Source organism: Miscanthus floridulus, chromosome 15 (genome assembly GCF_019320115.1).
Source record: "Miscanthus floridulus cultivar M001 chromosome 15, ASM1932011v1, whole genome shotgun sequence".
NCBI lineage: Eukaryota > Viridiplantae > Streptophyta > Magnoliopsida > Poales > Poaceae > Miscanthus > Miscanthus floridulus.
The window spans coordinates 78,517,874-78,589,342 of record NC_089594.1 but is presented as its reverse complement, the minus strand read 5'-3'; the positions used below and the strand labels follow the sequence as shown (position 1 = coordinate 78,589,342).

The 71,469-nt window shown below is 43.6% G+C and overlaps 2 protein-coding genes, 1 long non-coding RNA gene and 1 other non-coding gene across 14 annotated transcripts; 2 read left to right on the top strand and 2 right to left on the bottom strand.

Annotated features, from left to right (window-relative positions):
* Window positions 1–13,182: 13,182 nt before the first annotated feature.
* Window positions 13,183–35,941, bottom strand: LOC136506485 (uncharacterized). Of its 3 annotated transcripts, XM_066501411.1 has the most exons (11): window positions 35,800–35,941; window positions 35,290–35,636; window positions 34,997–35,197; window positions 31,478–31,653; window positions 31,131–31,395; window positions 30,426–30,654; window positions 30,166–30,325; window positions 29,874–30,089; window positions 17,574–17,906; window positions 13,435–15,568; window positions 13,183–13,291 (listed from the first exon to the last, which is right to left on the bottom strand). In XM_066501411.1, exons 4-10 carry the CDS (start codon window positions 31,631–31,633, stop codon window positions 13,445–13,447), a joined length of 3,483 nt encoding a protein of 1,160 aa, XP_066357508.1. In that variant the 5' UTR covers window positions 31,634–31,653; window positions 34,997–35,197; window positions 35,290–35,636; window positions 35,800–35,941; the 3' UTR covers window positions 13,183–13,291; window positions 13,435–13,444. The 3 variants fall into 3 exon arrangements, with proteins under 3 accessions (XP_066357508.1, XP_066357506.1, XP_066357507.1); XM_066501409.1 differs by having other exon boundaries at window positions 13,235–15,568; XM_066501410.1 differs by having other exon boundaries at window positions 13,235–15,568; window positions 31,478–31,650.
* A 3,269-nt stretch (window positions 35,942–39,210) lies between these two features.
* On the top strand, window positions 39,211–40,200 carry LOC136506796 (uncharacterized). The gene is made up of 3 exons (XR_010771725.1): window positions 39,211–39,304; window positions 39,394–39,477; window positions 40,066–40,200. It is a non-coding gene; the product is annotated as an uncharacterized lncRNA (long non-coding RNA).
* Window positions 40,201–40,426: 226 nt separating this feature from the next.
* On the bottom strand, window positions 40,427–55,037 carry LOC136506794 (putative disease resistance RPP13-like protein 1). Of its 9 annotated transcripts, none has more exons than XM_066501691.1 (12): window positions 54,832–55,037; window positions 54,025–54,225; window positions 50,544–50,716; window positions 50,197–50,461; window positions 49,479–49,707; window positions 49,219–49,378; window positions 48,927–49,142; window positions 45,331–46,432; window positions 41,971–45,240; window positions 41,710–41,827; window positions 41,347–41,552; window positions 41,101–41,226 (listed from the first exon to the last, which is right to left on the bottom strand). In XM_066501691.1, exons 3-9 carry the CDS (start codon window positions 50,697–50,699, stop codon window positions 41,981–41,983), a joined length of 5,388 nt encoding a protein of 1,795 aa, XP_066357788.1. In that variant the 5' UTR covers window positions 50,700–50,716; window positions 54,025–54,225; window positions 54,832–55,037; the 3' UTR covers window positions 41,101–41,226; window positions 41,347–41,552; window positions 41,710–41,827; window positions 41,971–41,980. The 9 variants fall into 9 exon arrangements, with proteins under 9 accessions (XP_066357787.1, XP_066357784.1, XP_066357782.1 ...); XM_066501692.1 differs by having other exon boundaries at window positions 41,971–45,108; XM_066501690.1 differs by lacking the exon at window positions 41,101–41,226 and adding an exon at window positions 40,427–40,564 and having other exon boundaries at window positions 41,971–46,432.
* Window positions 55,038–66,592: 11,555 nt separating this feature from the next.
* On the top strand, window positions 66,593–66,699 carry LOC136509807 (small nucleolar RNA R71). Its single transcript, XR_010772546.1, has one exon. It is a non-coding gene; the product is annotated as a small nucleolar RNA R71 (small nucleolar RNA).
* Window positions 66,700–71,469: the final 4,770 nt, after the last annotated feature.

Genomic DNA, 71,469 nt, shown 5'->3' with positions numbered 1-71,469 from the left:
GTGCAGCTCAGAACACAACGCAAGTTCCACTTAGAAAAAAAGTATAGTATTCGTTAATAGCTTTTATATTATAATATTTGGATATTTTTAGTTGAAAGTAACTTTTGGCTTAAACTTTGTCATCTTCCTCTCCCCTTCTTTTTCTTTACCATGTCGTCGATGCCAAGTCAATACAGTTTTCTCCTGACGAGCTGGATCCATTCTCTGATAAAGCTATTATCCAAATCTCTTCCAAATCGTATAGGTCCTTGGCCCTTTTAGTAAATTTAAATTTTGGTTTATCTTGTATATCTCTCATAGATATATATTTCTCTTTTTTTTTTGTCCTAAAACATCGTTGGATTTGTCACAATATCATTCATGTCTGTTGGTGCCAATGGCGCCTCAAACATCCACTAGGCAGTCCTGCATCTCAAGTCTGAATTGAGGGAATATTAATTAATTCAGAAATATTCGACTTCAGCTCATCAAGTAAAGGTTCGGGCTTCGGAGCAGATGTATGAGTTTCAATCAAAGGTTAAAGTTGTGCACATGGTCAGGAAAGTGGCTTTCGCAGGAAGTTGCCTTTGGTGTTTGATAATCTCCCAATACAGAGATGCAATGAGGACAGAGTACTGTAACTCAACAACACCAACTAAACAAACATGCACTACATTGACTCCAGTAGCAGGTCTCATAGAACAATTTCTGAGTCAGTAACAAAATTTACTTCTGCAAAAGTGCGAGCAAGGATGTCGGGTGCACGGTTAACTCCATTACTGTGTACTGTTAACCCACCTGTCAGGACTCAGGAGACGGCTGCGGCTACAGCTACGATCGAGCAGTGCTCCAGGGCAGCAGGTCTGCAGCTGCAATGCACAACGTACGTACGACGATCCAAAACGACCTCCGCAGGCACCAGCACGCTGTTTATCAGCAGCTGCCACCGTGACCCAGCAGCTTGCTCGGTGCAGTCGATGTCGTCCCTGTCCTCCATCTCAAGCTCCGTGGGCGTCAACCAACCAGGACTCTTGAGTATGTAGTAGGCGTCTTTGAGCTCCCTTGTGTAATTTCCCACGCAGAGGTTTGGGTGCCCTGAGACTCCGGGAGCCGGCAGTGCCCGGACTGCACTGGAGATGCTCGATGTCGATCGCTGAATGCAGGGGACGGAGCAGAGGACCCTCTGCTTGGTCCAGCGGCCGGCCACCGATACCGCATCCGCAGCCCCAGGGACAGGATCGACGATGCTTGTAGCTTCCCATGAAACTGATGAGATAAACATGCTGCCATGTTCGTGTATCATTCCATTCAGTTTCACTTGGCACACATGAACGAAAAAGGTATAAGGCATAGGCTCTGTCCTTCCTTCGTTATCTGCAGAGTTGTGGTGTGCAGGGAGGACAAAGGGCAGGGTACGTAGCAGTCAGGGATGAGTGCGGCTTGAAGGACGATTTTGCTTGTAGGTAATTGATAAGTCGATTTCCCTTCTATTGCTCACGTGTAGCCTCTGGTTTGGGTCTGGGCACCACAATGCAAAGGAATAAACAGAGATCATGTTTAGGTTAACTGAGTAGATCAGATCAATTTCGTTTTTATCTCCTTCTTTCTGTTTCTTCTTTAGATGAACCATAGGTTTGAATCAGAGGTCTGTAGACTACTACTTTATCTACGATATCAGAAGTGTAGCAGTTGAATATCTTAGAACAAGTGGATTTTCGAAGTTACTGTTGCAAACTGTTTCAGATCTGAGTGAAAACACCGTGGCCCAGATTACAAATAGAAGAAGGCCGAATTAGATTTTGTGGTGCATAACAAAGTTGTAGGGAATTTTAAGTAGATGTTTTTACTGTATTCGATCATTGCATTTGCTGTTGTATAGAAATAGTTATGAAAATAGCAAGTTCTGCTCTGAGTTTTGTATTTGGCTGTCTTGCAAGGTGAATTCCTTTTTAAGGGGGTATCTTTTGCAATTAGAAAATGTGGAGAGTGGTGGACTAAGCATAGAGACGTGTATTTACTCTTAATATGTTATGCATGATTTATTGAGTAGATCCATATATTTATTTTTTTATCAGGAAGTGCGCCAAATAACCGCTCTTAGACGTGCTTGTCGAGGTTGTTTTTTTCGGTGAAAAAGGCAAGTAACGTAGGGGTGTGGCTAATGCTATGCTTATATTCATGTCTTGCATTCTTTTTTAATAAAATACAACAAGACTAATAATATAGTTTACCTTTATTCTTGCTTATGTATATATCGTTTATGGATTTATTTATCATGTCGATGCTGCTTGTTGCTATGAGATGATGGTTGCAGATTATTATATTATAATTGTTGCACTATGGAGTTATGCATACATGATCATTCATATGCATATATATGCATTTCATATGAAGTTAATGGCCGGTCACCGCCATCGCGCAGTGACTAGTACCGGTACATGGAGTTGCATGAGAGGTTGGCATTGTCCAACATTAAACTCTCAAATGGAGTTGCATCATGGCATATATATATACATTTCATGCCATTTGCAGAATATGGAATTGCAGATTACTGATCCTGTGAGTGGTTGGTTAATGGTTGACATAAGAAAGTTGAGTACTTCAATTATTCATCGCCCCCTAACATGGTTCCTTTTCGGTTTAAATCTTGTTAATCAAATACTTGATGTTTTGGAGAATATCAATACCATGATGACGTGCTACTCTAGTCCTATGATAATGTTTGAAAGTCGCCACAATATGAACTGCACAATTTATTTGTCCGTTTACTTTCCTTATAATTATGGACGTTCATATGGCTTTTCAAATTTAATAACTCAACACGTGTAAGATGTGTATATTCATAGCCGCTGCTTATTGAGTTTATCTCACCCCCTTTGTTCTCTTCCAGGTGATTAATGATGAATGCTGGCATGAAGGGGATGGGAATAGCAACACGTCTTGCACTCTTGTATCATCACATAATAATTGTAGAATTATGAAATAATAAAGATAGTAGATGTTATCTTTTGTATTTTTAGACATAATAATCCTGCGTGTCTCTTCCCCTTGTATAGTTTGCTTGTTATACCAAGTGTATCTTCTTATTTACATGTTTTTTTTTCCGCTTGCGTTTGTCTTTTATTTAGAGGTTGCCGAAAACTACGAGTTCAGCAACTTTGTAGAGTTGTGTGGTAGCATACCAGGGTTGCGTGCTACCTGGGGTGTGACAGAGACAGAGGCAAGGCTCCTGTCATTCACTAGCTGACAGCTCAGAGCCGTGTGATGACAATTCAATGGTTGATGATCCCTGATTACAAGGTAATTTGGTTGGCAAATGTTTGGCTCCAAGCATCACTCCTGTATGGCAATCAGCACTTCGAAAATGCATCTTGCCACAAATCCGACCGACCTCCTTCTAGTTGAATCAGTCAGATGCATCTGGACACAGGTGTGGCCTCATTTCAGTTGTCAAGTTGTTGAATGCATCTGGCACTAGAAGGCTCCAAAGCTGTGGAAGAAACCAAATTGGCATGAATGAAAATAGATTGTAGATTTATCTGATATTTGGCCTTATTACACCCAAAAGCAGCATGCCAGCATACAAAACTGATTTTGATCTCATCAGTAGGCAGCAGCAATGCTATTTTCTTCCGCCTGTTCGACAGCAAAGCGACACCTTAACATGTCGCAGGAGACCATGGAAGCTTCTCTTCCATCTTTGCCTCTGCCGACCACCACAACTCCACCAGAACAGAGGATCCTCTACCAACCCAGGCGCAGAGCAGCAGCATCTATCCAGGAAAACATTTCGACCTGTTTCACCCATCTTTTTTAAGAATATATTGTCATAATAAAATAGTATTATGTCAGTTTTGCATGGACAAAGTTTCACAAGTGTCCAGTTTTTGTTTGACATTTGAGAAAAATATTATGGTTTCAGGATTGTGTCTGCTATTTGTAAATTCAGTGATCAAAAGATATTTTTTCCACTGCCCACCTCTGAGGTTTCAATAGCCATTGAGATGTGGGAAAAGCAAAGAGCACAAAATTTGCATTGTCGCATGATTTTCAGCTGTCATGGGAGGACTGAAACCATTTACTGCTGAACTTGCTTTCCTAAGAGTGCAAACTGTTTGACTAGAAAAAATCATACACAGCATCCATATTTCAGTAAATCTTCTGAGATTGAAACAACAAGGCAGGAGTATATTAAACATATTCACTTGATCGAAAACATATATACGGTTATTGTTACACAAAAAATAGAAGGCATTAATAAGGGAAAAGTGCATACAAGCATCAAATCAGCAAGTAAGCAAACATTCTGAGTATGTAAAGGGTGGGAGGCACGTGCAGAGGTATTCATTCTTTAGAATTCAGAATTGTAAATATATAAAGAGAGAATCCGAAGGATAGAATAATGGACAATATGAAGAAGTGCCCTGCACAGTAGATGAAAACAAGCGGGTTGCACTATTATGCATTATTGGATTGCAGGGGAATGAGTATATACAATTATGTTCAACGTAAACAGAGCATACTTTATGAAATGTGGTTATTACCTTGCCTAGAAGACTAGAAGTAGAACAATCATATTTTCTCAGATCCAAGAGACATGGGAAGGCTGAAACCATTTATTGCTGAACAGGCTTTTGAGATGCCGGTGTGCTAGCACCTTGGTGATGAGCGATTGACAACACGGTGTGCGTGTGACGTATCTCTCGGCAGGTTGTGGTTATAGGTGACAGGTGGAGACAAGGTACATGCGGCGACGAGTGAAGAACGAGGATAGGATGCCGTGCCGAAGAACCGTGGGGGCGGAGAAGGGCGGATCGAGGCTTGCGTTCGAGGGACAGGCGATCGTGTGGTGTACGTCTACTGTACCTGGCTACACGGTGGGAGGACGTCGAGGGAGGTTTCCAGATTACGCCACAAAATCCGGGGTTCACTGGTTGAGCCACAAAGCCATGCATCGTACCGGGACGCTCGTGCGGCGTGCGTTGGCCGAAGATGGAAATTCTGGCGATCGCGATACGATTTCGGATGGTCGTGCGGCGACATCGCGAGGATCACATCGCGGAGATGGAGGGATCGCGGACATCGCGGAATTTGCCATGGAGGACGTAATTGGAATTTACGCCCCTACGTTGGATTTATTTAGCGTAGGGGGTTATGTGAAAATAGGTCATGCCACCCTTTGGAGATATAAATATGTGGCACCTAGGGTTGAGAAGGTGGGGACGTTTTGGACTCCCGGCGAGTTACTATTCGGTCTCGTGCCCGGGGTTCCGCGGTTCAGTTTTCCTCTCTCCGGTCTAGCCTAGGGTTTGAATTCTAGTGAGAGGTTTTTGTTGATCTCTCCGATTAAGAGAGGGAGGATGTTCGGGCGGAGGCTAGATGCACTTTTGTAAGTTCAATTACTCAATTTAATCTTTCATCTATAATGATTGATCTTGTGCATCTCGATTTGTTCTTTACAATTCTCGTTAGCATCTGACATAGTCTGCTTGTCTTATTTTTATCTCAAGATCCATAAGTCAGATTGACGTGATTCCAGTTAGGTTAGTTTCGTAATTTCATCTAGTTTAATCTGACAAATTTTTAGGTCGATCGGAGTTACGGATTTTCGTCCACATCAGGTTTACTAGGTACATAGAGTTCTGTCCAGATTTAAAAAACGTAATTTAGTCAGGTTTTGTGTTTAGGGGAAGGGTTATAAATTTTTGGCTTCCGCGACCATTCACCCCCCCTCTGGTCGCCCATTTCGATCCTTCAATTGGTATCAGAGCCGGTTTAGGTTTTCTATACCTTAATCGGTGCTGAAAGCTATGGCGACCAATGAAAAGTTTGATGTTCGTGCTCCGTTTTTTGATGGGACTGATTATGATTACTGGAAGGCACGTATGACCAACTATCTCAAAGGCAAGTCGCTGAAGCTATGGAAAATCACACAAAATGCCACATATGTGATTCCAGCTGAGGAACCGACTGACGCCGCTGAGATCGGGCTTCTTGAAACAAATCATCGCGTTGTTGCTATTTTACAGGCTTCTATTTGTAAAACTGAATATGATCGGGTTTCTAGTGAAGATCTCGCTTATCAGATCTGGGAGAAACTTAGAAAATATCATGAAGGCTCAAACACTGTGAAAAACCAAAAATTTGAGATTCACCGAAAAGAGTTTGATGCTTTTTGCCAATTGCCTAGTGAGTCTATTGATGACATGTTTGCACGTTTTCAAGTGATTGTTAATAAGATGAAGGCCATGAATAGCAATATGCCTTATGATGATCATGCTAGGGCTCTCAGATTATTACATTCACTTAATGATGAATGGGATATGAAAGTTGAGGCGATTGTTGAATCTGTAGGTTATGAGACTCTCACCACTGATGAGCTTTACAGTAAGCTCAAATCAAAAGAGATCGAAATTGTTTCTAAGCGTAAATTGAAAAATCCCACAGTTGCTTCTTCTTCTGACGTTCCAATGGCTTTGGTTTCTGGAAATAAGACTAACACTAATGCTAATCCAAATGTTTCCAGTTTTGCTTTGTCTTCTTTGTGTCATGTTGCAGATGAGGAGTTGGAGGTGCTAGATGATGATCAGCTTGTACTGCTCTCCAACAAGTTTAAGCGTGTGTATGACAACAGGCGTAATAGAAGACGTTCAGATGGCTGCTTCAACTATGGTGAGCGAGGACACTTTGCTGCTGATTGCCCAAACAAGCAGAGATCTTTTGAGCAGGGCAATAACTCCTTCAGGCGCCAGGAGAAGTTTAGGGAGAGGAAGAAGAAGAAGGATAAGCAATGGAAGAAAGGCGGACAAAAATACTCTGACAAGCAAGTCGCTAAGGCTGCAAATGTTTTGTTATCTTCTCTTGGACAGTATGTTTCAGGTGGCTCGTCAGACTCCAGCGATTCATATTTCGAGGATGAGACACCCAAGAAGAAGACAGACGGACTTTGCTTCATCACTGACGCCGGCATCAATGGTGGGATATGTACTATGGCCTTGGAGGGTGATGCATCAACCGACAACAACGATGAAACTTCTGATGATGAGGTAGATACTTCTGCAGAACAAAGAATAGCTGATTTAACTAAAATTGTTCATAAGCAAAATAAAGTGTTGGCTAAACTTAAAACTGATTATGATAAAACTTGTGCTGAACTAGCTACTCTCAAAAATGCTGCATCTAATCCTGCTGAACCTGATGAATGTGAAGAATGCTCAATTCATATGATTTCGCTTTCTAAATTGCAAACCAAGTATTCTTCCATTGTTGATGATCGAGATAAACTTTATGCTGAACTAAATGAACTTCGTTCTCGGTCGAATTTGCTTGGTACTTGTGTTTCTTGCCCGCTTCTGAAAGTTGACTTGGATAATGCTTTATGTCGGGTAAAAAATTTTGAAGAACACACTTGTCCTGATTTGCCGGATTGTTTGATTTGTCCAACTTTACGATCTGAATTAAATGTTGCTAAATCACATATTGTTGAGTTGGAAAAACACACTTGTCCGGTTCTTCCTTCATGCCTAACTTGTCCAAATTTTGTTGTTGAAAATAATGATTTAAGGGTCAAACTTGCTGATTTGGAAGAAGAAAATAAGCATTTGAGAACTATTCTTGGTTGGTGTTCTATTCGTGAGCCTCAAATTGGTAGGGCTATTGCTCAAATTAAACGGGGTGAGCGTTTTGGTCCCGGTTATGACTTGAAACATGTTTTTGGTGAAAAAAGTGGACCGCCTGTTGATGAGAAGAATCCACCATTGGCTAAATATACTGGACCACCTCCTAGGAAGGGTTCAGGTGTCACCTCTGATGGGTTGCTGGTTGAGACATCTAGATCTGCTCCTAAAAAGCAGGTTTGGGTGCCTAAACCAAAACACTTCAAGGGTGTACAAAATACTAAGCCAAATGGTTCTTCTTGTGATCATTTTGCTAAGCCTATTTTTGTTGCTTCTAGTTCTAATGTTGAGGCTTCTTTCGCTCCTGCACGCAAGCTTTATCATTGTGATTTTTGCAGTCATGATGGTCATCTTTATGAGTTCTGTTATCGGAGGATGCGTGCTGAACGACGTGAGCAGTACCCCACACGTGGTACTCATGATCGTCGTGTTTTTAGATGTGAGCAGTACCCTGTACGTGGTACTCATGATCGTCCTGTTTTGAGACGTGAGCCATTTGTTCGCTCTTCTGGTTTTCGCTCACGTACTCGTGCTCTTGCACAACATCGGGATGACAGACCACGTTTTCCCCCTCGTGGTTCTCATCGTTTTTTTTAGAGCTTTGATTTTGCTAACGCTTCTTTTGAGCAAGTGGCTCAGCACTGGTTTTCATTACATTATCCTAACCCCAGTGTTGAGTCATTAGCTCACCCTCGCTCTCGTTGTTGATTGCAGGTTGGAGGCGAGGAGGACATATGGATAATGGACTCCGGTTGTTCGCGCCACATGACCGGAGATGATAAATGGTTCTCCAGCCTCACCCCCACGAGCGTAAAGGAAAACATCACTTTTGGGGATAAAAGTCAAGGTAAGGTAATGGCGCATGGCTGCATCAAGGTAACAGATAAATACACGTTAAAGGACGTCGCATTGGTAAAGAATTTGCATTATAATTTGCTGTCTGTTTCGCAACTTCTTGAGGATGATTTTGAGGTTCATTTTAAGAAAGGAAATTCGCGTGTTCTTGATTCTGCTGGTAACCTTGTTTGCAAGATTTCTCCTTTTAGACGGATTTTTAAAGCTAATTTTTCTAAATCTTTTGGTGAAACTCGCTGTTTAGTTGCTCATGGTTCCCCCCTGATTTGGAAGTGGCATCGTCGGTTGGGCCACTTGAGCTTTGATTTGCTTTGTCATTTGAGTTCATTGGATTTAATTGATGGTTTACCGAAACTCGAGTTTGAAAAGGATTTGATTTGTGCCCCCTGCAAACATGGAAAAATGGTTGCTGCTTCTCATGCACCTGTGACTCAGGTGATGACGAGACAACCGGGTGAACTATTACATATGGACACTGTTGGTCCAGCCCGTGTTCGGTCTGCTGGTGGGAAATATGTGCTTGTCGTTGTGGACGATTTTTCTCGATATTCATGGGTGTTCTTTTTGGAATCTAAGGATGAGGCTTTCTCACATGTTCATGATCTTGTTCTGAAGCTGAAAAATGAGTTGTCAAATAATGCCGTTAGAGCAATTCGCAGTGACAACGGTACGGAATTCAAGAATTCTCGCATGAAAGCTTTTTGTTTAGAACAAGGTTTAGATCATCAGTTTTCCTCACCTTACGTTCCTCCCCAGAACGGTGTTGTTGAGCGTAAAAATCGTACGCTTGTTGAGATGGCTAGGACAATGCTTGATGAACATAAAACTCCTAGACGTTTTTGGGCTGAGGCTATCAACACCGCTTGCTATGTTGCTAATCGCATTTTTCTGAGAGCTTTTCTGGGAAAAACATCTTATGAGTTGAGATTTGGTCGACCTCCCAAAGTTTTCCACTTTCGAGTTTTTGGCTGCAAGTGTTTTATATTGAAAAAGGGAAATTTGGATAAATTTGAATCACGTTCTTCCGATGGCTTATTTTTGGGGTATGCCTTGCAAGGGCGAGCGTACCGTGTGCTTAATCTTGATACTAACCGCATCGATGAGACATGTGAGGCCACCTTCGACGAGACAATGCCTTGTTTTTCTTCTGCTTTTGAGTGTGCAGGTGATGACGAGATCGGGCAGGATATTTTTGAGGATGAGAAAGAGGAAGATGGATGTGACGACGACGATGACGATGATGCCCAGCCTGCGATGCAGGGGGAGCCTAGCGCCCAGCCTGAGCAGGCGCCCTCCACCACTTTGGAGGATGGACCATCGCCGACACGTACATCTACAGCAAAGCCTGTAGCTTCACCGACTGTTGATCATGTACCGGCTGTAGTTGAGGGGGAGGTGATTTCAGAACGTACAGCACCACGACACATTCAGAATCGTCATCCTGCCAAGAACATAATAGGTAATTTGGATGAACGCACGACAAGGAACAGAGGTATGAAAAATAAAAATTATTGTGTCTTTGCGCATACTGCCTTTGTTGCCTCTTTTGAACCCCGAGATGTTGGACATGCTTTATCTGATTCTAACTGGGTCAATGCCATGCATGAGGAGTTAGAAAATTTTGCACGGAATCAGGTTTGGGTTTTGATTGATCCTCCTCCTTCTTGTAAACCAATTGGAACTAAATGGGTCTTTAAGAACAAACAAGGGGAAGATGGTCATGTTGTTAGAAATAAAGCTAGGCTGGTTGCTCAGGGCTTTTCTCAAAAAGAGGGTATTGATTATGGTGAAACTTTTGCTCCTGTTGCTCGTTTAGAAGCCATTCGTATTTTGCTTGCATTTGCTGCTTCACGTGGATATAAGCTTTATCAAATGGATGTGAAAAGTGCTTTTCTGAATGGTTTTATAGAAGAAGAAGTTTATGTTAAACAACCGCCTGGTTTTGAACATCCCAATTTTCCTGATCGTGTGCAAAAGGCTTTATATGGTTTGAAGCAAGCACCTCGTGCTTGGTATGCTAGATTGAAAACTTTTCTGCTTAAAAACGGGTTCAAAATGGGTTCAGTTGATAAAACTCTTTTTCTCCTCAGGCAAGGAAATGACACTTTAATAGTTCAGATTTATGTGGATGATATCATTTTCGGTGGTTCCTCTCATGCTCTTGTGAAAAAGTTTGCAGATGTGATGAGTAAAGAATTTGAGATGTCTATGATGGGCGAGCTGAATTTCTTTCTTGGCTTACAAATAAAACAAACTTCGGAAGGTACATTTGTGCATCAGGGAAAGTACACGAAGGATGTCCTGAAGAAGTTTGCGATGGATGATGCGAAGCCAATTTCTACGCCCATGCCGACTAGCGCTGTTTTGGATGCTGATGAGGACGGAGAGCCCGTGGATCAGAAGGAATATCGAAGCATGATTGGGTCACTGTTGTACTTGACTGCTACGAGACCAGATATACACTTTGCTGTGTGTATGTGTGCTCGTTTTCAGGCGTCCCCCAGGACTTCTCACCGTCAGGCGGTGAAGCGCATAATGAGGTATCTTCGATTTACTCCTGCATTTGGCCTTTGGTACTCTGCTGCTTCAACTCTCAGTTTGTGTGGTTATTCGGATGCTGATTTTGCTGGGTGTCGTTTGGATAGAAAGTCTACATCGGGTACTTGCCAATTTTTGGGTTCTTCGCTCGTTTCTTGGTCCTCTAGAAAACAATCTAATGTTGCTCAATCTACTACAGAGGCTGAGTATGTTGCTGCTGCTAGTTGTTGTTCTCAGCTTTTATGGATGATAGCTACCCTTTGCGATTTTGGTTTGTCGTTTTCTCGCGTTCCTCTCTTGTGTGACAACACTAGCGCTATAAGTGTTGCAAAGAATCCTGTGCTTCACTCTAAGACGAAACACATTGAGGTTCGTCATCATTTTCTGAGGGATCATGCTGAGAAGGGTGATATTAAGCTTAAATACATTGATACTAGTCAGCAACTTGCTGATATTCTGACTAAACCACTCGATCAAACCACGTTTGCACGTTTGCGTGGTGAGTTCGGGGTGTGTTACCCATTCTAGTATCATTGTAAGTTGCTTCAGTTACATATGCCTTATACTTGTTTTGGCTAGTTTGCGATCGATGCTTTTGGAGAGGTTTGAATGTTTTGCTTGACCAATTTTTATTTTGAAAACAGCACAAATATATACTTAAAAAATTATGTTGGGCTATGCTTGCTTTTCTGGATCTAGTGACTTGTTGAATACTTGACATATGTCTTGCTCATGGTTCGGTTGTCAGCTTCTTTTAATGGGTTCTCACTACAAATGTAACTCACAATGCAAGTTTTAACTTGGGAGTGCATAGTATGGTTGCAAATGATCTACTTGCTTTCCTGAGAATTTAAATATGGGCACAACTCTAATTTTTCCCATGTCCCTGCTGGTTCTCGCTCATAATCAAAATTAAACAAACTGGCTGGGCACAACTCTTGCTTCTCATATCCCTGCTTGTCAAGCTCACAAAAGCCAGAATTAAATATGACAAGTGCATGCATTTGTGGGCGTTGCAGTGAACTTTGACTGAAGCTGTGTATCCATCGTGTCAGCTTGCTATATGTTTTGTCTTCAGCTTGGCACTAATTTTGGAATATGCATGTTTTTGCCTGGCTAATTGGTTTTTCAAAGAGATTTCAGTTCTAAAATTCTATTGGTCATGGCATTGTGTTGCTCCTTCTCTGAGTAGCTCGTGTTGCTGGTTAGCTTTTATAAGTATTTTGTATATGTCTCACATGCTTTTCTCTAAATTGGTTCCTTGCATTTTATCTTGATGGAGTGCTTTGTCAACAAGGGGGAGAGTGAGTAGCGCACAAATTCATTTTTGCAGGGGGAGTTTGATTTCGTTTTTGCTGAGACTTGGCATGCTTGTTTTGAGGGGTTGAGGGGGAGTGTTGCTGAAATTGTTGAGTTTTGCTGCTCCCATGTCTTTGGGGATCAAGATTGTTTCTTTTTCTTTCTTTTTATTTTTTTTGGTTCCAATAAATTTGTGCGGTGTGGTGTTGTCAATGCACTCATCAAGGGGGAGATTGAGATGCCGGTGTGCTAGCACCTTGGTGATGAGCGATTGACAACACGGTGTGCGTGTGACGTATCTCTCGGCAGGTTGTGGTTGTAGGTGACAGGTGGAGACAAGGTACATGCGGCGACGAGTGAAGAACGAGGATAGGATGCCGTGCCGAAGAACCGTGGGGGCGAAGAAGGGCGGATCGAGGCTTGCGTTCGAGGGACAGGCGATCGTGTGGTGTACGTCTACTGCACCTGGCTACACGGTGGGAGGACGTCGAGGGAGGTTTCCAGATTACGCCACAAAATCCGGGGTTCGCTGGTTGAGCCACAAAGCCATGCATCGTACCGGGACGCTCGTGCGGCGTGCGTTGGCCGAAGATGGAAATTCTGGCGATCGCGATACGATTTCGGATGGTCGTGCGGCGACATCGCGAGGATCACATCGCGGAGATGGAGGGATCGCGGACATCGCGGAATTTGCCATGGAGGACGTAATTGGAATTTACGCCCCTACGTTGGATTTATTTAGCATAGGGGGTTATGTGAAAATAGGTCGTGCCACCCTTTGGAGATATAAATATGTGGCACCTAGGGTTGAGAAGGTGGGGACGTTTTGGACTCCCGGCGAGTTACTATTCACGCGTGATATAAATATGTGGCACGGAGATATAAATTGTGAATAGATAGAGAGAGAATCCAGAGGACAATAATACACAATATGAAGAAATGCCCTGCACAGCAGATGGAAACAAGCGGATTACCTAGAAGAAAACATCAATTGTGGCCAAATAAACGAAACAAGAATGACGGAGGTTTATGGGGTTAGGGAGAAGCAAGGGAAATTGATGGGTGGGAAGTTCCACCTCTTTGTTACCTTGGGTTTGTCAGACTTGGACTATTGGAATGATATTTATCAACTTGCGGCACTGTCTCCTTAGCTTCTCGCTTCCGCTGTCACGGACATTTAAATATCGCAGGGAGCTTGGAAGGTCATCCACCTTGGGCAGTGACTGGATTTTTGGACAGTCTCTGATATCCAACTCTTGCAGTGAACTTGGGAGGCCCTCCTTGGGCAGCATCTGGATTGCTCCGCACGTCCAGATGTGTAACCTCTTGAGGTTGGGATGTCTAGGTAGCCGTTCAGGGAGGGACTGCAGGTTGTGGCAGAAAATAAATGTGATATCCTCGAGGGAGTCGACAAACAGAAGGGCCTCTTGCTCCTCTGTGAAGCTCTTCACCTTGTGATCCCCACAAATACTCAATATGGTGAGCGAGGAAAAGAGCAGGCTATGACGAAAGGCCGCAGCAGTGAATCCAGCCACATCATCTATGTCGAGGCTCTGCAGTTTTGAGGAACAGGATGGAATCTCCTGTTCGGAATCAACAAAAAAATTGGGGGTTCCTTCAACAGATAATTCGTTGAGATGGCCTTGGGCGAGGAGAGACCACAATCCCTCGCCTCTTAAATCCCCACATCGGTATATGGATAAACTTGTGAGACCAGTGAGGTTTGATAGAGGCAGTTGAGCCCCCGTGCCCATCGCTCTTGAAATGCTAAGGTGTTCCAGGGAGTTGGGCAAGGGCAAAGAAGAAGAGAAGGATGAAGACGAGCATGAGGACAGGAGCTCGGGGCAATCCTCGATTTCCAGCCTTCGGAGGGAGCTTAGACCCCAGAGCCCTCCTCCTTGCCCAGTTCGTCCATCTTTGTTGCTGTCGTCATGTGGATTGGAGCCAAGGAGTCGCAGCTTTGGGCTGCCATGGATCTCCAGGCGCTGCAGTTGGGGAGGCAAAATCAATAGGCCATGTTCTGCTTCTTCTGATGCGACTATTACGTCGACATTTGCTCTTGCATCCTGCTGCTGATCCTCTTTGTTAGCTGAAGTTGTTGTTCCGGGCGTCTCTGTTGCGTGCTGTCCCCTCACATTCACAGCCAGCCCTGTTACCTTTGCACAGAACCACAGCTCCAGATCTGAGAGCTTTGGGAAGTAGACAAGTAGCTGTGTTAACTCTTTCCCACTAGCACTCCCCCCTCCCCTGATGGCCAGCGATTCAACTGGAAACTGGTATTTGACATGGCTGTCAGCTTCAACAAGTGGAAAGACATTACTCGGATAAGACATACGTAGGGTCCTTAGGGATGATAGCATTTGTAAGTAATGCAGTGGCAGAGACTGGCACGAGTACAGGCACAAGTCCTCCAGTCCAGTTAGATTATGAAAAGCTAGCACATCCCAAACCGTGCTATCATTTGTATCCTTATTATTTCCCTCAATGGTCAAATAACTCTTTTCTTTTCCATAAACCAATATATCAAGAGATGAAATTCCTTTTATTTTAATGGAGCACGGAGCTTCAGTCCAAGGAATGGGTGCAAATGACAATAGTTGTGGACATGTCTTAATCTTGAGCTCCTTCAGTCTAGGAAATAAATTGTCATTTGCATCTTTCCCTTGTTGACAACAACCGGCAGAATGCGAAAATGACAATTCCACAAGTTGAAAGCAATCCCTAATGATAAGCACTTCCAAATAAGGAAACAATTGACAGGGGGCATGTACAGCCCATGTTTTCAACCCTGACAAGTTCACAAGTTCCAGCCTTCTCAAATTTCCAAACCTCTTCTCAGGGATATTGATTGAGATTTCCTCACGGGGCACATCTACTAACCACAAATCTCCGATAGGTGGAAATGTTTTCCAGTTTACATCATCTAGACAAAGAGATTTCAGACTACCGAGTGAGAGGTTCAAACCCAGCCATGAAGGGCAAGTGCCTCCTCTGTGCCCTATAATGGATAACTTCTGAAGATCTCGACTTGGCTTAAGCCTTTCAAGAACATGTTTTCCGAGTGCAGAATCATCAGTAAACCAATTAACATTCCAACGTAGTATCAACTCATGTAGGTGGCTTTTCAACATCAATTTTGCTTCATCTGCTTCTTCTGGTACCTCAACATTTTCAAGATTATCAATGCACAGTGATCCACAGAGCTCTTCCAAATGTCCTATCTGCATTAATTCAAAACCATGATCAATGCACAGTGATCTACAGACCTCAAATCTTCGCAACTCTTGTAATGATTTTAGTTTCCCAACCCCAATGATTCTAGAGTGTATTGTATCATCTTGAACAAGAAGATGGCGCAATTTTACAAGGTTGCTGAGATCTCTTGGTTGATCTATGATGTCACAGTGTTCTGCATCTAGGACCATCATGTGATAAAATCTAGAAATTTTGTTGGGAAATCTGGCTTTATATAGAGAAGAACTTTCAATTCGAAGGTAGCGAAGATGGAGCAGACTATAAAAGTTGCACAACAAATATTCCACATCATAGGATGCTTTTGATAGAAAAATAACACGAAGGGCCTTTGCTTCCCTAAATAAATCACCAAAAGCCTTCACAAAGCAACCGTGGTGTTTCCCAAATATCATCAAAGTTTGCAGTTTTTCAACTTTTAATCTTGTGTGCAATGTATTGATATCCTCCACACAATTTTTTTGAGTCAATCTATTGTTGACACTGGTATCATCTATGTTGATAGACAAGTGGCGGATTGATGTCGGGATTTGTAAGGAGCTCACTTGAGATTGAGTGTGTATGCTAAGGCATTCAAGTGATGAAACTTTTCGTGCCAATTCATGTAAGAGATCATGAATGATGTAACAAGTTCTTCCATCCTTTTCCCCTTCATCTTCCAAAAATCCATAATTAACCAACTCAGTCAAATGACTTAGCCCGATATCTTCAACTCTTTTACTTTCACCATGTGGTGAATAATGCAAAGCTTCTTGTCCTATCCAGAAGTTAATTAGCTCTTCTCTTTCAAATCTGTAATCTTGAGGAAACAAAGCACAGTAGGAGAAACACTGCTGAAGCTGAGGACGTAAGTAATCAAAGCTCAACTTCAGTGCAGGCATAATGTCATTCTTACCGTTGCTATGCTCCCATTGCTTACTTTAAGACTCTAGTCCAGTGAACCAAGTCAAGTTGGGTTTTCAACAATCTACCAACAGTTTTTGCTGCAAGAGGGGAGCCCTTTATTCTACCAGCTATCTTAAACCCAATTTCAAGCAAGAATATATGGTCCTTTCTAGATTGATCATCATCACCAAAGATAATATTTAGGAGTAATTCCTCAAATGGTTCACTATCTAGACCTTGCAAATATATTGAATGATCATTTTTCTGAACCATTATGTGTGCTTGTGCTGGAAATCGAGTTGTGACTATAATTATATTACCCAGTACTTGTGATTTTCGGAATGGCACCAGCAGCCGTTTCCATTCATCCTCATCACTGCAGTCCCATATATCATCTAATACAAGCAAAAACCTCATATTTTTCAATCTTTGCCCAATCAACTCACTAGCAGCACCATTACAACTTTCATGATCATCTTTAGGGATATATCTTTGAATCTCTTCTATCAGCTTATTCACATTAAAGTTGAGTGAGACACATGTCCAAACTTTTACATCAAAATGTTTTTGCACCTCTCCACTGTGATATATATGTTGTGCAACAGTTGTCTTTCCTATGCCCCCTGGACCAATAATTGGAATAACTGTGAGGACCTCACCAGAATGTTTACCCTTTGTGATATCATCTATGATGCTCTTCACCATAAGCTCCCTCCCATACAGTTTTGGCTCTATACTTTCAGAGATGGTGATGGGGCGACTTTGTGCAATGTTTGGGGCAGTGCTCCAGTCAGAACCTAATAGTTTAATAGAACTAGAAAACTTCTTTTCAATGAGCTGCATTTGCTCTACAATATGTTCTATTCTTCGGGAGGCATTGTCCCTATCAAATCTCAACTTTGGTGGTTCATCATGAATATATGGCAACACATTAAGGTCCAGGTTGTGGGCGCAACCTTCGGCATGCTGGCTGGCGTCCAGCATGTCTTGGATGTGAAAGTATTCCATCTCGTCCACCACATCCTCAGCGTCATATACGAGGTCTTGAAGCATCATTAGACAGTGCTCAAGCGCTGAGTTGTGTATTACCTTGCCGAGGGTGGACTCAAGAATCGCCTTGACAGATAGCAGCTCTAGCTGGAGGGCCGTGACGCCCGGGCCAAGGTTGATGGTGGCTGCCCAGTCCTTGAGCACGTTGTCCTCCAAGGAAGCCAACGCCTTGTGCGCCACCCAAAATGATGCATTTCGTGACCCTTGATAACAAAGCGAACTATCCACACTTTCCAAAACTGGCTCGCGTTGTGGTTGGAGTGGTGCAGCTGCTGATTTCATTATGCCTTTTGTGATCCACGCTGGTCGGTGATCCATCAAGCCGTCCTCACGCTGCACATCCGGTTGCAGTACCCCTTCCTGGGCTCCAATCTATGAATAAGTATGCAAGAAACAGTTAGACTAACTGCACCTTAGCTTGTCACAGATATTAAAGGCTACAGAAATATACTTCCTGTGTTTCTTTTTCTAAGGCGGCATACTATGTGTATGGGGATTTCGAAAGTCAAGTAATATTATGTCCGCCACTTTTTTTAGAGTAAAGGCCGATTCACCCATAAACTAGTACTGAATTTGAAAGACCACCTTAATTAAACTTCAATGTCAGATAAATACATATCTTAACTTTTAAAACCGGACAAAATACCCCTTGACTATTGCAAAGTGGTTTCTTTAGTGTTTTAGCTCTCTAATTATGAACATTTTTTTATTTTTTCCAATTTTTTAGTTCTCGGATGGAGAAATGCTCTATCCCTAATTTGTAGTGCTCAACATTTGAGATCATTTAGGAGTCCAAATGTTTAATAAAAGACGACATGGTTAAAAAACTAAATACATGTGCAGCCCACATGTCACATATGTGACACATCAACTAAAACCAACATTGAAACCACTCTAAACTATTTTAGGGGTTATGATTTGTCCGGTTTTGAAAATTAAGGGGAGATGCTGTCTGGTATTTAGTTTGAGGGTGTTTTTTTAAATTCGATGTCAATTTTAGCGGGGAAATCAGACTTTACTCTTTTTATTACAATACTAGATAAATGCCCGTGCGTTGCACGAATTGTGAGCTATGAGGACTTTGTATTGGATGCGAATACATAGATTTTGTCTTTGTAATAGAATCGGGTCGGACGCGTACGCTTGAGGTTTCAAGACTTCGTATCGGACACGAACACATAGATTTGGTCTTCGTATCAGAACCGGGTAGAACACGACCGCGTGTCGAGTGAAGTATGAATAGTGATCTTGACATGATCACTTGAAGTCGATTAAATCCATTTTATAGTGCAACACCGTGTTCACCATAGCTATCTAAGGTAAATTTGAGGGAATTGTTATTTGCATATGTCTACTTTAGATAAACTTCTTTTATCTTATTAAAACAGTTTTATTTGATTTTAGGAGATTAATTTATTTTCGCACAGAGAGAGTTTCACTACGTAGAAAACGATTTTTAGCAACGGATCGATTTTTTTGTAGGGGCGGCTGGTTATGGAGCCGCCCCTACAGTGGCGTGTTCGGGTGCCCAGACACCAGCCGCCCCTACAAATGGAACAGCAGGGGCGGCTGGTGTTACGAGCCGCCCCTACAAATAGGGTCTAATTTGTAGGGGCGGCTCAATCACCAGGCGCCCCTGGAAATTCTATTTGTAGGGTCGGCTGGTGATTGAGCCGCCCCTAAAAATGGCCCTGTATTTATAGCTCCTATTTGTAGGGGCGGCTCAATCACCAGCCGCCCCTACAAATGGCCCCCATATAAAACTGAGGCAGCACCTTCTTCCTCCTCGGGTCACTCACTCCAACCCGTGAAAAAAAGGTGGGGAGGCCTTGGGCACCTACCAAAAATTACTCTACTAAGGGGAGAAGGTTTTGGTCTCAAAACCTTTGGTGGAGAGGTTGTAGAAGGTAAGAAAATGCTATTACACACTTTTTTTTTGAAGTTTTAATGGTTGATTAGTGAATAATTAGAGTTTTGTTTTTCTCTCTCTTCTATGGTGCTTGAGCTATTTATGAGCAAATTAGACCCAACTTTTAAATGTACTAGGGTAAATTAGGGAGGGGAACAAGACCATACCCCTATTTGGTCCATGTTTCTTGATTTTAGTGAACCATTAGTTAGTTTTATGGATGTTTCATGTGCATGTGATCTAGATCTAGGGTTTGGTTTTTTTATTAATTTCGTTTTTGTAAATTTATGTTTGATAAAATTGGACTAGGGTTTGTATGAAAGATATTGGGTAAAGTATAATTATTGCTAATTGTTGTCTTTGAAATTGTTTATTGTAATCAATAAATATGTATTTTAATTATTTATGGATAAATAGGTCATTAATTAATTTTCCTCTACCATGGTGTGTTTGTATGCTTCATGTAATTATATTAGATTTATATTCATATATATCTGAGGTATATACAATTATTCTCAAATAATTATTACTTTGATTAATTTTTATATATATCTGAATAAGTAGTCCTTTAATGTTTATTTTGTTGTTGTTGTAAAAGATGGAGTACAGGAACTCTTGGATGTATGGTTCGTTAAGGTTCAAGGCAGGTTTCCGTGAAGAGGTGGATAAATTTATTGAAGTCGCAACGAAGCATGCAACGACATTGAAAGAGAATAAGGATACAATTATTTGCCCCTGTAAAGATTGCAAGAACCATATGGCATGGACAGATGTGACTATCATCAGATCACATTTCATTATACGAGGATTTGTTGAGGACTACACAGTGTGGATTCATCATGGTGAAACGGTTATTGTTAACGATGAGGATGAGGAGGAATACGACGATGAAACCATAGAATCCCTGTCCCAATATTCAGCCGAGCTTGATGCACAAATGGATTTCAAGTTTGGCAATGAACAAGGTGGTGATGCTGGTGGTTGGGATGGTAACGACAAAGGTGGTGCCAATGATGATGGTGGAACACGTGTCGGAGTTGAAGATGATTTAGATGACATGATTCAAACCCTTGGACCAGAGATTTTACTAAATAGCCCGAAAGGTCTAGAAAATTTAGAAAGAGTGACAAAAGCATCGAAGGAGACTGTGTATGGTGTTGAAAAGGGTTGTCCGACACATTGGACATTGCTACGTTTCGTGCTTGAGCTGCTCATCCTGAAGGCTAAGTACGGCTAGTCAGACTGTAGTTTCAATGATCTATTGCATCTCCTGTCATGGGTGCTGCCACAACCAAACTCAGTTCCCGCCAACACATACCAAGCGAAGAAGATCATAAGTCCATTGACAATGGGGGTTGAAAAAATACATGCATGCCCCAACCACTGTATACTTTTTCATGGTGAAATGTTCAAGTCATTGGATAAATGTCCCCGGTGTGGGGCCAGCCGGTACAAGAACAATGACCTTTACGGTGGGGACGAACCATCCACGGGGAAAAAGAGGAATAAGAAGGGTATAAAAAAGGTGGTACAAGAATCTCAACCCCCAGAGGACACTCCATTAGGCAAAAGCAGAGAAGAATTCCTACCCTGGTAATGTGGTACCTGCCAGTGACCGACCGCTTGAGACGTATGTTCCTAAACCCTAAAGAAGCCGCACTCATGACATGGTGGGATGATGAGCGCAAGGTGGATGATGATAAGATTGCACACCCAGCTGATTGTAGTCAGTGGCAAAGGTTTGATGAGAAGCACAAAGAATTCAGCGATGACCCAAGGAATATACGGTTTGGCCTGAGCACCGATGGAATGAATCCCTTCAATGAGAGGATGAGCAACCACAGCACATGGTCAGTGATCTTGACCATGTACAACATCCCAACATGGTTGTGTCAGAAGAGAAAGTACCTTCTCGCTATTCTTATTTCTGGCCCTAAACAACCAGGCATTGATATAGATGTGTTCCTCGAGCCCTTGATGCAAGAAATGGAGAGACTATGGAGGCATGGGGAGCAGATGTACAATGCGTTCCGAAAGGAGGACTTCATATGTAGAGCAATAATATTTGTTACTACCAATGATTACCCCGCGCTGTTTGCTTTGTCTAGACAGATCAAAGGGAAGACGGGATGCTTGGTTTGCTTGGATGGTACTACATGGGTTTACCTGGATGCATCCAAGAAGATAGTTTACCTAAGGAACCGACGTTTCTTAAAGACAAGTCACAAGTACCGCAGCAAATTGTTCTTTAGATTTTATGACAACGCCCCGGAGATTGAACCCCCTCCGGAGAGACGTCATAACGGAGAACATGTGTACAGAATGGTGAAAAACATACGCGTCGTCTATGGAAAGAAGAATTCGGATGGGACGAACAGAGATAGAAGCCTCTGCTCCACAAACTCAAGATACAACCACGACTACCAAGCCTAAGAGGAAACGAGGGGATAGAAAAGGAAATCTATATCCAGATAAGGCTTGCTATGTGATAACGAAGGTTGGGCCAGCAGGGGAGATCCTTGAGCCAAAGGAATTAAGAGGATGATTCCATAATGCGATCGGGGCCCTAGTAAGAGATAAATTGAACCCAGCAATCCCTAACTGGAAAGAGGTACCAGAGAATATAAAGAATGCACTATGGGATAGGCAGCTGAAGGTCAATTTTAGATTTCCAGAGGGTAAGCACGAATTGGTAAAAAAAATGCTATTAGGATGATGGGAGAGTCATTTCGACGTTGGAGGTCAGAGCTTAACACGAAGTATATCCAAAAGGGGTTAACTCCCTTCAACGAGTTCGGCAAAATAACTCCTAGTCAATGGGAGGAGCTCGTGGCTCAGAAGACTTCAGCGGAGGCATTGGAGCTCAGTGCTCGTAACATCGAGCTAGCGAAGAGGAACAAACACCACCATCATCTAGGCCCCGGTGGCTACTATGCCAAGGAAGAGAAGTTTAGGAAGATGGATGAAGAGGCCGCAGCTGTTGGGAATATCGATGTGACGAAGTTGAAGATACGCTCAAGGAACTAGATATATGCGAGGAGTACAGAACCATCCGACAGTAATCTTAAGTTTAATAAGCCGGAGACCCAAGAGGCGGTATCAAGGATACTAAAATATGCTGAAGACAAAGAGACGGGCTCATTCAATCCTTCCAGAGAGAGGGACGAGCTTAGCCTTGGCTTGGGAAACAAGGAGCACACAGGCCGCACCAGGGGGCTAAGGAAAAGGATGACATGGAAGCAAGGATTCAAAGAGGACAGGCACATGTACAAGAAACATGGCCAAGACTGGGAGACTAGTCTTGAGCTCCAAGTGAAGGCTCTAGTTGCGAAGGCGCTGGAGGAGCAAGGAATGTCTACGGAGCCACGTATATTAGTGACGCCACCGAGAGTAGTGGCATTAGTTACCAGCCCTCCGAAAGTTCCTAGCAGCCAAGGTTCCACTACAGCGACAACCTCAGTCGATCTCATACGGGAACCTACTAGTTGCACCTTGGTGTTTCTCAGCGGCCGACAGAACACTGTGATAGAGGTGGCAACGGGTGTTGCACATCCTCCCGGTGGCTTACACCACAATAATAAGATACCGCCGGACTACACTAGGGTCGAGGTGCATACAGTGAAGCCCGAGTTCATGCAGTGGAGGATAGACTACGCAACTCCTGAGGGGCTAGTGTTACTCGGAGACGTTATGGGGCAGTTCATCCTCTGGCACAAACGGGACATTATATTGACTGCTTCTTCGCCGCCTCCCTCTCTCCCAAATTTGGAGCGAGTTGTTGAGGCCGGGGAGATATTTTCACCGTCTCGTGACCCCCACATTCCTAAGATGCCACATTCTTCCCCGCCTTCTATCGAGCATGTGCCTGATGAGATGCCACAACCTTTTCCAGCTCGTACCGGGCAAGTGCATCATGAGATGCCACAGTCTTCTCAACAAGCACAACCGATACATGAACAACGAGTGCCTCCTAAAGAAGGTGATGCACAAGAAGATGAGGACGTGCCTGAATGGGAACTCCGAAAGAAGATTCCAATCCACATAAGGCTAGTTTATGTTCTGATCAAAGACATCTCGTCGGTGTCCAAGTGGTATTCCCATGATCAGTTCAAGCCTGAAAACCAAGTTAAAAAAGCCCCATCACGGGGTTCTGAGGAGGCCGTCAGTAGCAAACTTCACCAAATTGCAAAGCAGTATCCAAATGTTGATGCCATCGAATGGTCAAAGGATTGCCCGAAAAAATATGAAAGAGGCAAGCCCTTCCTACCAAACCGGGACATCCAGCGCCTACCACTTGGAATGAGAAGGTTCCATGATTGGTACTTGCGTGTTCTCCCAACGAGCATAGATATCATACAAGCATGCTTTCCCACCGGCACATTTGGAAGCCCAGCCGAGAAAATTGTCTTTGACTTCAATGACATGCACACATGCTTTCACCTAGGAGAAATGGAGATGAATCTAATTCGCACGTGGTGCCTGTAAGTCCTTGTCCTCCTGATATGATATGAATGTAATCTTTGAATTTTGTTGTAACTAACCCACGCCGTGATTTGTAGAATGCAAGTGCACATTGTCAAACAAATGCCAAGTGTGAAAGCCGGGTATGTAGACCCTCAAGCTATAGCCCAAACAAATTTTAATTACCCTAAACGGTGGACACTGGATGCCAAAGAGCTAGCAGCTGCAAAGACTCTTCGAGAGAAAGAGCGCATCCGTAGTGCGAAGCTAAGGGAAGAGTCCCTTAAGGTTGCGGCATACATTGCCTTGGCTTTCAAAAATCTCCAACACCACTCTACTATATGGCTACCATACAACTTCGAGTAAGCTCAACTCTATACTTAAAGCTTTGTTCGATATATTTCATTCGATGCAAAAGGGCTTATCTAGTTCTATGATTAAATCCATGCAGCAACCACTGGATTTGTATAGCCGTCGATGTCGGGAGGAGCATGGCATGGGTCTTTGATTCATTAGATAAGGACACAGTGACATACAAAGACTTCATATCGATTCTCAAGACGTATACATATCGATAATCCTCATTAGCTTATATGTTTGTATACATACTTGTAACGTTCACTTTTGGATACTAACAAGTTGTATTTGCTAAAATAATTCGAACAGGGCATTTAGGTTCTATGTCACTAATCATCATGGAAGGCATGATCCAGCAAGGAAGGAAAAGCTGGCTATAAAAACACTATGTGCGGTAAGTGTAACTTACTTCTTCAGTACTCCGTTACATGGCTGTCAAAAGCATTACTTAACATTTTCATATGCAAAACACACAGTGCCCCAAGCAGAAGCCTGGGAGTGTACATTGTGGATACTATATATGTTCTATGATGGGTAACACCGGTGCCTACAGGAGACACCCCTTAAGGGAAAGTTTGAACCTCTTCACCTGTAGTATAAAAACTTCGTAAATGGTATGAAATACTAAACTGAAACTTGTTTTCTTGTAGTGGAGAGAAGAGAAAGGAATGAAAAGAGACCCATACAAGAATGACCAACTCTTAGACCTCATCGGCGACCTTTGCAACTTCACATTGGATCAGATTGTACACGTCAGAGGCGCCTACCATGACGGAGAGTCTAACTTAGGTACAAATCCTCAGTACCAACACCTTCGTGAGACTGAAAGGCTAGCTCTAGGACGTTGATAACAATGTGTATGGAATTTGTATATTTAATGATGGATTGTATATATTCATGTGAATTGGACTTGTAATTATAGTTTATAGAATACTCTTATGCTTGTAGTCGCGGTCATGGGGTGTTCGGCAACGCGAACGTTGGTCACGGGGCGTTCGGCAACGCGAACGCGGTTCGGAACGTTGGCCGCGGGGCGTTCGGCAACGCGAACATTGTTCGGAACGTTGTTGTGGGACGTTCGGCAAAGTGATTTTGAATTGAAAATTTGATTTTTTTTTGCGGGCGGCTGGTAAATTTGATTGAACCGCCCCTACAAATACCTGTTTGTAGGGGCGGCTGGTACTACAGCCGACCCTACAAATCTATTTGTAGGGGCGGCTGGTAATAAGAGCCGCCCCTACAAATATATTTATAGGGGCGGCTGGAAACACTAGCCGCCTCTACAAATCGATTTGTAGGGGCGGCCTGAGAACCGCCCCTACAAATGCATGATTTGTAGAGACCCTTGCGTAGGGGCGGCTGGGCAAACCGCCCCTACAAATGGTCTACAACCGCCCCTAGAAATGCTTTTTGACGTAGTGTTTATTCCTCTCATTTGTCTGTGCATGAATATGTGCGTGATCTATTTCGTCGGTGACAGCAAAGATTTCCTGTGTATGAATATGTGCATGATTTTTTTGTTGTCATCAGCAAAGCCCTTGCCGAATTCCTCTGTTTGAATATGTGCCTGATTTGTTTCATCAGCCTGTAATCAGTTCTTTATATGATTTTCGATGTGGAAGAGTTTTTTTCCTAAATGTATTTTTTGGCCATATATGATTTTCGATGTGGAAGAGTTTGTTTCGGAAACAACTTTTTTTCCGTATATGTCTTTTTTTCGGAAACTTTTTTTTGCTGTATAGGATCTTTTTTTCCAAACAGGAACAGGTTTTCTTTTGAGACTTTTCCCTGTGTGCCCTTATAAAAGATCGTAATCCCCTGTGTGCCCCTGAAAAAATTCAGCGGTCTTCAGCGCCACTACTCCAACTTTTTCGTGTCATCCATGCCACTTCCGTCAGTTTGGGCTCTAACGCCGTTAAACTGCAGGTGTGAAAAGACGAAAATGCCCTTAAGTTCAAATATGTTATTAATTTTTTTGAGCATCTTAACGACTTCAAATGAAAAAACTCAAAACTAGAAAGTTATAGATCTCGTCGAGATCTATAATTTTCATATAAATTTTTTTTTTCATTTAATTTCGCAAAAAAAATATGATTTGATATGATTAATATATCTTAGAAAAATCATATTATTTTTTTTGCGAAATTAAATGAAAAAAAAATTTATATGAAAATTATAGATCTCGACGAGATCTACAACTTTCTAGTTTTGAGTTTTTTCATTTGAAGTCGTTAAGATACTCAAAAAAATTAATAACATATTTGAACTTAAGGGCATTTTCGTCTTTTCACATCTACAGTTTAACGGCGTTAGAGCCCAAACTGACGGAAGTGGCATAGATGACACGAAAAAGTTGGAGTAGTGGCGCTGAAGACCGCTGAATTTTTTTAGGGGCACACAGGGGATTACGATCTTTTATAAGGGCACACAGGGAAAAGTCTCTTTTCTTTTTACGGTGGTTTTTTTGCCGTATATGTTTTTATTTCAGAGTCTTTTTTTTTGCCATATAAATGTATATTAGAAACGCAAAAAAGGGAACGGTGGTTTTTTTTGCGGTATATGTTTTTATTTCGGAAACATTTTTTTTGCCGTATAATAGATACGTTTTTTTACCGGGGACGGGCGCGTACACGATGTACCTCTATGGACGAAACCTCGTCGCGTTTTTTAAGTGGTAATAGATACTATCAATACTATGCTAAAAGAAATTAAACCCATAGGCAAAAAACAAACGATTGGTATTTTCAAATCCTATCATATAAAGGAAGTAAGAGTACCATAATATTATTTAAGTCATAATTACCACTACATTTTCTATCGAGATGTTATAATTTGCATACACAAATTAAAATTAAAATATCCAAATTACACCGTAGTAATTAAAAGATATGCTAATTAATGATGAGAAGGGATGGGTGGATAATAGCAGGATTGCTTAAATTTTAGACAAATTTTAAATGCTAAAATTATGTACATTTATGAATGGAGGGGGTATTACGCTTGTTTCTAGGAGGTACTTGATGTGGTTTCACTTTTAAAGGAAATTGCGTTGATACACGTCATCAATCTCATAGCTTGTTTCATGCTGTGCTACATAGAATTTTAAATAATATGAAGGATAGAGATGAACATGAGAGAAATATGCAGTTGTTTTACAATTGAACTTAAGAGACAACCCATTGTATGGCTTGCCTACTAAGTCATCTTCATATTAAGTGTTGTATGATGATTCAAATTCTACTTGGACTGGGACTCAAGAGAGGTGTGCTATTAGGGTTGTAATTCTATTATTACTTGAGTGTCTCCTACTTGCATGTCTGAGAGCCTTGGAAGAGACTATATAAACAAGGAGCGGAGGCCATAGGTATCAACCAAGCCAACACAAGAGTTCCATCCAAGGCTTGTAAGGAGAAATTAAGAGCACTCAAGATGAACATTTTTTATTTTTTTCAAATTGTTTTACTTCTCGGATGGAGAAATGCTCTATCCCTAATTTGTACTAGTGCTCAATGAGATCTAAAACTTTCTAACTTAAATTGTTTCCATTCGACATCATTTACGAGTCCAAATGTTTAATAAAAGACGACATGGTTAAAAAACGAAATACATGTGGGGCCCACATGTCACATATGTGACACATAAACTAAAAGCAACATTGAAACCATTCTAAACTATTTTAGGGGTTATGATTTGTCCGGTTTTAAAAATTAAGGGGAGATGTCTGATATTTTGTTTGAGGGTGTTTTCTAATTTCGATGAAAATTTCAGGGGGGATCAGAGTTTACTCTTTTTATTACAATATGCTGTCAATGCTATGCTAAAAAAATTAAACCCATAGGCAAAAAAACAAACGATTGGTATTTTCAAATCCTATCATATAAGAGAACTAAGAGTACCATAATATTATTTAAGTCATAGTTACCATTATATTTTTCTATCGAGATGTTATAAATTGCAGACACAGATTTAAACTTAAATATCCATATTACACCCGTAGTAATTTAAAGATGTGCTAATTAATGTTGAGAAGGGAGGGGTGGATTATAGCAGGATTGCTTAATTTTTAGACAAATTTTAAATGCTTCTACATAGAATTTTAAATATTACGAGGGATAGAGACGAACATGAGAGAAATATGCAGTTGTTTTACAATTGAACTTAAGAGATAATCCATTGTATGGGTCGCCTACTAAGTCATCTTCATATTATGTGTTGTATGATGATAGAAATTCTACTTGGACTGGGACTCAAGAAAGGTGTGCTATTAGGATTATAATTCTATTATGACTCGAGTGTCTCCTACTTGCATGTCTGAGAGCCTTGTAAGAGACTATATAAACAAGGAGCAGAGGCCATAGGTATCAACCAAGCCAACACAAGAGTTCCATCCAAGGCTTGTAAGGAGAAATTAAGAGCACTCAAGATGATTAGGCTAGACAATTTTATTGCACTATATTCTTATAAAGGGAAAAAATCAGTGGGTCCTAAAGTGTCAAGTAGAGCAGTAAGAGAGCAACAACCACTTGTAGTCTTTTGGAGTTGTGCTTATAGAATTTGAGGTCGATTTTTTTTTTGCCAAAATCCTAATATCTTGTCATAGTTGCTTCAATGTCATCATTTAGGGTTTTCTACTAGACTCGTCTACGTTTTTCTTACTACGGTGCATGCCTATGCCATACTCACAATATATCCTTTTCAAAGACTCGAGAGCTATTACGCATAACTAGGGGTATTGTATTCTAACTTTACATGATACTCAATGAAACCACCTAGATAACATCAATATACTTGATTACCCTAAGGAAGCCAAGAATAATAAGGCGACGCTTATATTAATCTAGTAACCTAACGGGCCCTTTGGAACAATAATTAGCCATTATTATGCTTGTTGTACGATTTAAAGTTCATGCTAGAAGTCTATAGTGGGACATGATATGTTTTTTCTCTTTATCTAACAAAGCGAGCCTGGTGGTATTAAGCTTCTTATTATTATTTTAAAAAGTTAACCTTCAAGTTGATTGGTATCTCAAGAAATCGTTGAGTTGCCAGTTTGCATCTATAACAAAAAATAATGAAAAGGAAATACTATTTATGGATATTTCCCACATATTATGCGTCGGTTTTCACTAAAGAAACATATCATTCATTATAAGCAATATCAAGTTGTTTTTATTAAGAAAAAAGAACTGAGGCACATGTCATGACTATACCCAAAAAATAGCATACTCTAAAATTGTAGGACACTTTTCACCTCTAATATTGCAATAAAGTGCAGAAAGGGCCGCATACTCAATGGGGATATAAGATACTCCCTCTGTCCCTAAATAAACAGATTTCTAGTGTTGTCTTAAGTCAAATTTTTAAACTTTGACCGAATTTCTAAAAAAAAAACTGCCAAGATTTATCACATCAAATTATTATCACTAGATATACCATAGAATATATTTTCAAATTATTATCACTAGATGTACCATAGAATATATTTTTATAATATGCTCATTTATTTCATAGATGTTGTTACTCTTTGCTATAAAGTTTAGTCAAACTTAAGATAGTTTAACTTGAACGGATTCTTGGAATTGATTTATTTGGAGATGGAGAGAGTATCATACCTGGTGATCTACCAGTAAATCTTCACCATTTTGAACACAACTTCCTTCTGCTGCATTAAGAATTTCAATTATATTTGATACATTTGGCCTTTTCTCCTTCTCAGGGTGCACACATTCCAAAGCTATGTTGATGCATTGTTTTACTAGCTGGGTATGTAGTTCTGGCGATGTATACTTCGATGATCTTTCGAATCTGTTCCTCCAATTACTGAGCACCTACACAATTGCATATATAATAAGTGAGCTAGAGCGATAGTACACATGCAGAAGATTCGTTACTTCATTTTATTACTTTCTCTGTGAAGTGCTGGAAAACTTCGGTGCTTTGGCCATAGTCTGGATAGTCGTCCTTGCTGCCTTTGAGTATCTCTATAATTATCACACCCAAACTGAATATATCTGCTTTCTTTGAGATTACACCCCTGTCTATGTATTCTGGTGCTATGTATCCCCTGCAGTAGACATCAAGAGTTTGGGATGGTGCAAGCATAATTGAGACCATTAATATATTACTAAGAAAGCAAAAGGTATTTGTTGTGGGGTGTAGCTTACCTTGTTCCAGGGGGATTTGAAGTTTTAGTGACAGTCTGGGATTTTTGTTCACCCAACAACCTTGACAAATCAAAATCCGCAATTTTCGGCACCATAGTAGCATCCATTAATATATTTTGAGGTTTAAGGTCCAGATGAATAATATTACACCCATGAAGGAAATTCAAACCGTGACATATTCCCTTAATTATCTTGTATCTCATGTTCCACTCAAGACCTGAAGATTCATCTGTAGAAGTACTTTTTCTAGATATAATTAACCTTGTCATACCATGCTTAAGCAATGAAACACATTTTGTATGGTTGAGTGGCAGCAATAGTAATATCTAGTTTCTAGCTCGTCCAAAAACAAAGTTATTCTAGTTAGACAGTCAAATTAAGTTTGACCAAATTTATAAAGAGGACTATCAACATTTATAATACCAAATAGAGATACTATCAAGATATATTTCATGATGGATCTTATTTAGTACTTATTATAAATATTGAGGCAATATATATATTTAAGATGTTTATTGTATATACTTGTTCAAATCTAAGTTGTTTTAACTCGAACTATAACATTTTTTTGGTGCAGGTAACATATTTCAGTGTTCTGCTGATTGTGGCTACAAGGTGTGTTCTAACAATTTAAACTTGAGAAAATGAGAAAAAATAGGGAGCTGATAAATGTACGTCCCGTCATCCCGTGTTTCTGAAACGTACCTGAAAGATGCTTATCAAGGCCTCCATTACACATATACTCGAAGCAGAGAATTCTTGTCTGTTTGTCAGCAATAACACATTTCCTGTTCGGTAGCTTGATCATCTCTCCCTTTGATTCTGAACAGTAACCTAGGAGCTGTGTTACATTTGGGTGTCTGATAAGAGAAGTGGCCACTTTCTGGAACTGTTCATCACCTTGCACTACATGACTATCATGAATCCTCTTCACAGCAATAGATGAATCGCCATGGTGGAGAAGTCGTCCCTACATAGAGTAATTGTGATTAAATATGGCTGCCAACATTTTTATTTGTGAGTTTGAGCGAGAAAGAATTCATCATATTTACCTTGTAAACCACACCGTACCCACCCCTCCCGAGTTCTTCCTCATTGCTAAAACCATTTGTTATCGATCTCAAAAAGGATAGGGGTAGAGAAATTGGTTCTTCTGTGGTCGGATCAAGAAGCTTGTTCTCCAACTCCAATATCTCACTGCTGTCCATTCCTATTTACGCGGAACCTGCTTTAGAGGGAAAATTATGTTTAATACTTGTGTTAAACAGAGATTGTTATTAGGGTATTCTGATTAATGATATGGGTGTCCTTTCATAAAAAATGATATGAGCGGCCCCAGGCTCTCCCAGCATATATATTCTTTTTTTTTCACAACATCTCAGCATGTATATTACTTCGTCCGATCTACGAAAACGTACTCTCTATATTCCAAATTATAAGACATTTTGACATTTCTAGACCCATTGCCTTTATTATGTATCTAGACATAGTGTATATATAAGTGCATAGCAGTGCATAGCAAAAACTATGTATCTAGAACCCGTGCACTCGGCAATATTGTAAAGTACAGCGAGGCCCACGAGTAGCGTAACCCTAGGCGGCCGAATCCTGGCGACGTCGCCCCGCCGCCGGCAGCAGCGCCGCCCCCTGCCGCTCCGACACCCCCGCAATAACCAGCGCCGGTGAGCCTTCGCGGGATCTCGGCCCGCCCGCGCCGCCGCCGCCAACGAGCCCACTCTTGCGGGATCTGGCGACGGAGCGCCGCCAGCGCGATTGTCGACGTTTGGCCCCACCACCACGGCTGCCATCTCCATCTCCAACAGCTGCAGCGGCGCCATCCCCATCACGGCGGCCACCACCTCCTTTGCAGCGGCGCCCTCCCCACCCCACCGCAGACGCGGATGACGCCAGGCCCCACCGTGGCGGCCACCACCTCTAGCAGCAGCCCACCGCAGCCGTCGTCGGGGCCTACCGTGACCGCCACGGGGCCACACGTGCGGGCCAGATCCGACCCCTACATGCCGCCGCCTGCGCCGGACGGTGACCCATCGGCCGTGACGGGACTGGGTAGGTGCAGCCACCTCCGGGGACGCCGTCCCATCAGCCTGCCGTCGTGCCACCACGAGCCACCCCTAGCTCCCCCCTTTCACCGGACGCGGCTCCTTTCTACCCAGTCTAGGGTGGGCGATCCATACGCTGCTGGTGGGTGGATGATGGTGGCGACGAGTCCGACGACGACCACCCCACAACCTACCTGGACGTCGCTCGTCGCCCAACGAAGGCGGTCAGTGCGCCAACCGCAAGCGCCCAGGTTTGCCCTGCCGCGGATATGGGCCATGGTGGAGCCGACCCTGGCCAGAAGAGACCTGGCCGGAGGTGGAGGAAGCGTAGCCGGCCGCGCCCACAGCTGCTGTGCGGCATGCCTGCTCGTCCCATGGATGGCCATGTCCCTGCCCGCCAACGCCTTGGCCACCATGGACGGATCTCCATCCCCAATGCCTATGGGTGGCATGAAATCCTCCCCCGGCAGGAGACAGGACCCTGCGGCCGCCTCGGCTGATCCTCGCCGCGGTCCAAAGCAAGCTTCCACAGGCCCGGAAGATCCCTGCAGAGCTTCACGGCAGATGCTTCAACTGCCTCTCCTAGTCGCACTGAGTAGCGACTTGCCAATTGTCCGGCGTTGCCTGCGCTGCCACAGCTTCCGCCACCTCGCTAGGGACTACAAGCGGCCCATGCCCGCTTGTGGTGGCAACCCAACGATCTCCTAGCACGTGCCCCACGGCCCAACGGCCTCCTAGCATGCACCCCACAGCGCTCCACCGTGCTTGGATGGGGCCGCGCAGGGTGTCGTGTGGAGCGCCGACAGAGTCCGACGACGACACTGGCGACGCCAGAGCGAGCTGACAGAGGACAGCAGCGTGGGTGCGCCTATCGACCACGATGACAGCGTTGCTACCTCTGCTGCTGCACTTTGCTTCCCCTAGCTGGATCCGCTAGTGTTGGAGCTGTGGGCGAGCCGCGGGGCCTCCCGCGTGGGTCGACCCTCTGCTAGAGGAGTTCGCTGCCTCGCTCGTCGTTTGCCAGCCGAGAGGACCAGGGTGCTCGCCTGCTACGGCCACCTATTAGGAAGATGAAGCATCTTTGGTGGACAACCGTTCACCGGCGAAGGCTCTCTTGTGGACGATGGACTCGCCTCCGTTGTCACCTGTGCAGGGGTCGCCACATGTCACACCACCCTGGTAGGGATAGCACGGTGTCGTGGTTACTGAGGCAAGCCCAGACTCCGGCGCCATCCTCCCAGGCGCCGACGCGGCCACCCCTCCCTGTCTGGCTGATAGCGGGAGCTCTACCGCCAAGAGGCTCAAGCCCTTCACCGACAAGATCTTGCGTAAGGCGCCATCGCCGCTGCTCCATCTACCGATTGTGCAGGCACAACCAAAGTTGCCAACCCGTAGCAGGAGAATCGTCGCCTGGGCACTTTCACGCGCGCGTCCTGGCTTCTAAGCCGGGAGAGGTGCTGATGATGAAGCGGACGGGGATGCTCGACGAATAGACGACCATGGCAGCCAATACCGCCTACGATTGTATTTTCGTCGACCAGTTCAACCCCTCACATGTAGAGGCAATGCGACAGCTCTTCCCTAATCCACAAGGAGAGCGGGTGAGGCGCCGGCGCCACACAAGCAAGCGTGTCTTACCGCCGATGCCGGTTAGGTAGCATGATTAGTGAGTAATAGCACATGATTTTCTTCTGCTAGGGAGGGCAGAATGGATTGTATAACACTATTCCCCCTAGTGTGCCATGTCCGTGGCGCATCGTTGTAATTTTCACTATTTCTCGATCTTAATACGAAAGATGCGCAAATCTTTTGCGTATTCAAGAAAAAAAACTATGTATCTAAAAAAAGCCAAAATGTCTTGCAATTTGGAATGGAGGGAGTAACAAAGAACCAACTGTAATTAGGGATGGAGCCAGCATTGAGACAAGGTGCTGCTGACTAAAGCTGTCAGCCTTCAGTGTGACATGTTTTGGGTAAATACTAGCAGCAACAATAAGAAATGCATACATGGATTTACTTGTCAGGACCGGTGTTGCTAATTGCTAAGCACCCAGCCAAAAAAAAACTTGTATGGTCAATCTTTTCTCTCTCGATGCTCTCGCATGCCATGTTTTTGTGGAGATAGGTCCATATGGTGCTAGAAATTAAACCACCTCAAAATGCCCAAAACTTATTTAATGTTTTGCCCAAAACCTAAGATATGCTGCCGTGACGTGCATTCCACCTGGGCAAGCTAGCGCTACTTCCACTTGGTTTTTTTCTGCAAACCCGTGAAATCCTGAGTGCCCAGTAGCTTCTGAAGCAGAGGGTTTATTTGGTTTTTGTAGAGACATTGCAGCGTGTGGTTTTGCAGGTTCCACGATGTGTGCTCAAGTCATGTGGGCTTGTTTATTTAGCATCAATAAGGTAGTGTCCAGACTCCAGACAATGCCTAGACGATATATACTGCAGGTGCTGCTGTTTACTGGTGGATCGCGAAAACTAGCTATGTAAAAGATCTTGTTTACTCACTGTGGCTGGATCGGAGAAACGAGCGAGCTGAAGAATTTGATCGTTCCCAAGTAGTTTTGGCAACACAAATCACAATCGGTGCTAAGTCCAGCGAGACTAGCCGAGAGATCCCATGTTGCCCTCGATCTGTTGGTATGCACCCACTGGCCCGCCGGAACGGAAGATCTATCCGCGTATGTATATATATGATGCGTCTGCGGTCTGCATAGATCGAGGGAGATCGAAAAAGCACAACCACCATTAGCGGATCCCACCGATATAATGCAAAGCAAATATAGTACATGCTTACTCACCAACAAGCTGGAGGAAACAAGCTAAGCAAGAAAGGAAGAACAAGACGATGCCAGCGCCGGCGCGGATCGGACGATAGATGGATGGCGTCACGAGGAAGAAGTCGAGATTTCGGTGGAGAGGTGAGGTGTTTTTGTCGGCGGATCAACGTATATCCGAGTCACTGCCTGGATCGGAGAAACGAGCGAGCAGAACAATTTGATTGTTCCCAAGTAGTTTTGGGAACACACACTCGGTGCTAACTCCAGGGACTAGCAACCGATGTTGCTGTGCGTTCGCAAGGAAGAAGAAACTATAATAAGGAACGACCCACCGGAACGGAAGATCTGTATATCCGAGTATGATGCATCTGCGTAGAGGGAGTGAAAACCACAACCACACCAACACAATTAGCGGAAGCCACCAATTGACCAATGCAAGCAATAGTAGCTGATGCTCCTAGTGCCACAGCCACAGCCTACTGGATCAGGAAACTATCTAGCTAGTAGAAATAATACATGCTTATTACTCACCAACAAGCTGGAGAAATTAAACGTGCAGGTCCTGTCGATCCGCAAGCTAAGCAAGAAAGGAGGAACCACAAGACGATGCCAGCTCCTGCCTGCGCGGACGATGGATTGCTACGAGAAGTTGAGATTTTGGTGTCGAGGTGAGGTGGTTTGGTCGACGGGTCAACTGCAGCATGCCATGGAGAGATTATTATTCAAGTAACCATGTGGCCTGTCAGCGTATTGTCCGGTAGCTAGCTGTTTCATAGTAGTATATTTCAGTATTATATAGTACGCATCGATCTATAAATATTTGGAATCCATATGTGTTTACAAAAATATTCGAATCATGATCGACTGTTGTGGAAGCTGGAAAGGTCTTCATCACTGCATCCCCTGCCCGCCTCACATAGTTACATTACAACCCCCTCCCCTCCAAACACGGACTTTGAAGTCTTCAGGCTGCTTATCTTTTTTCGACACGGGGAGATTCCCCATTCCCATTCGACAAGAACGGTAATACATTCAGGCTGCTTATTGGGTGCTGGTTTTCTTTTGTTGGAAGTGCAGAAACAATATTGTCTTCAACAGTGAAGTTTAGACGCTGCACCGAATGCTCGCTGTCTGCAGAAATTATAAAGAAACCCAGCACCCAACAACCAGAGCATCGTGTCATGTGTGACGCTTTTGGTGCTCAGTGCTATATTCAATACTACTCCATCTGGTCTACTTTATAAGACGTAGTCTAACTTGACACGGTCTCTTAAATTATACTTTTATTTATCTTATATTATATTATTCATGATTATTGAATAGCTTATTTGATTACAAATCTAATAGTACCAAATTTGTATTACGTTGGAAAACTGGGTTTACATGTTGTGTGTTAGAAATTGATGGATATGCTCTCGGGAAACAAATAACCATATGGCAAGTGTGAGATGAATGGCGAAAACGATTGATATAGTACTATTTGGCAGCGCACCAACCCCTTGGGCGGAAAAAAAAAACTAAAAAACGAATCGGCAGCATGTTTAGCCGTTGCAGAGTCGGAAAGTATACATAAAGCAAACGACAACTTCAAGTGGGATGCAAAGTTTCAAGTAAAAAATGTTTTCCTTTTTTGAATTAAAGGGATGGTACGCTCAAAAAAAATTAAAGGGATGAGCCCTTGCCCTTTTTGCATTGCATGATGGTACATCATTCAGTTTATATATTATATTATATGGTTCCAATTGAAAAGTTTTCACCAGTGGAGCATAAAAATTGGTTTGCGTGGCTAGACAGCCACCGGGTATTCCGGCTTAAGAAGAAGATCTTCTTACACAGATCGAGAAAACCTCAAATCCTTGCCCCACCCATACACAACGGCACCGTAGCTCCGTGAGATGAGCTGACCACAGACTTGTGCTTTGGATGTGATGTAGACGAGGGAGTTTTTTTCTCACCCCGATCGCTGTGGCCGAAGCCACGAGAGTGAGTCCCTCAGGACTCGAACTCTGACCATTTCAGGGGAGGTACTGAGCTTGCACTGCCGTTCCCTTCACCGGTGGAGCATAGATACCTCGATACACTTCAGGCTTACTACTTTACTGGCCCCGTTCGTTTCGCTGAAAAAACAAGCCGAAACACAGTTCTGGCTGATTTGTTGTGAGAGAAAAATACTGTTCCGGCTGAAAAAACAAACTTGGATTATAAGAGAAACGAACAGGGCCGCTAGGCGCTACAATGACAAAGCACGTTTTCTTCCAGGTGCAGCTCAGAACACAACGCAAGTTCCACTTAGAAAAAAAGTATAGTATTCGTAAATAGCTTTTATATTATAATATTTGGATATTTTTAGTTGAAAGTAACTTTTGGCTTAAACTTTGTCATCTTCCTCTCCCCTTCTTTTTCTTTACCATGTCGTCGATGCCAAGTCAATACAGTTTTCTCCTGACGAGCTGGATCCATTCTCTGATAAAGGTATTATCCAAATCTCTTCCAAATCGTATAGGTCCTTGGCCCTTTTAGTAAATTTAAATTTTGGTTTATCTTGTATATCTGTCATAGATATATATTTCTCTTTTTTTTGTCCTAAAACATCGTTGGATTTGTCACAATATCATTCATGTCTGTTGGAGCCAATGGCGCCTCAAACATCCGCTAGGCAGTCCTGCATCTCAAGTCTGAATTGAGGGAATATTCATTAATTCAGAAATATTCGACTTCAGCTCTTCAAGTAAAGGTTCGGGCTTCGGAGCAGATGTATGAGTTTCAATCAAAGGTTAAAGTTGTGCACATGGTCAGGAAAGTGGCTTTCGCAGGAAGTTGCCTTTGGTGTTTGATCATCTCCCAATACAGAGATGCAATGAGAACAGAGTACTGTAACTCAAGAACACCAACTAAACAAACATGCACTACATTGACTCCAGTAGCAGGTCTCATAGAACAATTTCTGAGTCAGTAACAAAATTTACTTTTGCAAAAGTGGGAGCAAGGATGTCGGGTGCACGGTGTAGAATGATGAAGGGAAAATAGCAAACCCTTCTTTGATTTGATCCTTTGGTTTCAGCTCTCTCGCTTCAGAAGCTAACCTTTCTTTTTCTATTATTTTGGCTCTATATACATCTGACATTGACCTGAAGACTAAAGATTCGACTTCTTAACCTGACCTCTTTCTTCGTAACTAACCTCCAACTCCACTACTGTGTACTGTTAACCCACCTGTCAGGACTCAGGAGACGGCTACGATCGAGCAGTGCTCCAGGGCAGCAGGTCTGCAGCTGCAATGCACAACGTACGTACGACGATCCAAAACGACCTTCGCAGGCACCAGCACGCTGTTTATCAGCAGCTGCCACCGTGACCCAGCAGCTTGCTCGGTGCTTTAATCTATATCGTCCCTGTCCTCCATCTCAAGCTCCGTGGGCGTCAACCAACCAGGACTCTTGAGTATGTAGTAGGCGTCTTTGAGCTCCTGCAGCTTGTGTAATTTCCCACGCAGAGGTTTGGGTGCCCTGAGACTCCGGGAGCCGGCGGTGCGCGGACTGCACTGGAGATGCTCGATGTCGATCGCTGAATGCAGGGGACGGAGCAGAGCACCCTCTGCTTGGTCCAGCGGCCGGCCACCGATACCACATCCGCAGCCCCAGGGACAGGATCGACGATCATGAAACTGACGAGATAAACATGCTGCCATGTTCGTGTATCATTCCATTCAGTTTCACTTGGCACACATGAACGAAAAAGGTATAAGGCATAGGCACAAGACAAGAGAAATAAAAGACTTACATGAGGGGGAGAGAGACTGTAACATCCATCCAGTAAAAAAAATAATTAATTTGTCTTTGGGCCTAATGGGCTTAGAGAAGGAGAAAGCAAAGGCCCAATTAGAGTCCAGTTAGGAAGGTTAAGGGGTTAGGAAACAAAAATAGAAATTCTACCGTAACCTCTCCGTCTCCCTGCTGGTCGATCCCAGTTTCACGAGTGGTCGGAGGCGGCGCTCTCCATCTCGTCCTCCCCGTCGCTAGGGCACGCCATCCTGCAGGTGCGTGAGATTTTTCCTCTACGAATCGCCAGAGAGAAAGGGGGCTGCTGCTGCTTCTCATGGCTCTGTCCTTCCTTCGTTATCTGCAGAGTTGTGGTGTGCAGGGAGGACAAAGTGCAGGGTACGTAGCAGTCCAGGGATGAGTGTGGCTTGAAGGACGATTTTGCTTGTAGGTAATTGATAAGTCAATTTCCCTTCTATTGGTCACGTGTAGCCTCTGGTTTGGGTCTGGGCACCACAAAGGAATAAACAGAGATCATGTTTAGGTTGATCAATTTCGTTTTTATCTCCTTTCTGTTTCTTATTTAGATGAACCATAGGTTTGAATCAGAGGTCTGTAGACTACTAGTTTATCTACGATATCAGAAGGGTAGCAGTTGAATATCTTAGAACATGTGGATTTTCGAAGTTACTGTTGCAAACTGTTTCAGATCTGAGTGAAAACATTGTGGCCCAGATTACAAATAGAAGAAGGCCGAATTAGATTTTGTGGTGCATAATAAAGTTGTAGGGAATTTTAAGTAGATGTTTTTACTGTGTTCGATCATTGCATTTGCTGTTGTATAGAAATAGTTATGAAAATAGCAAGTTCTGCTCTGAGTTTTGTATTTGGCTGTCTTGTAAGGTGAATTCCTTTTTAAGGGTATCTTTTGCAATTAGAAAATGTGGAGAGTGATGGACTAAGCATAGAGACGTGTATTTACTCTTAATATGTTATGCATGATTTATTGAGTAGATCCATATATTTATTTTTTTATCAGGAAGTGTGCCAAATAACTGCTCTTAGTCGGATTTCGTTGGCAAATGTTTGGCTCCAAGCATCACTCCTGTATGGCAATCAGCACATCGAAATGCATCTTGCCACAAATCCGACCGACCTCCTTCTAGTTGAATCAGTCAGATGCATCTGGACACAGGTGTGGCCTCATTTCAGTTGTCAAGTTGTTGAATGCATCTGGCACTAGAAGGCTCCAAAGCTGTGGAAGAAACCAAATTGGCATGAATGAAAATAGATTGTAGATTTATCTGATTTTTGGCCTTATTACACCCAAAAGCAGCATGCCAGCATACAAAACTGATTTTGATCTCATCAGTACGCAGCAGCAATGCTATTTTCTTCTGCCTGTTCGACACCAAAGCGACACCTTAACATGTCGCAGGAGACCATGGAAGCTTCTCATCCATCTTTGCCTCTGCCGACCACCACAACTCCACCAGAACAGAGGATCCTCTACCAACCCAGGCGCAGAGCAGCAGCATCTATCCAGGAAAACATTTCGACCTGTTTCACCCATCTTTTTTAAGAATATATTGTCATAATAAAATAGTATTATGTCAGTTTTGCATGGACAAAGTTTCACAAGTGTCCAGTTTTTGTTTGACATTTGAGAAAAATATTAAGGTTTCAGGATTGTGTCTGCTATTTGTAAATTCAGTGATCAAAAGATATTTTTTCCACTGCCCACCTCTGAGGTTTCAATAGCCATTGAGATGTGGGAAAATCAAAGAGCACAAAATTTGCATTGTCGCATGATTTTCAGCTGTCATGGGAGGACTGAAACCATTTACTGCTGAACTTGCTTTCCTAAGAGTGCAAACTGTTTGACTAGAAAAAATCATACACAGCATCCATATTTCAGTAAATCTTCTGAGATTGAAACAACAAGGCAGGAGTATATTAAACATATTCACTTGATCGAAAACATATATACGGTTATTGTTACACAAAAAAATAGAAGGCATTAATAAGGGAAAAGTGCATAAATAATCGAACAAGCATCAAATCAGCAAGTAAGCAAACATTCTTAGTATGTAAAGGGTGGGAGGCACGTGCAGAGGTATTCATTCTTTAGAATTCAGAATTGTAAATATATAAAGAGAGAATCCGAAGGATAGAATAATGGACAATATGAAGAAGTGCCCTGCACAGTAGATGAAAACAAGCGGGTTGCACTATTATGCATTATTGGATTGCAGGGGAATGAGTATATACAATTATGTTCAACGTAAACAGAGCATACTTTATGAAATGTGGTTATTACCTTGCCTAGAAGACTAGAAGTAGAGCAATCATATTTTCTCAGATCCAAGAGACATGGGAAGGCTGAAACCATTTATTGCTGAACAGGCTTTCATAAGAGTGCAGACCATTGATTAGGAAAAAAAAAAAACATACAGCAGCATCCGTATTTCAATAAATCTTCTGAGATTCAGAACTCCAAGGCAGGAGTACATTAAACATATTCACCTGATCGAGAACGTATATAGGTTATTGTTACACGCGAAACAAAAGGCATTAATAAGTGCATAAATAACTGGGTCAAGCATCAAATAAGCAACATTCTGAACATGTAAATAGCTGTATGACAGTATGAGACTACAGAGGTGGTTTCACAGGCACTTACCAGTTTGATGTATAGGGTGGAAGGCATGTGCAGAGATTCATACTTTATTATAATTGAAAATTGTGAATAGATAGAGAGAGAATCCAGAGGACAATAATACACAATATGAAGAAATGCCCTGCACAGCAGATGGAAACAAGCGGATTACCTAGAAGAAAACATCAATTGTGGCCAAATAAACGAAACAAGAATGACGGAGGTTTATGGGGTTAGGGAGAAGCAAGGGAAATTGATGGGTGGGAAGTTCCACCTCTTTGTTACCTTGGGTTTGTCAGACTTCGACTATTGGAATGATATTTATCAACTTGCGGCACTGTCTCCTTAGCTCCTCGCTTCCGCTGTCACGGACATTTAAATATCGCAGGGAGCTTGGAAGGTCATCCAGCTTGGGCAGTGACTGGATTTGTGGACAGTTACTGATATACAAATCTTGCAGTGAACTTGGGAGGCCCTCCTTGGGCAGCATCTGGATTGCTCCGCACGTCCAGATGTGTAACCTCTTGAGGTTGGGATGTCTAGGTAGCCGTTCAGGGAGGGACTGCAGGTTGTGGCAGGAATGAAATGTGATATCCCCGAGGGAGTCGACAAACAGAAGGGCCTCTTGCTCCTCTGTGAAGCTCTTCAGCTTGTGATCCGTAATACTCAATATGGTGAGCGAGGAAAAGAGCAGGCTATGACGAATGGCCGCAGCAGTGAATCCAGCCACATCATCTATTTCGAGCCTCTGCAGTTTTGAGGAACAGGATGGAATCTCCTGTTCGGAATCAACAAAAAAATTGGGCGTTCCTTGAACAGATAATTCGTTGAGATGTCCTTGGGCGAGGAGAGACCACAATCCCTCGCCTCTTAAATCCCCACATCGGTATATGGATAAACTTGTGAGAGCAGTGAGGTTTGATAGAGGCAGTTGAGCCCCCGTGCCCATCGCTCCTCTAATCCTAAGGTGTTCCAGGGAGTTGGGCAAGGGGAAAGAAGAAGAGAAGGATGAAGACGAGTATGAGGACAGGAGCTCGGGGCAATCCTCGATTTCCAGCCTTCGGAGGGAGCTTAGAACCCAGAGCCCTCCTCCTTGCCTAGTTCGTCCATCTTTGTTGCTGTCGTCATGTGGATTGGAGCCAAGGAGTCGCAGCTTTGGGCTGCCACGGATCTCCAGGACCTGCAGTTGGGGAGGCAAAATCAATAGGCCATGTTCTGCTTCTTCTGATACGACTATTACGTCGACATTTGCTCTTGCATCCTGCTGCTGATCCTCTTTGTTAGCTGAAGTTGTTGTTCCGGGCGTCTCTGTTGCGTGCTGTCCCCTCACATTCACAGCCAGCCCTGTTACCTTTGCACAGAACTGCAGCTCCAGATCTGAGAGCTTTGGGAAGTAGACAAGTAGCTGTGTCAACTCTTTCCCACTAGCACTCCTCTCGCCCTCGATGACCAGCGATTCAACTGGAAACTGGTATTTGACATGGCTGTCAGCTTCAACAAGTGGAAAGACATTACTCGGATAAGACATACGTAGGGTCCTTAGGGATGATAGCATTTGTAAGTAATGCAGTGGCAGAGATTGGCACCGGTACAGGCGCAAGACCTCCAGTCCAGTTAGATTATGAAAAGCTAGCACATCCCAAACCGTGCTATCATTTGTATCCTTATTATTTCCCTCAATGGTCAAATAACTATTTTCGTTTCCATAAACCAATTTATCAAGAGATGAAATTCCTGTTATTTCAATGTAGCACGGAGCTTCAGTCCAAGGAATGGGTGCAAATGACAATAGTTGTGGACATCTCTTAATCTTGAGCTCCTTCAGTCTAGGAAATAAATTGTCATTTGCATCTTTCCCTTGTTGACAACAACCAGCAGAATGCGAAAACGACAATTCCACAAGTTGAGAGCAATCCCTAATGATAAGCACTTCCAAATAAGGAAACAATTGACAGGGGGCATGTACAGCCCATGTTTTCAACCCTGACAAGTGTATAAGATCCAGCCTTCTCAAATTTCCAAACCTCTTCTCAGGGATATTGATTGAGATTTCCTCACGGGGCACATCTACTAACCACAAATCTCCTATAGGTGGAAATGTTTTCCAGTTTACATCATCTAGACAAAGAGATTTCAGACTACCGAGTGAGAGGTTCAAACCCAGCCATGAAGGGCAAGTGCCTCCTCTGTGCCCTATAATGGATAACTTCTGAAGATCTCGACTTGGCTTAAGCCTTTCAAGAACATGTTTTTCGAGTGCAGAATCATCAGTAGACCAATTATCATTCCAACGTAGTATCAACTCATGTAGGTGACTTTTTAGCATCAATTTTGCTTCATCTGCTTCTTCTGGTACCTGAACATTTTCAAGACTATCAATGCACAGTGATCCACAGAGCTCTTCCAAATGTCCTATCTGCCTTAATTCAAAACCTTGATCATCTTGTTCGACCATAAATCTTCGCAACTCTTGTAATGATTTTAGTTTCCCAACCTCAGTGATGCTAGAGTGTATTGTATCATGTTGAACGAGAAGATGGCGCAATTTTACAAGGTTGCTGACATCTCTTGGTAGATTTATGATGTCACAGTGTTCTGCATCTAGGACCATCATGTGATAAAATCTAGAAATTTTGTTGGGAAATCTGGCTTTATATAGAGAAGAACTGTCAATTCGAAGGTAGCGAAGATGGAGCAGACTATAAAAGTTGCACAACAAATATTCCACATCATAGGATGCATCTGATAGTAAAATAACACGAAGGGCCTTTGCTTCCCTAAATAAATCACCAAAAGCCTTCACAAAGCAACCGTGGTGTATCCCAAATATCATCAAAGTTTGCAGTTTTTCAACTTTTAATCTTGTGTGCAATGTATTGATATCCTCCACACAATTTTTTTGAGTCAATCTATTGTTGACACTGGTATCATCTATGTTGATAGACAAGTGGCGGATTGATGTCGGGATTTGTAAGGAGCTCACTTGAGATTGAGTGTCTATGCTAAGGCATTCAAGTGATGAAACTTTTCGTGCTAATTCATGTAAGAGATCATGAATGATGTAAAAAGTTATTCCAATCTTTTCCCCTTTATCTTCCAAAAATCCATAATTAACCAACTCAGTCAAATGACTTAGCCCGATATCTTCAACTCTTTTACTTTCACCATGTGGTGAATAATGCAAAGCTTCTTGTCCTATCCAGAAGTTAATTAGCCCTTCTCTTTCAAATCTGTAATCTTGAGGAAACAAAGCACAGTAGGAGAAACACTGCTGAAGCTGAGGACGTAAGTAATCAAAGCTCAACTTCAGTGCAGGCATAATGTCATTCTTACCGTTGCTATGCTCCCATTGCTTACTTTCTAAGACTCTAGTCCAGTGAACCAAGTCAAGTTGGGTTTTCAACAATCTACCAACAGTTTTTGCTGCAAGAGGGGAGCCCTTTAGTCTACCAGCTATCTTAAACCCAGTTTCTAGCAAGAATCTATGCTCCTTTCTAGATTGATCATCATCACCGAAGATAATTTCTAGGAAGAATTCCTCAAATTCTTTATTTTCTATACCTTGCAAATATATTGAATGATCATTTTTCCGAACCATTATTTGTGCTTGTGCTGGAAATCGAGTTGTAACTATAATTATATTACCTTGTACTTGTGATTTTTTGAATGGCACCAATAGCTGTTTCCATTCATCCTCATCACTGCAGTCCCATATATCATCTAATACAAGCAAAAGCCTCTTATTTTTCAATCTTTGCCCAATCAACTCACTAGCAGTACCATTACTACTTTCACGATCAACTTTAGGGATATATCTTTGAATCTCTTCTATCAGCTTATTCACATTAAAATTGAGTGAGACACATGTCCAAACTCTGACATCAAAATGTTCTTGCACTTCTCCACTGTGATATATATGTTGTGCAAGAGTTGTCTTTCCTATGCCCCCTGGACCAACAATTGGAATAACTGTGAGGACGCCATGACAGTGTTTACCCTTTGTGATATCATCTGTGATCCTCTTCATCATAAGCTCCCTCCCATACAGTTTTGGCTCTATACTTTCAGAGATGGTGATGGGGCGATTTTGTGCAATGTTTGGGGTAGTGCTCCAGTCAGAACCTAATAGTTTAATAGCACTAGAAAACTTCTTTTCAATGAGCTGCATTTGCTCTACAATATGTTCTATTCTTCGGGAGGCATTATCCCTATCAAATCTCAACTTTGGTGGTTCATCATGAATAGATGGCAACACATTAAGGTCCAGGTTGTGGGCACAACCTTCGGCATGCTGGCTGGCGTCCAGCATGTCTTGGATGTGAAAGTATTCCATCTCGTCCACCACATCCTCAGCGTCATATACGAGGTCTTGAAGCATCATTAGACAGTGCTCAAGCGCTGAGTTGTGTATTACCTTGCCGAGGGTGGACTCAAGAATCGCCTTGACAGATAGCAGCTCTAGCTGGAGGGCCGTGACGCCCGGGCCAAGGTTGATGGTGGCTGCCCAGTCCTTGAGCACGTTGTCCTCCAAGGAAGCCAACGCCTTGTGCGCCACCCAAAATGATGCATTTCGTGACCCTTGATAACAAAGCGAACCATCCACACTTTCCAAAACTGGCTTGCGGTGTGGTTGGAGTGGTGCAGCTGCTGATTTCATTATGCCTTTTGTGATCCACGCTGGTCGGTGATCCATCAAGCCGTCCTCACGCTGCACATCCGGTTGCAGTACCCCTTCCTGGGCTCCAATCTATGAATAAGTATGCAAGAAACAGTTAGACTAACTGCACCTTAGCTTGTCACAGATATTAAAGGCTACAGAAATATACTTCCTGTGTTTCTTTTTCTAAGGCGGCATACTATATATGTGTATGGGGATTTCGAAAGTCAAGTAATATTATGTCCGCCACTTTTTTTAGAGTAAAGTCCCATTCACCCCTAAACTAGTACTGAATTTGAAAGACCACCTTAATTAAACTTCAATGTCAGATAAATACATATCTTAACTTTTAAAACCAGACAAAATATCCATTGACTATTGCAAAGTGGTTTCTTTAGTGTTTTAGCTCTCTAATTATGAACATTTTTTTATTTTTCCCAATTTTTTTAGTTCTCGGATGGAGAAATGCTCTATCCCTAATTTGTAGTGCTCAACATTTGAGATCATTTCGGAGTCCAAATGTTTAATAAAAGACGACATGGTTAAAAAACTAAATACATGTGCGGCCCACATGTCACATATGTGATACATCAACTAAAACCAACATTGAAACCACTCTAAACTATTTTAGGGGTTATGATTTGTCCGATTTTGAAAATTAAGGGGAGATGCTGTCTGGTATTTAGTTTGAGGGTGTTTTTTAAATTCGATGTCAATTTTAGTGGGGAAATCAGACTTTACTCTTTTTATTACAATACTAGATAAATGCCCTTGCATTGCACGAATTGTGAGCTATAAGGACTTTGTATTGGATGCGAATACATAGATTTTGACTTTGTAATAGAATCGGGTCGGACGCGAACGCGTGAGGTTTGAAGACTTTGTATCGGACGCGGACACATAGTTTGGTCTTCGTATCAGAACCGGGAAGAACACGACCGCGTGTCGAGTGAAGTATGAATAGTGATCCTGACATGATCACTTGAAATCGATTAAATCCATTTTATAGTGCAACACCGTGTTCACCACAGCTATCTAAGGTGAATTTGAGAGAATTGTTATTTGCATATGTCTACTTTAGATAAACTTCTTTTATCTTATTAAAACAGTTTTATTTGATTTTAGGAGATTAATTTATTTTCGCACAGAGAGGGTTTATTCCTCTCATTTGTCTGTGCATGAATTTGTGCATGATCTGTTTCGTCGGTGACAGCAAAGATTTCCTGTGTATGAATATGTGCATGATCTTTTTGTTGTCATCAGCAAAGCCCTTGCCGAATTCCTCTGTTTGAATATGTGCCTGATTTGTTTCATCAGCCTGTAATCAGTTCTTTATATGATTTTCGATGTGGAAGAGTTTTTTTCCTAAATGTATTTTTTGTCCGTATATGATTTTCGATGTGGAAGAGTTTGTTTCGGAAACAACTTTTTTTCGGTATATGTCTTTTTTTTGGAAACTTTTTTTGCTATATAGGATATTTTTTCCAAACGGGAATAGGTTTTTTTTTACGGTGGTTTTTTTGCCGTATATGTTTTTATTTTGGAGTCTTTTTTTGCCATATAAATGTATATTAGAAACGCAAAAAAGGGAACGGTGGTTTTTTTTTGCGGTATATGTTTTTATTTCGGAAATGTTTTTTTTGCCGTATAATAGATACATTTTTTTATTGGGGCCGGGCGCGTACACGATGTACCTCTATGGACGAAACCTCGTCGTGTTTTTTAAGTGGTAATAGATACTATCAATACTATGCTAAAAGAAATTAAACCCATAGCCAAAAAACAAACGATTGGTATTTTCAAATCCTATCATATAAAGGAAGTAAGAGTACCATAATATTATTTAAGTCATAATTACCACTACATTTTCTATCGAGATGTTATAATTTGCATACACAAATTAAAATTAAAATATCCAAATTACACCATAGTAGTAATTAAAAGATATGCTAATTAATGATGAGAAGGGATGGGAGGATAATAGCAGGATTGCTTAAATTTTAGACAAATTTTAAATGCTAAAATTATGTACATTTATGAATGGAGGGGGTATTACGCTTGTTTCTAGGAGGTACTTGATGTGGTGTCAAGTGATTTTCACTAAAGAAACATATCATTCATTACATGCATATCAAGTGATTTTTATTAAGAAAAAAAGAACTAAGGCACATGTCATGATTATACCCAAAAAATAGCATATTCCAAAATTGTAGGACACTTTTCACCTCTAATATTGCAATAAAGTGCAGAAAGGGCCGCATACTCAATGGGATATAAGATACTCCCTCTGTCCCTAAATAAACAGATTCCCAGTGTTGTCTTAAGTCAAAAATTTTAAACTTTGACCGAATTTCTAAAAAAAACTGTCAAGATTTATCACATCAAATTATTATCACTAGATATACCATAGAATATATTTTCAAATTATTATCACTAGATGTACCATAGAATATATTTTTATAATATGCTCATTTATTTCATAGATGTTGTTACTCTTTGCTATAAAGTTTAGTCAAACTTAAGATAGTTTAACTTGAACGGATTTTTGGAATTGATTTATTTGGAGATGGAGAGAGTATCATACCTGGTGATCTACCAGTAAATCTTCACCATTTTGAACACAACTTCCTTCTGCTGCATTAAGAATTTCAATTATATTTGATACATTTGGCCTTTTCTCCTTCTCAGGGTGCACACATTCCAAAGCTATGTTGATGCATTGTTTTACTAGCTGGGTATGTAGTTCTGGCGATGTATACTTCGATGATCTTTCGAATCTGTTCCTCCAATTACTGAGCACCTACACAATTGCATATATAATAAGTGAGCTAGAGCGATAGTACACATGCAGAAGATTCGTTACTTCATCTTATTACTTTCTCTGTGAAGTGCTGGAAAACTTCGGTGCTTTGGCCATAGTCTGGATAGTCGTCCTTGCAGCCTTTCTGTATCTCTATAATTATGACACCCAAACTGAATATATCTGCTTTCTTTGAGATTACGCCCCTATCTATGTATTCTGGTGCCATGTATCCCCTGCAGTAGAAATCAAGAGTTTGAGATGGTGCAAGCATAATTGAGACCATTAATATATTACTAAGAAAGCAAACGGTATTTGTTGTGGGGTGTAGCTTACCTGGTTCCGGGGGGATTTGCAGTTTTAGTGACAGTCTGGGATTTTTGTTCACCCAACAACCTTGACAAATCAAAATCCGCAATTTTTGGCATCATAGTAGCATCCATTAATATATTTTGAGGTTTAAGGTCCAGATGAATAATATTGCACCCATGAAGGTATTCCAAACCACTGCATATGCCCTTAATTATCTTGTATCTCTTGTTCCAATCAAGACCGGAAGATTCACCTGTAGAAATACTTATTCTTGACATAATTAATCTTGCCATCCATGCTTAATAAGAAGAGCAATGAAACACATTTTGTGTGGTTGAGTAGCAGTAATAGTAATATCTAGTTTCTAGCTCGTCCAAAAACAAAGTTATTCTAGTTAGATAGTCAATTTAAGTTTGACCAAATTTATAAAGAAGACTATCAACATTTATAACACCAAATAGAGATATTATCAAGATATATTTCATGATGGATCTTACTTAGTACTATAAATATTGAGGCAATATATTTATTTATTTAAGATGTTTATTGTATACTATACTTGTTTAAATCTAAGATATTTTGACTCAAACTAGAACAACCTTTTTTGGGTGCAGGTAACATATTTCAGTGTTCTGCTGATTGTGGCTACAAGGTGTGTTCTAACAATTTAAACTTGAGAAAATGAGAAAAAAATAGGGAGATGATAAATGTATGTCCGTCATCCCGTGTTTCTGAAACATACCTGAAAGATGCTCATCAAGGCCTCCATTACACATATACTCGAAGCAGAGAATTCTTGTCTGTTTATCAGCAATAACACTTTTCCCGTTCGGTAGCTTGGTCATCTCTCCCTTTGATTCTGAACAGTAACCTAGGAGTTGTGTTACATTTGGGTGTTTGATAAGAGAAGTGGCCACTTTCTGGAACTGTTCATCACCCTTCACTACATGACTATCATGAAACTTCTTCACAGCAATAAATGAATCGCCATGGTGGAGAAGTCGTCCCTACATAGAGTAATTGTGATTAAATATGGCTGCCAACATTTTTATTTGTGAGTTGGAGCGAGAAAGAATTCATCATATTTACCTTGTAAACCACTCCGTACCCACCCCTCCCGAGTTCTTGCTCATTGCTAAAACCATTTGTTATCGATCTCAAAAAGTGTAGGGGTAGAGAAATTGGTTCTTCTGTGGTCGGATCAAGAAGCTTGTTCTCCAACTCCAATATCTCACGGCTGTCCATTCCTATTTACGCGGAACCTGCTTTAGAGGGAAAATTATGTTTAATACTTGTGTTAAACAGAGATCGTTATTAGGGTATTCTGATTAATGATATGGGTGGCCTTTCATAAAAAAATGATATGAGCGGCCCCAGGCTCTCCCGGCATATATATTCTTTTTTTCACAACATCCTAGCATGTATATTACTTCGTCCGATCTACTAAAACGTACTCCCTATATTCCAAATTATAAGACATTTTAACATTTCTAGATGCATTGCCTTTATTATATATCTAGACATAGTGTATATCTAAGTGCATAGCAAAAACTATGTATCTAGAACCCGTGCACTCGGCAATATTGTAAAGTGCAGCGAAGCCCACGAGTAGCGTAACCCTAGTCGCTCGAATCCTGGCGACGCCGCCCCCTGCCCCTCCTCCCCCTCCCCTCCCCTCCCCACCCCCGACACCCCCGCGACAACCAGCGCTGGTGAGCCTTCGCGGGATCTTGGCCCACCCGCGCCGCCGCCGCCAACGAGCCCACCCTTGCGGGATCTGGCGACGGAGCGCCGCCCGCGCGACTGTCGACGTCTGGCCCCGCCACCGCGGCTGCCATCTCCATCTCCAACAGCTGCAGCGGCGCCATCCCCATCACGGCGGCCACCACCTCCTCTGCAACGGCGCCCTCCCGTCCCTACCGCAGACGCGGATGACGCCAGACCCCACCGTGGCGACCACCACCTCTAGCAGCAGCCCTCCGCAGCCGCCGTCGGGGCCTACCGTGACCGCCATGGGGCCGCACGTGTGGGCCAGATCCAACCCCTACATGCCGCCGCCTGCGCCGGACGGTGACCCGTCGGCCGTGACGGGGACTAGGTAGGTGCAGCCACCTCCGGGGACGCCGTCCCATCATCCTGCCGCCACGCCACCACGAGCCACCCCTATCTCCCCACCTTTCACCGAACGCGGCTCCTTTCTACCCAGTCTAGGGTGGGCGATCCATATGTTGCTGGTGGGTGGACGACGGTGGTGACAAGTCCGACGACGACCACCCCACGACCTACCTGGACGTCGCTCGTCGCCCGACAAAGGCGGTCAATGCGCCAACCGCAAGCGCCCAGGTTTGCCTTGTGGCGGTTATGGGCCATGGTGGAGCCGACCCTGGCCAGAAGGGACCTGGCCGGAGGTGGAGGAAGCGTTGCCGGCCACCCCCACAGCTGCTGTGCGGCATGCCTGCTCGTCCCATGGATGGCCATGTCCCTGCCCGCCAATGCCTTGGCCACCGTCGACGGGTCTCCATCCCCAATGCCTATGGGTGGCATGAAATCCTCCCCCGGCAGGAGACAGGACCCTACGGCCGCCTCAGCCGAGCCTCGGCGCGGTCCAAAGCAGCTTCCACAGGCCCAGAAGATCCCCGCAGAGTTTCACGGCAGATGCTTCAACTGCCTCTCCTAGTCGCATAGAGTAGCGACTTGCCAATGGTCCGGCGTTGCCTGCGCTGCCACAGCTTCCGTCACCTTGCTAGGGACTGCAAGCGGCCCATGCCCGCTTGTGGTGGCAACCCAATGATCTCCTAGCATGCACCCCATAGTGCTCCACCGTGCTTGGACGGGGCCACGCAGGGTGTCGTGTGGAGCGCCGGCAGAGTCCGACGACGACACTGGCGACGCCAGAGCGAGCTGACAGAGAACAGCAGCGTGGGTGCGCCTATCGACCACGACGACAGCGCTGCTACCTCTGCTGCTGCACTTTGCTTCCCCTAGCCGGATCCGCTAGTGTTGGAGCTGTGAGCGAGCGCGGGGCCTCCCGCGTGGGTCGACCCAATGCTAGAGGAGTTCGCTGCCTCGCTCGTTGTCTGCCAGCCTACAGGACCAGGGTGCCCGCCTGCTACAGCCACCTCTTAGGAAGATGAAGCATCGTTGGTGGACAACCGTTCACCGGTGAAGGCTCTCTTGTAGACGACGGACTCACCTTCGTTGTCGCCTGTGCAGCGGTCACCACATGTCACGCCACCCTGGTAGGGACAGCACGGTGTCATGGTTACCGAGGCAAGTCCAGACTCCGGCGCCATCCCCCCAAGCGCCGACGGGGCAACCCCTCCCCGTCCGGCTGATAGCGGGAGCTCTGCCGCCAAGAGGCTCAAGCGCTTCACCGACAAGATCTTGCGTAAGGCGCCATCGCCACTGCTCACTCTGCCGATTGTGCAGGCACAACCAAAGTTGCCAACCCGTAGTAGGAGGATCGTCGCCTAGGCACTTTCACGTGCGTGTCCTAGGTTCTAAGCCGGGAGAGGTGTTGATAATGAAGCAGATGGGGATCATCGACGAACAGACGACCACAGCAGCCAAGAACGCCTACGATGGTATATTCGTCGACTAGTTCAATCCCTCGTATGTAGATGCAATGCGACAGCTCTTCCCTAATCCACAAGGAGAGCGGGTGAGGCGCCGGCGCCACGCAAGCAAGCGTGTCTGACTGCCGATGCTGGTTAGGTAGCATGATTAATGAGTAACAGCACATGATTTTCTTCTACTAGGGAGGGCAGAATGGATTGTATAACACTATTCCCCCTAGTGTGCCATGTCCGTGACGTATCGTTGTAATTTTTACTATTTCTCGATCTTAAAACGAAAGATGTGCAAATCTTTTGCGTATTCAAGAAAAAAAACTATGTATCTAAAAAAGGCAAAATGTCTTACAATTTGGAATGGATGGAGTAACAAAGAACCCCTGTAATTAGGGATGGAGCCAGCATTGTGGCAAGGTGCTGCTGACTAAAGCTGTCAGCCTTCAGTGTGACATGTTTTGGGTAACTACTAGCAGCAACAATAAGAAATGCATACATGGATTTACTTGTCAGGACCGGTGTTGCTAATTGCTAAGCACCCAGCCAAAAAAAAAACTTGTATGGTCAATCTTTTCTCTTTCGATGCTCTCGCATGCCATGTTTTTGTGGAGATAGGTCCATATGGTGCTAGAAATTAAACCACCTCAAAATGCCCAAAACTTATTTAATGTTTTACCCAAAACCTAAGATATGCTGCCCTGACGTGCATTCCACCCGGGCAAGCTAGCGCTACTTCTACTTGGTTTTTTTCTGCAAACCCGTGAAATCCTGAGTGCCCAGTAGCTTCTGAAGCAGAGGGTTTATTTGGTTTTTGTAGAGACATTGCAGCGTGTGGTTTTGCAGGTTCCACGATGTGTGCTCAAGTCATGTGGGCTTGTTTATTTAGCATCAATAAGGTAGTGTCCAGACTCCAGACAATGCCTAGACGATATGTACTGCAGGTGCTGCTGTTTACTGGTGGATCGCGAAAACTAGCTATGTAAAAGATCTTGTTTACTCACTGTGGCTGGATCGGAGAAACGAGCGAGCTGAAGAATTTGATCGTTCCCAAGTAGTTTTGGCAACACAAATCACAATCGGTGCTAAGTCCAGCGAGACTAGCCGAGAGATCCCATGTTGGCCTCGATCTGTTGGTATGCACCCACTGGCCCGCCGGAACGGAAGATCTATCCGTGTATGTATATATATGATGCGTCTGCGGTCTGCATAGATCGAGGGAGATCGAAAAAGCACAACCACCATTAGCGGATCCCACCGATACAATGCAAAGCAAATATAGTACATGCTTAATCACCAAGAAGCTGGAGGAAACAAGCTAAGCAAGAAAGGAAGAACAAGACGATGCCAGTGCCGGCGCGGATCGGACGATAGATGGATGGCGTCACGAGGAAGAAGTCGAGATTTCGGTGGAGGTGAGGTGTTTTTGTGGGCGGATCAACGTATATCCGAGTCACTGCCTGGATCGGAGAAACGAGCGAGCAGAACAATTTGATTGTTCCCAAGTAGTTTTGGGAACACACACTCGGTGCTAACTCCAGGGACTAGCAACCGATAGATCCCATGTTGCTGTGCGTTCGCAAGGAAGAAGAAACTATAATAAGGAACGACCCATCGGAACGGAAGATCTGTATATCCGAGTATGATGCATCTGCGTAGAGGGAGTGAAAACCACAACCACACCAACACAATTAGCGGAAGCCACCAATTGACCAATGCAAGCAATAGTAGGTGATGCTCCTAGTGCCACAGCCACAGCCTACTGGATCAGGAAACTATCTAGCTAGTAGAAATACATGCTTATTACTCACCAACAAGCTGGAGAAATTACACGTGCAGGTCCTGTCGATCCACAAGCTAAGCAAGAAAGGAGGAACCACAAGACGATGCCAGCTCCTGCGCGGACGATGGATTGCTACGAGAAGTTGAGATTTTGGTGTCGAGGTGAGGTGGTTTTGTCGACGGGTCAACCGCAGCATGCCATGGAGAGATTATTATTCAAGAAACCATGTGGCCTGTCAGCGTATTGTCCGGTAGCTAGCTGTTTCATAGTAGTATCTTCTTATCTTCTGGAATCCTGCACCCAAAAGAGTGGCAGGCAGCGTGGCCACGGTCGTCCGCTTTTTCCGGCCATCAGATTGGCCGCGTGGACGGCCTAGATCGTACGAGCCCTGGTCTTTTTACAAAAAACCCTCGAACTTTAATCGAATCAACCCGTAGTCCTGGCCTTCTCTCAGGTTTTTTTTTTCAAAAAAGCCCTCGAACTTTACCGAAATCAACCCTCAATCCAGGCCTTTTAAATGGGCTGGCCTGCCTCCCGCTCGGGCCTGTATATCGCCGGACCTAGGCCTTACTGGGTCGAATTCGGCCCGACGACGTTTTTCTATTTTCCTACGAATTTATTATTTATCTAAAACGGTTGAAATTTTGTAAAGAACATAATAAAACAAATAAATATAAAAAAAATGCCAAACAAAGTTTGTTGAACTCTACACAACTAGCACTGCACTGTAAACACATAACATCACATGTTTTAGTGTAATTTTTTGCTATTAATATGGATCTAGATTTCTCTAGAGTTTTCTATAAATAATTAATAGAGTTAATTTCTTTATTCAAATTGCTATGAAATTTTTACGGTAGCTTACCCATACCACGCATAAAATAAAACGATTGAGTGATTTTAGCGGCTTTACGATCCTATATATATTACCCCACGTATGAAATAACATTCTATCAATTATAGTAATATAGCACACACAAAAACAAGCATAGTTAACGAACCCTGGTCCAACAAGTTCACCGAACCTAAACAGGTGCGCATAGCTCAGTTTGTAAATTTAAATAATTGAAATAATACTTGCTCTGCTGCATCTTTGTTACATGCTCCCATTGAATAATTTGGTCAATCAGAGTTCAATACTAAGAACTGCTGCATACATTATATAATCAGCTGCAATCTATTGGAATGACCACTTCCTCCAACATTGGCCTTTTCTGGAAGTACAACAAGCAAATCAATACTTAATTGTACCCAAGTTCTTTTCAAATAAATTATCAATTAGTTAAATCTATTACAGTAAAATGGTCTCATACTGGACGGCGCGGCAACGCCGCTGCACCAAAACCAGGCTAATGGATAGGGTCACGTCGTCCGTTAGCCCGCTGGCCGTCCGATCTGGCGAAAGCACGATGCGGACCGTTCGATCAAGCTAGTTGCGGGTCTCCCATCATTAAGGCACGAACCCGGAAGGTCACGAATACTCGCAAACCGACCCGTCACCTCCGCGGGGCGTCTCCTTCCTCCCGCTGCTCCACTATCCCCCGCGGACTGTTAATTTGTTATAAATAGTATATGACTGAGAAGTGACAGGCTCAGGATAAACCGGATCAGAGCTTGCACATACAAGCGGGCCCTTCATTGAAGAGCGCGGCAACGCTGCGCGTCTGTCTAGTATTTCAGTATTATATAGTACGCATCGATCTATAAATATTTGGAATCCATATGTGTTTACAAAAAAATTCGAATCATGATCGACTGTTGTGGAAGCTGGAAAGGTCTTCATCACTGCATCGCCTGCCCGCCTCACATAGTTACGTTACAACCCCCCTCTCCTCCAAACACGGACTTTGAAGTCTTCAGGCTGCTTATTTTTTTCCGACACGGGGAGATTCCCCATTCCCATTCGACAAGAACGGTAATACATTCAGGCTGCTTGTTGGGTGCTGGTTTTCTTTTGTTGGAAGCGCAGAAACAATATTGTCTTCAACAGTGAAGTTTAGACGCTGCACCGAATGCTCGCTGACTGCAGAAATTATAAAGAAACCCAGCACCCAACAACCAGAGCATCGTGTCATGTGTGACGCTTTTGGTGCTCAGTGCTATATATCTATTCAATACTACTCCCTCCGGTCTACTTTATAAGACGTACTCTAACTTCACGGTCTCCTAAATTATACTTTTATTTATTTTATATTATATTATTCATGATTATTGAATAGGTTATTTGATTACAAATCTAATAATACAAAATTTGTATTATTTGGAAAACTGGGTTTTCGACAGGTGGATTATAATGGGGCCTTTGCCTGGGCGGAGGTTCCAGGTGAAGGTGAGTGAGGATGTGGGCCAAGACTCGGTTAGAGTTTTATAAATGTATTCACCAACCTTCTTTACACAGGATCTAGTTCCTCTTTTATAGGGCACTGTTTGCCACCACTTACATTTACATCTCTACCCTCTGACAGCTAAGGTACATCCCAAGTATATTCCTACATTAGTTACAACTGCCAGGGGCAAGGTGGGCCTGCTCTTCTCGCACCACCTTTCATTCATGGGCCTAAGCCGCGGGTCCATGGGAGGCCCATCTCCGGCCTAGGATGACAGCGCAGCAGGTTCTTCTTGTTAGCGGAGGATGATTGGTCGTCGTTCGGGCTGTCTTTGCCTCCGCCACACCTGCCTGGGCTCCTAGCGACCTACGTCGTACTGTGGGAGCCTTCGCCGGGCACAGCCACCATGGCGAAGGCATTTGCCTATTTGTCGGATTGTTTTGCTTCGGCAATATCCAGCAGCGTGATCGCGTAGACGGAATAAGATGGTAGCACACGAGACATAGAGATTTATATTGGTTTGGGACGTGGTACACGCTTATCCCTACTCCAGTGGTGCGGCTGCTCTTGTATTCATATGCTCCATTACAAGGGTTGTTGCTCCTAGCTACGAGGTAGATGGAATTGGTGGAAGATTGGATCCCGAGCCCGAGGTCCCTAGCCTCCTTTATATAGGCAGGAGAGGTAGGGTTACAGAGAGGGCGATCGGGCTAACAGATTGTGTTCCTAGTTTGTTACAACAGATTGATCCTAGCTATCGTCCAGATACGCCCAACTTGGTTTGTCTTGATCTCTACGTTGGTTGATCGCGTCAGCCCTTGCGGGCCTCCTCCTTGACGGCTGCTGGGCTGATAGCTTGGTGGTGGTCATATATACGGGCGGTTCAGGTACCCTTGGCCCATATCTCTGACAGTAGCCCTCGTAGGACTTGATGATAAACTAGCATGTAGCTTCAAGCCTTTGGGACGTCGCAGTCTCCCCTGTAAGTTCTGCGTACTGTAAATACATAGTGAGCATCTTCGGGTGCCAAAGTTTTGAGCAGTGTAGCTAGATATTCCCACGTATTGGGGAGCCAGTATGTTGCCGTTCGAGTACAAAGAGTATTTCTCGGGTAGCGAGAATCTTCTTCAAGCATCGAGTGTGGCGGTGGAACACCGTACATCAAGGGACGTTGCCCCTAGGCAACTATAAGTGCCTAACTCGGGTGGTACACCCCATATCGAAAAACGTAGTTTCCTGGGCGTAGCCCTCAGGACGTTGTTAACACCGCATTCGGGTGGCATTCCCGATAACCGAAAGCGTAGCTTCCAGGACATTGTAGATGCTGTGTTAGGGTAGAAATACCGCTGTACTCGAGAAGTTGGTTCAATAGTGGTTGTGCATCATAAAGTCCTAGCTGTAAAACAATAATGAGGGTGGGATAGGTGCACCTCCATCGCCCGTGTGTCACTAAGCCAGTTGATTTTTAGGGTGACCTATCATAGGTCGTTTGAGCACTAAGGGTGTCACATTTTCCTTCGAGATCCATCAAGTGACGTGATACGAATTTTTGTGCACCTCGTTAGTGCTAGAGTGAGGACGTTGTCCCAGAGCCCTGAGGCCAATATAACAATGTCCCGGTTCGGGCACCACTATGGGCGAGTAATGAACGCGTGAGCAGTTGCCGGCAGTTGCGTGCGTTACTCTTCGAGTTGGTAATGGGTAGAACGAGTGAACGTCCGCTTCACTAAAAGGAAGCGGCAGGACGAAGCCAGACCAGCGGGGGCACGTCATAATACTCTTTTTCTTGATTCTAGGAGCTCGTACTTTGGTTATAGCCATGGGCCGACTAGTTTTCCGGTTTCCCCCAAAGGGGCACACATCCGCTGAAATAAGGTACTTCGAGCTTGTCGGGGTATTGGGAGATTTACGTGACACCGAGTGTTAGAGGTTTTAGACTCAGATTGGTGACCCTCAAGAATACCCCCTGACTCTAGAGGGTAGTGTCGATAGTGAATGAATTGCTACCGCTTACACCTGCTGAAGGGGTGAGCCGGGCCGAGTACCCGATCTCAGTGTCAGACCACTCACCTTCACTGTCTCAGATGAGGGTATATTGAAAATGGACCACCGGGATCCGAGGGTGAGTTTGCTTACCGTAATCCAAAGTGTCAGTGTTGACGGCTTGTTTTCCCATGCACAAGCGTGTGCGGTTGGGATGCCATCCATGCGTCGGTTCCTGCTTATATAAAGAAAGGGAGGCATAAATGGGCATAATTTTATCTGCGCACTATTGAGCTTACCTTCCTTTCTTTAATTGTTCATCTTCCTCTGTCTCTATCCCCTTAGATCAAATTTGATGGAGAGCGCATGGAGCTCGAGGACGGAGGTTGCTAGACGGGCGGCAGGCGAGTACTATCTGCCCATCCATCATGCTTTCGTCGGGTAAGTCCCTAAACCAACCCAAATCGTGTGAACTTGGGGCTTTGTACTTCTTCTCAATGGGTATTCTTCCAGGCTTCCTGTGCTTGACGATGCGAATCCTCCCGAATCGCCAGGCGGTGTTACAACGTTGGAAGCCGTAGCTCCACCGGTAGTCACGATGGCTGGGGATGAAGCGAGTCATCTTCGAGCATAGTTGGAGGCCATACAAAAAGCGATGGCTAGGTCGGAGCGGGAAGCGGCCGCCACCGCGACATCCCACGCCGAAGCCCAGGCGCACCTTCTTAGTAAGATCCTGGCGAGATTCCTTGTTCATCCTTCTAAAGATGTCTTGCTTTGATGAGCGGTTGCTCTGATTATGCTTCTTAGCCATCCAAGACCAACTGGCCGCTGCCGAAGGCAAGGTGGTGAGGCTTCGTGATGCCAACGCCGCTCTAACCAAGTAGGTGATGGAGGCAGAGCGCGACCGTGACGCTGCTACGGCTGATTCCTCCCTCGCGGCAATGTGGTAGCGTTATTGACGTGCTCTCGCCGGTGGGGGTGAGTGTGGAAGAGCGCCTCGGCAATGTCCCAAGGCGATTTACCGAAGTAATTCGACACGCGGTTTGTTGCGGGGCTGCATTGGCATTGGCGGCCGCTACACTCCAGAGCGGCAGAACCTTCATGACGTGGCGATCAGGTTTCCACCGGTGGAAGAACCTGACGATGTCGGTGCACTGGCTGTGGAGTTTAGGGGCACGGCAGGCGCCATTGCTGAATCTGAGAGAGTAGAGGATGTAATCCGCTCTGCTCCTCATGTTGTGTAAATTGCGTTAGCCTTAGATAAAGACTTTCTGCACTTCATGTTTTGTGTTTTCCTGAGTAATGGCCTTGTGGCTTCGTGTAGTGTCAGTTGTAGCCCCGGATCACCGTAATAGGTTAGCATAACATATCGCGGTGATTGCTTGGATACCCTTGACACGATTTGCCCGAATGCAGTATACTCTTTGAAACTTTTCGATCGAGTAGCCCCCGAGTGCCTCGGCAGGTCAGCATGACTGGCTGTGGTGCTTAGTTTAAGCCTAGGTGCATATTGATCATCTTACTGGTGGAGCCTACTGCATTTATTGTGGGTTGGTGGTACACCATCCATAAATTAGGCCCTAGTATAAGGCTGCTTTCTCATGGGTAGAACCGTCGTAACAAGTCGATGTTCCAGGCATTTGTGTAGACTTCACCTTTCATGTTTGCCAGCTTATACGTTCCCAATCTTAGCACTTCGGCCATGATAAACGGTCCTTCCCAAGGAGGTGTAAACTTGTTTTCCCCCTTGGTTGTCTACACTCGACGCAGAACTAGATTGCCTTGCATGAAGTTTAGTGGCCGAACATGCTTGCTGTGGTACGGTACTTGCGTAGCTGCCGCTGATATCTTGCGGAGCGGACGAGTGCCATTCTGTGGTGCTCGTCGAGCCTATCGAGGGAATCCTGTAAGGCTTCCTCTGTTGTATCCTCATCATAGGCGCAGACACGAGGAAAGGCGTAGCTGATCTCCTCAGGTAGTACTACATTAGCACCGTAGATAAGAAAAAATGGAGTGAACCCTGTCGGCCTAGTAGGAGTGGTCTATAGGCCCCACAGGACTGGTTGGAGCTCCTAGACCCATCTGCCCTCGAACTTTTTTAGTTTCCTAAAAATTCGGGGTTTGAGGCCCCAAAAGATGCATCCATTTGCCCTTTCTACTTGACCGTTGGTCTTGGGGTGGGCCACTGCAGCCCATCTTACGTTGATCTATTGTTCATCACAGAAGTTGACAAAAGCGCTCCCCGTGAACTGGGTTCCATTGTCGGTGATGATCGTGTTCATGACACCATACCAGTTTATAACCTCCTTGATGATCTCGACCGCCGCCTCTGAGCTAGATGTAGCTACAGGTTTGGCCTTGATCCACTTGGTGAACTTGTCAATCATGATGAACAAGTGGTCGAAGCCCCCGGTGGCAGGTGTGAGTTTCCCGACGAGGTCGAGTCCCTAGATGGCGATGGGCCATATGATCGAGATCGTTTGGAGTTCTTGAGAAGGCACTTGTTTTTGCTTAGCAAAGTACTGACATCCTTCACAAGTCCTCAAGATGTGCTGTGCGTCTTTGACCGCGGTGGGCCAGTAAAACCCTTGTCGAAAAACTTTACCCACTGTTGGCGTTTCTTAGCGTCACTACTAGGATTATATCCCAGCAACGGCACTAGAAATGCCTGTTGACATGGTTCATAAGTGTGTATATAGGAAAGGGGATTCCGCAAGCGCATAGAACTATCATGTAGCACTTCGCTCGGAGAGTACCGAGTGTCGAATTTATATTTTCCAAAAGGAAGGCAGTTCGGCGTGTCAGGAAATGTGGCTAGGTTGACTAGGTAGGTAGGTTTAGCAAAACGGGGGCGATGAGGGTACTATGGATGATGGACGAAAAAAGATAAAAAAGGATTTTGATCACACAGACAGAGGTAACTAGAAGTGTAGTGTAGCTGAGTGTAAGAAGTAGAGTATGTAACCTTAAGCAACAAAAGTAACTTAATGATAGTGAGATCGTCCTTAGTACGAGGGGCGTACTTGCATTGGATTTAACCAAACACGAAGCACAACGAGCCCTACGTTTTAATAACTAGACCCTACGTGGTGAAATACAGAGGAAGGACAGGGCTGTCACCACCTGCCAACTACCACAATCTATCCAGGGATCTAGCCATACCTACAGGCAAGATATAGCCTAAGCACCATGCTTAATCTATAAACTCACTATTTAGATCCGAGCTCTGGTGAATTAAGATCGAAACACCATAACCAGACGGTACAACAAGTACTAACGATGAACAAACTAAACACTAAGATAATAATGATGCAAATGCCAAAGGACAAGCACCTAAGCTCACTAATGATAGACAATAGTAAGACATGACTTGAACTAAGCAGAGCTATATTACTGAATAAAGTACTTGACAAAGTAAAGTACTAAATAAGTAAATGCTAAAATAAAGATTACAAGAGGAGCTATACCAGACCAGAAGACTCTTCTGGACTCCGAGGCGAGCTCTGCTCTACTCTTATCACTACTAGCTAGCTACTATGTCTAAGCTACTACTCTTGGAGAGCTTCTAAGAGCTTGGAACACTTGGGATGCTTGAGAGCTACTGAGTTATGATCTCCACCAAGCACCACAACCCTTTTTATAGTGTGTAGAGGGCATGGGGGTACTTGTAGGCGAAGATGAGGTGGTTTGGGGTGACTTGGCCATCGGGCGACGTTGGCCATGGTCGGCCGACCGTCCATTGCACCACCTCACCATCCAACGGCGATGGATGGCCTCTATATGGCGGTTGCATGTAGGTAAGTCAGCTGTCATGGTCTAGAAGGCAGTTTCGAGGTTGGTTTGGGCCCCTCCAAGTGTATGATAGCGGGCTTGTTGATCTAGGGCAGCTCAACATCATCCTTTGGATCGAACCGACTTGGATGGATCAAGGGTGGAGAAGCCGTATGGAGGCCTTCACATGGATCAGTGATGTGGCAAGTGGGGTGGGGCCATCGGGCGATGCCCCTAGGCATCGACCGACATGGCACTATGGGCCCACGGCCCCCTGCCACGTCCACTTGCCTTCTATGCTCCTTATTTGTCCATTTTTGCGATTTTTCCTGCATACAAATAAATTTTCCAAGTACAAGTGGAACTAGGTGAATTATAAACAAAATATGGCACATGTGATGTCGTTTTACCTTGGTTTGGGTGGAATGTTGATGGTCAAATTGGGTTTTTAGTGACCATCAATAAGCTACCCCTTTGCTCGTCTCGAGCAAAGATGCGCGTTTAGCATGTTGGCTCAGGAATTGCCTCAATGTAACGCCCTGCAAAAACTCATATACAAACCAATACTACCTCTTGAGTTGAGCAAGTTAGTGTTAGAAATTCACTATCAGTCTCAGCCATATGGGGTGTATAGCTTTCACCTTGCCATAAGCAGTTGCAAGATAGCATACCATAGACAAAAACTTTCTTCTTTGCATTGGTTTAGCTAAGACTTCCTGGAGGATTTCAAGATTTTTGAAAAAACTTGCCTAGTTCCTCAAATGGTACACTCAATCTCTCAATGGTGTTTAAATCCTCCCCAAGGCCAAAAGATCTTAGCCTTTCCCCTACTCTAGGGTTTATGTGGAGTTCGTAGGTAGGGAATAAAAAGCGAGGCTTACTTGAATTGAATTTATTGCTAAGTCAAACGCTTGGATCACAAGGAGCAACAAGTCATACAAAATGATCAAGATGTGCAAGTGTGTGGTATTTGGTGGAAGTCGTACTCCTTTGAGAACTTCTCTTCCTCTAGCTTCCTTTTTGAGAGGGCATGGCTACCTTATTCTTTCTCTCTTCTTCTTTTTTGAACTATAGAGCTTTTTGCTCTTCTCTCTCTCTCTCTCTCTCTTGCTTTTTTGGTAGCCCATGCCTCTCTATAATATGATGGATAGCTAGAGGGGATATAAATGTATGTCTCTTATGGAGTAAAGGGTGCATAAATATAGAATGGATGGTTGCATAGTTCTAGTGTAGAAGTAGCATATCTATCTACATGGAGTGTACGTGATCTTGATCAAAAGGTATGACAAGTTTCTCTACTCAGATCAACAAGGCTTGACAAAGCTCAAAATAAACAAGCAGCTTTTTGTGTAAGCTTATCATATCGGGAAAGCATATATATTTGGCTCTGGTAGGAAATTTTCACCGTCGAGGAACTTCTAGCAAGGTTTTTTTAATCTTTTTGTAAGAACAAAACTCCAAGTTATCTCAGCCATTCCTCAGACAAGTTAAAAAGAGTTACTGTAATCTTTGCTACAACATATCTCACAAAAGCCTATACTTGGTTCTAGCATTCGCAACCCACAAAAGCAGTCAACTTAAGATGAACTCTAATTTACATGCTCAAAACTTGAGAAGTAAAGGGTTGTATAGCAAGCTTTTGCAAAGTATCACAAAGCAATTATTCATCATTTCCAAAAGGTTTGTAAACATCAATTTCAAAGCAAGAGTGATTAAGGCAGCTTTAATAATTCTTCTCTACATTAATTATAATAGCATAGTTGTGTTACATATTATATGATTATACTATTATTACTGTATCTCTATATCATCATTCATTTTATTATTATCATATTTATATTATTATCATTCATTTATATATATATTTTATTATTTTTCTTTTTCCATACAGAGAATTAATGTAGATTAAAGAGTAGATGTGAATGTCTTCATACCTGAGCAGGGCGGTTCTCCCCCAAGCTTGCCTTTTGCAGGAGTCAGAATCTTCTTCTCAGGCGGCTCTCTTTGAATCTTTCTTTATTTATTACTACTATAATAATTTATTACTAAGCCTAACTATTATGAGATCTATTTTATTGGTTTTTTAGATTTTATTACTATGAATTTATTCTAAGTGCTAGTACTTCATGAGTACCTTTATTGAAAATGTAAACATGCAATGCAACTAATAACCTAACATGTAATGCAAAGTTGGAAAGGGAAATTTGCAAATGCAACCTATACTAAATGAAGTAGAAATGCAGTAAAAGCGTACCTTCTAGTACCGGCTCATGGTTGTTCTTCCTTGTGCTGGGATTCTTCCTTCTTGTACGAGAATTCTTCCTCCTTGTTTTCTTTAGGGGTACTCACAGGATCAGGCGACGATGATGTAGACGATGCTTCTTTCTTATTGCGCCATGTCCCTCGTGGCTTTGGCTTATTCTTGCCAGGCTCTTCGTTCTCAATTGGCTTTTGCTTTCTGGTTCTTCTTTTCTTTGGTTGCTTCTTTCTTTCCTGTTTCTCATAAAAGACAGGTTTTCCAGAGGCAAAAGCAAAGGTTTCTTTCCTTCCATCTAAGTGGAATTGAATGCATCCAGATGCTACATATATACAAGCATTAGCGGTATTGAGAAAAGGACGACCAAGGATGAGGGGTGCTTCCCTATCATTTAGCATGTCTTATATCACAAAATCAACTAGAACATAAGCACCTCTAATTCTGACCAGAAGGTCGGTGGCTATTCCTTCCACATGGCATACTGATTGATCAACTAGTTGCAAATAGACAGAAGTTGGAGCTAATTCAGTGTAGAACAAGTTTTCATAAGTTTCCTTAGACATTATGTTCACACTAGATCCAAGATCACAAATTGCATTTTCAAAAGTATGAGGACCAATAGAGCAAGTAATAACAGGACTTCCAGGATCACCTTTCTTAATAGTAACACCCAACCATCTAAACCAAAATCATACCTTGATGTGACGAGGTTGGAGGTCTCCATAAATTCTTCAGGCTTGCCAGGAATTCTTCCTTTCTCAAAAGATGGGATAGCAGCTGCTAATTGTGCTAATTGGGTTTCTAGCATCTTATTAAAGCTAAGTTGATTCTTTATGGCGGAAGAGAAATCATCCAATTTAGCATTTATGTTTTCCAACATCTTGTCATTAGCATGGAGTTTCTTATTTATACTATTAGTCATTCTACCTTGACTATAGACAAGATCCTTAAGGAAAGGATAACCATTACCTTGATTATTCGGATGTTGCGACTAATTATTGTAATTGTTACCTTGGTTGTTGGAGCGTTGATTCCATCCTTGATTTTGAGGACGAAAACCGTTGTCATTATTGACAAAGTTGAGGTCTTCATGGGTCTCAGGGCAGAAATTGCTTGAATGTCTGGTCTCTCCACAAACTTCACAAGTCATGTGGGTGTCCATGGCTTGTACAGTTTCTTGGGCACTCATTTTCTCGCAATTTTCTAGTCTTTTTGCGAGTAGATCTACCTTGGCTGCAAGCATGTCAGCTTCTTTAAGAGAATGCATACCTCATTTGCAGGGTTGTAGTCGTTCATCGCTCCATCCTTGGTTGGAAACCATCTTCTCGATCAATGCCTTGGCATTTGTGACATTAAGTGAAAAGAATGCGCCTCCTGCGGCAGCATCTAAATGGCTTCTATCCAATGGAACTAAACCATGGTAGAAGTTCTAGATCAAAAGCAAGTCTTCCATACCATGGTGTGGGCATGAGGCAACATACTCTTGCATACATTCCCAAGCTTCGAGAATTGACTCATCAGCTTGCTGTTGAAAGCTAGAGATTTTGTTGTGAAGAGCATTGGTCTTACCCATTGAGAAGAACTTAACTAGGAAAGCGTTGGAACACTTTTCCCATGTATCTACAGCATTGCGATTTGAGTAAAACCATTATTTTGCTTTTCCCAACAAAGAGAAGGGAAAAGACGAAGACATATGCCTCTTGGGTCACTCCCTTAATGGTAAAAGTACTACAGATCTCCAAGAAGTGTTGGAGATGCACATTAGCATCTTCGTGGGCTTTACCACAGAAAGGACTAGCTTGCACCATTGTGATCAATGTGGGCTTAAGCTCAAAGTGAGTGTCCACATTGATGACGTCAGGACTAGTGGCTACATTAGCAGCTGAGGGGGGCAGAAAATTCACGTATGGTCTTATTGGCCATGATCGTGCTACGAAGAAAAGAAGGTAACTAAAAAGAAAATGAAAAAGGAAAAGAAGAGTTGCTAAGACGGATAACTAGCTAGCGGAAACCTAGTGATAGATTAATGACACGACCAGTTGCCTTCCTCGGTAACAGTGCCAGAAATGCTTGTTGGCATCTCTTAGCGTCACTACTAGGATTATATCCCAGCAATGGCGCCAGAAATGCCTGTTCACGATGGTTCGTAAGTGTGTATATAGGAAAGGGGATTCCAAAGCGCATAGAACTATCGTGTAGCACTTCGCTCGATGAGTACCGAGTGTTGAATTTATATTTTCCCAAAGGAAGGCGGTTCAGCGTGTCGGGAAATGTGGCTAGGTAGACTAGGTAGGTAGGTTTAGCAACATGGGGGCGATGAGGGTAGTATGGATGATGGACGGAAAAAGATAAAACAAGATTTTGATCACACAGACAGAGGTACCTAGAAATGTAGTGTAGCTAAGTGTAAGAAGTAGAGTATGTAACCTTAAGCAACAAAAGTAACTTAATGATAGTGAGATCATCCTAATTACGAGGGGCGTACTTGCATTGGATTTAACCGAACACGAAGCACAAGCCCTACATTTTAATAACTAGACCCTACGTGGTGAAATACAGAGGAAGGATAGGGCTATCACCACCTACCAACTACCACAATCTATCCGGGGATCTTGCCATACCTACAAGCAAGATATAGCCTAAGCACCACGCTTAATCTATAAACTCGCTGTTTCGATCTGAGCTCTGGTGAAATAAGATCGAAACACCCTAACCAGACGGTAGAATAAGTACTAACGATGAACGAACTAAACACTAAGATAATAATGATGCAAATGCCAAAGGACAAGCACCTAAGCTCACTTATGATAGACAATAGTAAGACATGACTTGAACTAAGCAGAGCTATATTACTGAATAAAGTACTTGACAAAGTAAAGTACTAAATAAAGTAAATGATAAAAGAAAGATTACAAGAGGAGCTATACCAGACCAGAAGACTCTTCTGGACTCCGAGGCGAGCTCCGCTCTACTCTTATCACTACTAGCTAGCTACTACTCTTGGAGAGCTTCTGAGAGCTTGGAACACTTGGAATGCTTGAGAGGTGCTGAGTGATGATCTCCACTGAGCACCACAACCCTTTTTATAGTGTGTAGAGGGCATAGGGGTAATTGTAGGCGAAGATGAGGCGGTTTGGGGAGACTTGGCCATCGAGCGATGTTGGCCATAGTCGGCCGACCATCCATTGCATTGCCTCAGGATCCAACGGCGATGGATGGCCTCTGGATGGCGGTTGCATGTAGTTGTCGTAGTCTGGAAGGTGATTTGGAGGTTGGTTTGGCCCCCTCCAAGTGTATGAGAGCGGGCCCATCGATCCAAGGCAACTCAACACCATCCTTTGGATCAAACCGACTTGGATCAAGGGTGGAGAAGTAGTGTGGAGGCCTTCACATGGATCAGTGATGTGGCAAGGGGGGTGGGGCCATTGGGCGATGCCCCTAGGCATCGGCCGACATGGCAATGTGGGCGCACAGCCCCCTGCCATGTCCACTTGCCTTCTATACTCTTTATTTGTCCATTTTTGTGATTTTTGCTGCATACAAATATATTTTCCAAGTATAAGTGGAACTAGGTGAATTATAAACAAAATATGGCACATGTGATGTTGTTTTACCTCGGTTTGAGTGGAATGTTGATGGTCAAATTGGGTGTTTAGTGACCATCAACACCCACCAAACTGTTTGGTGCTGCATGGTGGCCACAAGCCCCTGAGTGTATATCTTGCAAGAGCTTTATCCCATCTTCCGTGAGTTTGCACCGTTGCAAGATTCAGCTCATGATTTTATGATGGATTTTGTCATCCCTCATAACGTAGGATTTGGCTCTTCGACATACTCGATCAGCTTCATCCCTGCTAACAGGGAGGATGTTGTGTCACAGATAGTCGATGAGTTCTTGCGCCTAGTTTGGGTTAGAGCCTACGGCCTTGGTGATGGCGAGCATTCTCGGCTTAGGGGGAGGTTGAGTTTGAACCTCCCAATGTGCCAATGGTCTCGTAAGCTCGTCGAGGAACATGCTGCGTGGGGGCATGTCTCAGGTCAAGCTGATTCTAGCGAGGCTGTTAGCCTCCTCGTTGTCCCTTCGAGGGATGTGGCGTAGCTCGAGTCTGTCGAACTTTGCCTCAAGTTTTCTGACCTCAGCGTAATAGGTTTCCATCTTGTGGTCGTGGCATGCTGAATCTTTCATTACATGCCCGATGACAAGCTTAGAGTCTCTTGAGGCGACAAGTCTTCTGACTCCAAGGGTGACTGCGGTTCGTAGCCCATGGAGCAGGGCCTCATACTGTGCTATGTTATTGGTAGCAGCCTCAAAATTTAAATAGAGTACGTACCTCATTTGGTTCCCATTGTGGGAGACCAAGACAACTCCTGCTCCCGCTCCTTGTAGCATCAAAGAGCCATCGAAGTACATGCTCTAGTACTCCAGGTTAGCTGCAGCCGGTTCAACGTGTGCTTTTGTCCATTCAGCAACAAAGTCCACTAGAGCCTAGGATTTGATGGACGTGCGTGGCACATAAGTGATGCCATATGCCATAAGTTCCAGGGCCCATTTAGCTATCTGTCCAATCATGTCCCTATTGTTGATGATCTTTCCTAGCGGGAAGGAGGTGAGCACAGTAATTGGGTGCACATCGAAGTAGTGAACCAGCATCTTCTTTACCAAGTACACCCCATAGAGTATCTTTTGGATGTGCGGGTAGCGAGTTTTGCTCTCAGTCAGTTTTGACTGAGGAAGTATACCAATCGTTGAATGGTCTGAATGTGGCCTTTTTCCATTCTCTCTACAACTATAGCCACGCTGACCACCTGGGTGGTAGCTACGATGTATAGGAGTAGAGGCTTTTCTTCGTTAGGAGCCACCAGAGCGGGGGTTTGGTGTGGAAGCCCTTGATATTGTCGAAAGCTTTTTGAGACTTTGGGGTCCATCGCCAGTCTGGTGTCTTGCTTAAGAGCTTGTAGAGGGGGAGTCCCTTCTCGCCTAGTCTAGAGAGAAACTGGCTTAAGGAAATCAGACATCCCATGAGCTTCTGGGCATTTCTTAATGCTCGAGGAGGTCCCATATCGAGGATGGCTTTAACCTTCATTGGATTGGTCTCAATCCCACGAGCTGATATGATGTAGCCGAGCAGTTTTCTGGATGGTACCCCGAGGGTACACTTTTCTGGGTTAAGATTGATCTTGAACTTTCGGAGGTTATTGAAGGTCTTCGAGAGATCTTGAATAAGGTTCCTAGCTTTAGATAATTTTCCGATGATGTCATCGACGTAAGCCTTGGCATTTTTGTTGATCTGCTCATAAAGGCAGCGCTTCATGCAGCACTGGTAGGTAGCCCCACATTCTTCAACATGAATGGCATGGTGACGTAGAAGTATGCTCTGATCGGGGTGATGAACGAAGTAGCTAGTTGGTCAGACTCTTTCATCCGTATTTGATTATAACCAGAGTATGCATCGAGGAAACAGAGTAATTCTGATCCTACAGTGGAGTCGATGATCTAATCTATATGGGGTAAGGGGTAAGGATCCTTCGAGCATGCCTTGTTAAGGCTCATATAGTCGACACACATTCTCCACTTGTTGTTCTTTTTGGGCACCAAGAAAGGGTTTGTAAGCTAGTCTGTATGTAGGTTCTTCGTGATGAAGCCCGCATCAAGGAGCTTGGCTATTTATTCTTCTATAGCCATGTGCCTTTCATCGTCAAACCATCTCAAGCATTGCTTGACTGGCTTGGCATCAGCCCAGATTCTTAGGGAATGCTCGGAGATTTCCCTCGGGATTCTCGGCATGTTTGAGGGTTTCTAGGAGAATATGTACCGATTGTCAATTAGGAATTTGATGAGTTTCATCCTGTTGTGGCCTAGTTCAGGCTCCTCCCGATGTTCGTGGTCTTAGTCGGGTCAGTTTTCTCTAAGAGAACCTTCCTCGAGTCTCCCTCGGGCATCAATGATGGAGCCACGGTTGGCTCCGAGGCTGTGAACTAGGCTGGTGGTAGCCTCCTTTCTTCAGGAGGTTGAGACTGGAAATCAAGATGTGGCGGAGCTGGCGTCGGAGCCCCCGAGCCCTGTCCTTGCATGAGGACATAGTCGAGCTTGCGCTGCGCCGGATCCAAGTTTTGGACCGCTTTCTCGATTGCAAGTAGATCGCATTAATAGACATTTTGAAGGTCCCCAGAGATCAAGATGATACCTTTGGGACCCAGCATTTTCATCTTTAGGTACGCATAGTGAGGGCAGCCATGAATTTGACGAAACACGGTATGTCGAGGACGGCATGATAGGTGTCCTAGAAATCCACAACCTCAAAGGAGAGTATTTCCTAGCGAAAGTTCA

What these genes read in the sequence shown, in the direction of transcription:
- LOC136506485 (XM_066501411.1), bottom strand. Translation starts at nt 31,633, where the DNA reads ATGGACAGCAGTGAGATATTGGAGTTGGAGAACAAGCTTCTTGATCCG. An exon ending in ATTTACTGGTAGATCACCAG is followed by an intron (nt 17,907 to 29,873) that starts GTATGATACTCT and finishes ACTTATTCATAG; the next exon opens with ATTGGAGCCCAGGAAGGGGT. An exon ending in TTGAGTCCACCCTCGGCAAG is followed by an intron (nt 15,569 to 17,573) that starts GTAATACACAAC and finishes GAATTAATGCAG; the next exon opens with ATAGGACATTTGGAAGAGCT.
- LOC136506794 (XM_066501690.1), bottom strand. Translation starts at nt 50,699, where the DNA reads ATGGACAGCCGTGAGATATTGGAGTTGGAGAACAAGCTTCTTGATCCG. An exon ending in CCTTGATGAGCATCTTTCAG is followed by an intron (nt 49,708 to 50,196) that starts GTATGTTTCAGA and finishes GTATTTCTACAG; the next exon opens with GTGAATCTTCCGGTCTTGAT. An exon ending in TCCAGCACTTCACAGAGAAA is followed by an intron (nt 49,143 to 49,218) that starts GTAATAAGATGA and finishes GCAATTGTGTAG; the next exon opens with GTGCTCAGTAATTGGAGGAA.